General features: G+C 38.8%; 1 protein-coding gene across 1 annotated transcript; it reads left to right on the top strand.

Moving 5' to 3' along the window:
• Positions 1-19,871: 19,871 nt before the first annotated feature.
• Positions 19,872-68,630, top strand: LOC126048349 (uncharacterized). The gene is made up of 4 exons (XM_049823673.1): positions 19,872-20,158; positions 20,189-20,478; positions 66,280-66,394; positions 68,386-68,630. Exons 1-4 carry the CDS (start codon positions 20,050-20,052, stop codon positions 68,628-68,630), a joined length of 759 nt encoding a protein of 252 aa, XP_049679630.1. The 5' UTR covers positions 19,872-20,049.
• Positions 68,631-72,089: the final 3,459 nt, after the last annotated feature.

Below are 72,089 nucleotides of genomic sequence, written 5' to 3'. Positions count from 1 at the left end.
GAAACGAGTTCTTTATAAGTGCCTAGACCTAATAATTTATGTTCCATGGGGAAACGTATGTATCAAGGCTGCATGGGAAAGAAATAGCATCAGGGAGAATTTTCTTTACACGTTTTCCAACAAAGGTGAGAGTTTGATTTACCCTAGTAAGGGTAAGGCTGAAGCCCAATTCCCCAATCAAAGGTTTCATCAGAAGGCCCCACATTCCTGCTCTCATATGCTGGAATTATTATTATCTCATACACTTTGCCTTCAGCCCAAACCATCAGGACATTCTCAGCTAAGGGCAGCCCTAGTAGATTCATCAATGGAGATACCCATCTGAAAAAGGACAAAGGAGAAGGAAAGGCACTTGGAAATGTAGTTTCTAAATTCATTGGTTTTGCTGACTGATGGAATTGGAGGGGAAAAGAGTATCATGCTGTCTTTATCCAGATCTCTGTGTGCTTTGTTCATTTATGAAGATGTCCTGTGTGAAGGAAAAATCTTCCTTGAGGACTCTCAGAACAGAGATACTAATCTTCTTTTCTCATTATTCTTGTAAGAGATAATGATTTTCTTCCTCCCTCAGGGTGGAGTCAGGGAAAATCAGTGTACCAGCTTCCAGGTTTTTACTATTTTGTATCATACAGTCTCGTATTTAAGAATTCAGTAAAAATCCTTTCACCTCATTCGCAGCAGCGTCTGAGGTACAGCCTATCCCAATATCTACCCCCTCCTTAGTCTAATAATTATCTTCAGATATACTGGGACTGTTACTGGGACTATTAGCAAATGGAAAAAGTCTCATTCGATTCAAAGTTTCACACAGACTTTGAAAATGTCTCAGTTCTTCATTATTCTGAAACAAGTTTTTTTCCAAGTAGTTCAATTTTGTTTCTACAGATATGTGCAATGGCTAAGGGAGAATGATTGTAACAAAACAACATAAAGTATTCAGCATAAATTTATCTGCTTACAGAGATTTAAACCAAAAGTGTTTATTTGTATTTCCTGTACTTGCATTACTTTAGGAAGCATTTTTTCTTGAATTTGGTGAGACTGAATGGAAAAGAAAAACAACAGTTAGGTAGGTAAATGTTTATGTGCTGATGATGCAAGTAAACACAGGTTCAGAACAGGTGCAAATGTTCATGAGGGATTAAGGAAATTCGAGATAACTGCCAAGAGGAGCATTAGAATTTAATGTCAGGTCTACAAAGTCAACAAAAGCCTCTTGTTTACCTGTAATGGGACAGCACAGCCCTCCTGTACCTACCTGTAGCCCCGTAACTAATTCAAACAAGTCTTGTAAATTATGATCGATGGCACAACCTTGAAATAAACCTGTGACAGATGACTTGTAAAGGAACAGCCTGCAAGTCATTCTCTGAAATGTTCCCTTTTTTGTGCCTGCTGATGTCTTTGCTATTCAAAGTCTATAAAAATTATGGATGTTTTAATGTTATTTAAACACACTAGTCTTAATCTGCTGTCATTGCAAAAAAATAAATGCACTCATTAGCAATAGCTAAAACCTTTTTACAACTCTAGTATTTAATTTTATCCTCAACAATACCTTTCCAATATGTGTCATGTGCTGATACAAGCAAGAGTTGTGGCAACATTCCTCCTGGGACTAAAGTATTCTAGACAGAGTATTGGTGGTCTTTGTGAGTAATAAAGACAAAGGAACAGAGTGTCTAATCAAGCATTTACTTGGAATTTCTAATAGATTTCCGACTTAATTAAAAACCGTTTCATGAGCTTTTTGGGTTTGATGGGAGCTAAATATAGATAACTGTGCTAATATGGCCTTAATAGCACTGCAGACCAACTCTATTATCCATCCAGTGCATTGGTAAGGGTTAAAAATGTTGCAGCACCGGAGCGGTTGTTCTCAAATAATTCAGAGAGAAACTGTAGTGTTCCTTTATTGAAATCATTCAGTCCTCAGCACTTCAGGGATGTTAATCATTGGAACACATAAAGAGGTTTAGCTTATCTGCTTTAATTTTGCAGTATATAGACATGGGTTCAGGGAAGGACCTATTTTCTCCCACAGCACGTTTCTCTGATGTGTAGCAGATAAGGGTTTGCCTGGTCTCTGTCTCTGAGCTGTGTCAGGCAGGTGACCTGCCCAGTGCAAGGATCAGGAGATGCTGGTTTTAGGATACCGAGGCTCTGGTGCAATATGGAGACGTTTGCAGAGCTCTATTGACCAGGCTTTAATGGAATTGCAGCCATTAGCAGCAGGGAAGGAGATGGCAAACAAACAAACCTTAAGCATCCTGCTGTGGCTCCAGCTCCAGCAAAAGGCCCTGTGGCTTCAGTAGGAATCTGGGGTGCAGAATGATTGCAAGTGGAGGTCTGCAAAAGAAAAGAACAAAAAGAAAGAAAATTTAGAACTATGAAAAGACCAAATATGACATATACTCCTATAATTAATTGCTGAACGAGCTTTGACTATTGCTCTTAGTTAAGCAATCCTAAAATCAAGTCAGAAATAGTCCATGGCATTCATAACATATTTGTATTGATTTGAGGGTACTACATGTGGCATTTTCAAATTTGAGTCTCTTTTTTCCCCCCTATTTTACTTAAAATTGTGTTGGATTGGAACGTAACTGTTTTGATTCCGATTGGGAAGAATATGCTTAGAAATATATATAAAAATGTAAATAAGTATAAATAATATAATTATAATAAAGGTATAAGTTTCTTTCTTTGCATTACTTAAAATCATATTATACATTCATAATTTTCATTACATTTTCAATGTTTATAATTTAGGAAGTACATGGAGTCGTAAATACATAAGATATAAATATTTACATACAGATAGATCCAGTAACCAGTGGATTGACAGCCATTCAGAGGTAATTCTCAGGTCTAATGGACACAGCTATGTTTTCCCAAAAGACTAGCTCTGTTTCTTGATAAATAGCATTTGAGAAATAAAGAAAGAAAGAAAGAAAGAAAAGGTTGGTTTTTTTTTTTCTTTCACACAGGCAAATGCTATCTTGAAATAGAATTGTAACTTTAACATAAACCACTGAAGTCAACAACGAAAGCAGAATAATGCTCTCTCCTGACTGCTTGCTTAACTCATTCTGCTCTTATAGAGGTTTTCTTCTCATTCTTGAAATATAAGAAATGTGAATAAAGGATTTAAGTAATGCTAGCTCATCTGGATTTGAGCAGATTGCCACTGTGTTTAGATTTTATACATATTTTTAAATTAAAATAGATTACATTGAAGATCATTGCATAAACAGATTATAAGGAATTTATCATTCTTAAACCTCTTGAACCTGTAGATGGATAGGTAATTCATAACAGGAAAAAAAAAGAAAATAAGGAAAAGGAAATAATTTACCTCATAATGTACCTAATAATGCCGATTTTATACCAAGTGTGATTGTCCAGAACAGGTAATACCTGAATGTTTTTATTACTTTTATGGCAGTAATGCAATAAAGCCCATACTTCTCTAAGAAATATCTTAACATAATTGAATAATGAGAGAAAAAATTGAAGGAGTTTTAATGTCAAAGGATGGAGTAAAAATGTAAGATAAGGACAAAACCTTTGGTGAATCCAGGCAATCACAGGTAATATAAGATTTTCCATGCGAAGGATCCCATTGCCTTTTCTTAAGCAACTATATAGGGTAGGCCTTAAGAAAAAAATTAAATTGCCTACTTGTTGGTAGCAGTTAGAAGGTGAATGTGGAGAGTGTCGAACTAAGTAAGCATGGTTATGACGCTCAGTGACCCTGTGGAGAGAGAGAGGGGAGGCCTCAGGGCTTAGAGGCTGCTTTCAAGGAGGAGGTGAGCAGCGGCAGGCGAGGATCAGGCCGGGGTTGACTGGAGGAAGGCAGTGACTGCCCCCGTCTTCAGAAACCGTCGGAAAGATCATCCGGGAAGTTACAGGGTGATCCATTCCGCTTCAGTCCCTGGGAAAATGATGGAGCGAGCACGGCTGTGGACACGCGAAGGCGAAGGTGACGGGGAACAGCCAGCAGGTGCTTGAGGAGAGATGGGCTAAAGATGCTTCTAGAAACAGCAGGGAGCAGTTGTCTGGTGTCACGTGTTAGGGGCGGTTTTGGGGGAAAAGCAGGTAATGGGGAAGGTGGAAAAAACCAACTAGCTGTGCAGGTGTCGGCTCAGTCTAATGTGCTCTGTGAGGAGAAATAGCTTGCAAGGTACAGTCCATGAGGTACTTCTGAGGTGATTTGTTTTGTGGGTTTTTTTAATTCTTCTAAACCGGGTATGCTTAATTCAGTGTAATTTTCAGGCAAAGACTCTCTCTGTGGGTAGTGAAGCCATTGTATTAGTCACCTCAAAAGGTTTTAAGAAAGGTCTTCAAAATTTTGTGGAGTAGGGATTTTGTTTCTGTATTATTATTTTAATGACACTTAAAAACAACTGGTGTGATTTTTAAGAAGGCTGCAGAGCTCCGAGGGAGGACGGGTGGCTGCGTCAAGGGGAAAGGGAACTAGTCCATGTGGGAGAAAATCTGCTATGAGCAGCAGGGCTGTACTTCAGATGGGAATAAGAAAGTGTTGCACAGATGAACTTCCATGAGACTTTTCCAACGGTGGGGTGGTAAGAGATCCCTCAAGAGATGAGAGTAGGGCTTTGCCTTTGGGATAGCCAGTATATACTTTGTTACCATATGTTAAAAATATTTAATTGCATTTTTCATCTGTTTTTCTTTAACAAAGTGCTTAGGGAAAAGAAAAAGCAATAGGATTTGGGGCATCTCTTTGGCCCTCCGTGAGCAGCAGCCACGAGGCTGCAGATAGCGTAGCAACAAACTGAGCTAATAACTTCTGTCAAGAGAGAAAACATATTGCAGGGGCAGACAAATTTATGGCTCGTAAGTAGTCTCATTGCATCTCCTTTCACATTTCTTGTGGTAAAGAGCATTACATGGACACTTACATCTAATTGGATATATAACAGTGCAAGAAGTATATGACTTTTCTGTATAGGTTCAAACTCGTCTATTGTGTCCTGCATAGTTTGTTTGCTTGTTTGTTTTCTGCCCTTGGTATGGTGGCTGATCCATCCAGCCTTGTTTTAAGTGAGGAGCTGAGCTAGATGTCCTCCAGGGACCTCTTCCCACCTAAGTTATTCTGTGATTCTTCACAGTATTTGGTGGTCACTCAGGTTTCAAAACCTGCAGAAAGAGACCTGCTTTATTGAATTCCTAGCTGGGTTGTGATAGGCTGGTACAACATGGAACAACTTTCCTTGGAGTGAGGAAGGTGCGAACAAGTTCTAAAAGTATGCTGGGTTGTTGTCAAGCTCATAAAGTAAGATTGCTGTGGGCAGTGTGTGTCCCGGTGGAAGAGACTGAGATAGCTATGAAAGTGTTGGGAAAGTTATCTTAAATCAAAATGGCTGACTCACAGGCAATGTACAAACACATCAGAGTTAATCAAAGTATAACTCATTATTTAAACAAACTGAGTTACAGTACAACTGATGTAAAGATAAATACATTTGTGTTTGTGAAGTACTGAGGTCCTAAATGTGTCAAATAATGAGATGGGTAGGAAAAATGACCCCAGTAAAAAAAGTGATGGTAATTATGTTGAGAGAATAAGAATATGTATACTGCTATTTCATCTACAAGAACAGAATTGTTTTTACAAGCCCCCAGCAACTGCACAGTCCTAACCAACTCTGAGGTTTTTTGCTGTCCTAATCTAGTATGCTTTTACATTATTTTAAAATTTCTTTTGCCTTTGATGAAACTCTCTCTGCTCTGGAGTGTCTGTTCCAAAATAGTGAATCCCAAACTCTCATTTCTCTATTTTTGACCTGAGAGAAAAATCTCCTCAGGATATATGTGATCTATTCTTTTCAGAGTGAAAGGGTGGAAGAAGTTATTTGCCTGATGGACAGCTACATTTTACTGACCATCAGTAAAAATGAATTTTGCAAGTTATTTTAAATGTTACTGCATTTTTTATAAGGTTATCTATTATTATTCTTATTATTGATTTAATTTTATACAAGGTGAGTATATCTGTGATCACTGGTTAGGTTTTCTCCACATAATTTTTTACAGTGTTCTTACAATTTGTCCATTTTAATGTTAATAGCATACCTATTAAGTCAGTCCCCCAGCAAAGCGTTGATGATGGTTGTTTGCCCTTACAAAATTGTTAATAGGTTCCACTTAGAATACATACAGGCCATTTTAAGTCTCCTGTTGCAAGGTCACGCTTGCATCTGATTTTTGCCTGCAATTTGGAGGTACAATTAATGGGGAAGAGAATTTTACCTAATCAGTGAAAGTTGCAAAGCACAGAATTTAGAAATCTATCTGAAGATCTCAAAGAGTTACACATGTAAATTTATATTTTGTGTTTCTAAGTGGTTATACCCATTAAATTGCAGCTGCCAGTATAAAGACTATTAAAAGATGTGGTTCAAAGTAGCAGTGAATCTGCTGGTGTTTCATCATGATGCTTGAAAAGTCCTGGATCTCATGATGTCAACTTGGAGTTTTTATATATATAGATAAAAGAAAAAATATATAAAAAAATAAAAGAAAATATATTTTAAAATGTAGATAACAAGAAAGGTAATTTCCCATATTTCCAGTCTTTTGTACCTGCCATGATTTGTGGTAAAAGGACCTGTAGAGTCTCCTGGGGTGCCTTGAAACATGTTAAAATTTGTTGACATATCTGCTACATATTCCCAGATCAGTGACAGCTAGATTTTTATAACTCAGCATAGCAAAAGAGGAATAATGGGTTCCAGACCTAACAGCTTTGTTAAGAAACACCTTGTGCCCCCTATTAGTAAAAATATGTGCTGTGGTTCATTATGGCAGGAAGAAAAGAAAACTGAGAATGTCTAGAAAATAAATAAGTTTTTTTCCTTCAGTGCCTTCATGTGTCACTAAGAAGAGAAATACTATTTATGTAAGGCTAACAGGTATTGCAAACTTCTCTTCGACATTTTATTAGGTAATTTAAGCAGCAGTCATTGCTAGCTTATAGAACAATGCATGTCAAATAAGATTTTATAATATACTTTCCAAAAAGGAATGAGGATTTTTATTCTTTTTTTATAAGGAAATTGTGTGTTTCAAAAGAAACATTGCATTGTGACACATAAAATACCTGAACATGATTTCAACACCATTTCCTGATGCAGACATGACATCTGATTGAAAATTAAAAAAGAAGACAGGCTGTTGAATGCAGGGTGCACAAAGTTGAGTCCACACCCTACTGTTATTTCTGTGCTTTTGTAAACAGTTTCATGTCAGTGCAGTAATCTAACCTGTCTTATTTTTCGCTTTCTCCTCTCAAATATGTGGTGGCCCTTGGTTATCCCCAGATGTCATTTACAATCACTAACATCCACAAAAATTTAAAGGAGGCTGTAGTTCCACAGGGTGAGGTCTGAGATGGTTGTTGTTGATGAGAACCATTAAAAGAAAGCAGCAGAAAAATGGGAATCCAAGAAATCTGGAGAGATGACAGGACTGACACATCATGGGGTTTTCTCCCTCAAATTGTAATTATTGACTATACTAAAAAAAAATCGTATTTTTATCTGTAGTATCATTACAGTCCACAGCCCAGCCATAGAGAAAAGCAATCTCTTCCATGAGGAGCTTAGATGTTGTTTTTTAGTTTAAATGAAATGCTCATGATAGCATGGATGATTGAAAGTTGGTCGCCTCTAGGAAAGGTTTATTTATTAGAGATCCAGCCCATCCTAATTTGTATATCTTCATGTGTGATAAAGGGAAGTCTTAAACCACTCTGTGGTTACTGCTCTTCCTCCGGTATAGGACATAATTCTGACAATAACTGTCTTGTGCACAAAGGCATTATGAAATTTATTCTCTTAAGACATATTTCTGATTTCACATCTGTGAAATTAGATTAGATATATCTCTGTGGAAACTGGAGTAGTTATGCCTTCCCAAAACCATCTTCCTGAATTAGGAATCGATTCCGTAAGGTATCTGATGGACAAAAAATGTGCTAATTATTACTGTATTAATGTACATATGACATAATTTTGCCTTTTTTTTCCTAATTGAAAAAATCTCGTGAAATTTTAATGTATAAGTGGGGTGTTGGCACATCTAAATTTTAATAAGTGGATAATGTCACCCTCTGCTAAGTAAGAAAGTAAGCAACCCTAATATTTTACAGGTAAATAAATCACACAAGCTTTAACCCCCACCATTACATCAAACCATTTCAGTTTACACATCCAAAATGCATGGATAAGTAATATGCAGCCTAGAATATTGACTAAGAATGGAAGAAATCTAATATATCTCCCTGTTAAAGGATGGTCTCCCTTCTTCCTTCACTTTCACATGACTGTTTTTCCATCAGTAAACCACAGTAATGATACTTATATCCTTGGGGGGGTGTGTGTGGAATCAGGCCTGTGGATGAAAGCTGTTATTGTACTGGTGGTAGTACTATAGTTAAGCGTAGAACTCATTTTCAATAAGATGAGGCATGAATCTAATGGTCAACTTCATTTCAGGTTTTGAGAGCATCAATAGCCAGAAAAGCCATACTTTCAGATACTGTTCAGGTTCACCATGTTGCTAGTTGGCCAAAAATGTAGAAATCTTTTATTATTGTGCTATTATTAACTGAAGTTTAAAGACTAGAAAGGTCCACTGGAAAAAAAAAAAAAAAAAAAAAAAAAAAGGTATATAATTATCTTGCTGGAAGACTGCTTTAATTAAATTCTCCCAACTGAGACCTGTCCCCATTTTTTAAGTGAAGCATACACTGTAATCAGTTGCATTAACATTCAATTTGCTTCCCAGCAGATGACCACGAAAGTGAATGCATCTCAGTTAAGCTGTGCTTCATGTGGGACAGTTCTTCCTGAAACCAGTAAAACCATCAATTCTCTACTTTCCCAGATGTGTTTAGATGTCAGCTGATAGAGCAAATAGGTGCATTGTAGATGTTCATCAATACTTGGGTGCATACATAAAATTACATTTTTAGGCTCTTTTTAATTGCTTATCTGGTGGAGTGCTACAGTACCAGAATACCAGAGTGTACGTGTAGAGAGAAGCTTCAGTGAATCCTGCTTAATGGTACTTTATCTTTTTACTCACTTGATGAAACCCCAGAGAGTAAGAGAGAGGGACTTGGGTCACTCTGAAACTTTACAAACTCAAGATCTGTGTAAGCAGCAAAGCATTTGTACTGAGGAATGAAGAACTGACAATAGCCCTTTATACTGCAAGGCCTGACATTCATACCTGGGCTGCTAGCTTTACTTTCATCTGCTTTCACATGTAACTAAAATTTTTGAAGTCGAAAGGAAGATTAAGACAAGATAGTGATGGCTGAAATACACGCACCTCAACACATATGCATTTTTGCATTGAATTTTTTGCACATTTACACTCTTGTAGAAGCATCTGAAAGTCACAGTACCTAAAGTAATAGGGGATCAATGAAGTAAGTGTGGAAATAATTCTGTATATTTCTTGGTGATACTACTATCAAGTGTGTTTATAGCTTCTGGGCTATTAGGTGAATATTCCAGGATAGCTCCAAAAAGAGCATTTTTCAGATCTCAGTTTGCAGATATGCCAAACCATCGTGAATACCATTCTGAGCGAAAAAGTTGCAAATTCTCAGCCACCAGTGACTTGGAAAAAGGCATTCTTCCCAACACTATTGCAAGAGATTGCATACAAAAAAACTGTCAAAATGGAAAACAAAGAGTTCTCAAGAATAAGAAACAGTCCACTATTCTGATCATTTTTATACACTACAGCCTAATTCCTCATAGACGAAAAGTTAGATTCCTAACACTTCAGGTGATGAGTTAGAAATGAGCCCAAGCACTACAGGCTGATGTTTACAAGGCAGATCTTTGACAATCCATTTTACTGATGGTGTTCCTGAGCATGACATTGTATATTCCCACTAACAGTAAGGATAAGGGTTTGAAGGAGGAACATCCGCATGCCCATATCAATTAATTATTCTGCTACACAGTCCTTGTGTGACTAAGCAAATTGTTTCATATTTGTGGTTCATTGTCCCATTGGCAAATTGGAAATAATGAGAATTACTCACAATCCTTAACTTGCAAGGATCTAAAATAAGAAAGGAAGCTCCACAGTCTTCCCATGTGCTCAATAGAGAGGTGGTTTTACAAACAATTCACTCTGAAACAGTCTCTGTATATTGGATTTTCAGACTAAATTAATGATGGTTTAAGTATTTCAATGATTCAGGCCCTGGAAATAACTAGATACTATGCAGAAACACCTTCTAGTGTTAATTATGATACATCTTTTAGGACTTAAGAATGATTGCTTGTTGATAATTTTGGAGATCTAGCTAGAGGACACATGTTGGTGGACATCCCATTTTGTAAACATAGCAAAGAATTGTTGGGAACCGAGGAAAGAAATGGAAAATTGAGTTCACACTTACTGTTTCTTAACCACCAGGAAATGGCCTTAGTTCCGAATCAATGGTGCAAAATAAACTCCTCCAAAACTGTTTCTCTGAACATCCATTGGTATAGTAGAAGCATATTTGCCCCAAATTACACTTATGTGAGAGAAGTGCATAGATTTTACCATTCACGAAAGTTAAGTTGGTAGGTGTAAAACCGTATTTTAAAATCCCGTGGAAGTCACAAATTCAAGAAAGCTAAGAATCATTCTGCAAAACAGCCTATGAATTATTTGATTGTACATAAGGATATGCAGTATTGGACTGCTTTCAGCCTCCAGTGTCAGTCTAACCCCACCCTGTCATGATTCAGTGTACCGGCTCATGCATCCGTATGGTGCTTGTGCTAAGGGAGTTTTAGATATGCTTTGCCTAATTGAGATCAGAGTCTGGATTTGCCTAAAGGAAAAGCTTGTAATGCAATGGCTATTAAAGTACAGTTCTTGTTCAACCATCAATCTTTATCCATTTTGAAGGACACCTTATGGATATAAATTATGAGGTCTGTCAAGGGAAGGTTCATAGATAAATGGGTTCAGTCACCGGAATATTACTTTCTACAGGACTGACTGCTGAGTAACATTAAATTGTGGGGACTAAGGAAGTTTATAAAAGTGAGATCATCTCAGTTGCCTCACTCCTGGATCAACAGCAGCATATGCAAAAGCCAAGGTTATGGTGTCACATGGCAGATTCAACAATGTCATTTTGATAATTACAATATACTTACAGATTGACAATGTGATAAAATACAGCACTAGTATAAAACTGACAGGCTTTAGAACTTTAGATTTTTTTCAGGTGTTATGTAGCTGCATCATTAAAAAAACCCACACTTCAAATTAAATAAATATCTTTTCTACCTTTATATTGTCCGATATCTGTACAGTGAGAGCTCCCAGCTTTGTCAGCTCCATCATTTGTGGGATCTCTTGCCTTAAATTCTCATGTTGTAAAGCATGTACTCTGTATTTTTAATTTCTGAAATGCTTGATAAATCTGCTTTGAAATGCACAACATAAGAAATAAGCAACATCTCAATATTTTTTACATAGTTGTCATTTCTACTAATGACCATTATGTTTGATTCTTACCAGCCCAATTTTAAAAGCGTGGGAAACATATTTGTCTTGTCTTTTAACTGTGAGCTAGGTGCTTGTACATATATCTGCTGTTATATGGGTAATAGTTCTGAATGATGAAAGAAACAAGACCCTTAATGCATGATTCTTTTCCCTTTCTCACAGAAAGAGCTTGATATAGTTTCCTTGGATACTATCCAGCATGTATCTCAGACAGTGTTTTTATTTTCAGATTTATTTTTTTTTTTCCAGAAGTGGGTGGTATAGCCTATTATTTGTTAAGAATAATGGGGTGTGTGTTTGTTTTCTGAATTTCTAGCATCTGCTATTCAGAAAGATTGAGGTGTATCTTAAGTCCAACAAGGATAAAATATCTTCATAACAGTAACTATCTCAGCATCTCACTAAAGGGTCATAGATTTGATTTTCCCTAAATATGACTGGACTAACTTAACCCAGATTGTAATGCCAAGGACGAAAATGAAATCTTTACAGAATCAATTCCATCATTACATGTTTATCTAAGAATTTTGCTGACACAAAATTTGTTTCTTTTTTTCTTCAGAATCTTGGGCAAATCATCTTCTACTAGATACATGTGGTATACAAATGGAGGAAAACAAATTGAATAGAAGAAGAGCCAATTTAAAAGAAATTTCTATTTGATAGAGGTAGTTCAATTCAGATTTCATGTATGATTCAAGTACAAGTTTGGCTCAATCTAACAGAGAAATAGCACTTTTTATATTTATTTTACAACCATTTCTAAAAGGAAAGAATGCAATCCATCTAGACAGACTTAGCTTTCTGTTTTTGTTGACACACAGTGTAGCCGAGTACTCCAAAATGAGTGTCTTAGTTCTACTTTGACTCTGGTAATCTCCATCATCATTTTCTTCCTAATAGAAATTTTGTGCCTTACAAACAGATGATTATTGTCCCTGTTCTTTTGCTTTTCCATCATTTCTGTTACTTCTGTTGCTTGTGTTTTTCATCAGACAAGCAGAATAGAATAGAATACAATACAATACAGTACAATACAATACGACTGTTTCAGTTGGAGGGGGCCTACAACGATCATCTAGTCAAACTGCCTGACCACTTCAGGGCTGACCAAAAGTTAAAGCATGTTGTTAAGGGCACTGTCCAAATGCCTCTTAAACACTGACAGGCTTGGGGCATCGATCACCGCTCTAGGAAAACTGTTCCAGTGTTTGATGACCCTATTCTTAAAGTGTAATATAAATTTGCTGATTTGCATACATCTGGATTTCACCCATAATTCCTGCCCCAAAAAGCAAGGCAGGGGTTTGTCCTCTAAAGCTTGAAATGCTAACACAGAGACAATATTCTAATCAAAGGTATCAGATGTGTAGGGAAAGGACATCAGAATTTGTCAAAAAATATTTTACATGACCATTCTTTATGTGTATTTGTATGGTTGTTCTTTGATCTATTCATGTGGTTTGGGCCAGAAGAAGTGCAACCCAAATCCTGTCAGTGGAAAACTGTGCAGAATTTCTGAATAAATATAAAAAATTCATTTTGTAAAATCACCTAAATCAGAAGTCCAGCCAAATTTCTTTTTATGTTTTCCTTACCTGCAGAAATTGGATATTTTTGCAATTCAGTAGTTTCATACTGAAAACAATTTCGATGAAATATTTTCAATCAGATTTACCTTTTTTCCTTTAACATCTGAAACATGCTGATTACCTCTATAAAAAGTGCATAAGCACATGCATATGAGCACTCAGACAGATAGAAGACCGATAGAGATATATGTTCACTCTACTTCAAATTCCTTTTAAAAATTTTATCAGAATTAGGTAAATGAACAGGTACTGCTACTAGTTTTCCCCTACCTTTCACAATCAGTTTTATAGTCTGTTCTTATTTAGTGTGGCCAGGGGTATGGAACTATGTCTCATTCTTTTGTTTCAGGAAATATTGTTTCATCTGTAGTACATTATGTTATTTTCTAAAGGGATACTTTCTTTTGCAAATACCAATTGTTTCTTGTTACAAATCTTTCTTACAAGATTCGTGGATTTCTCTCGCTTTCTTTTTTCTCTCCTACTCTAGATGAGACATTTTGTCCCTGAACTGTGTCCTAATTCCATAAAAACAGGAAAATAAAAAATGTTCATGGCAAGCCCACAATATAATACATGTTTTCAAAATTACATTGAATCGCCCACCTCAAATGACTCAACCAGTGGGTAGCAGCAGAGTCATTTCAAGTGGCTGTTTTCCAAATCAATGATTACTTACCACATTTCACTGTGGGCTGACTTTCTTCTTGTAAAAGGTATATTTTAGAGCCCGGAGACAAAAAGGTAACATCAGTCTCAGTCTTGAATCAGAAGTGCTATTGCATTTGTATCATTAAGCCCTGAATGGCAGTACAGACATAACAAACTTTACTCCCTCCCTGGAAATTCCACCTGTTTGACAGGTGGAAGACCTGGAAATGAAAATAAATGACCTTGTGCATGGAAATATATATTTTGATAATCTCTCTAAAACAATGTGAAAATGGTAGAAAAAGTCAGAAACTCATTGAATCTACTTCAATTGTATATTCTGGGTATTAATATATATTCATATATCCAAATATGCATTGTATTTTTTATCATTTATTTTGGCTGGCAGAAATAGAGAATGGGAAACCTGAGTTTGCTTGCAAAGGGCTTGTATTAGCACATGGCACACTTTTCTAAGTGTTTCCCAGGCTTCTCAGTGTATAAAAACACAGAGGTCTGTTTAATACACCCATCTTTCAGAGGAACAAGTCCATTTTAAGGTGTATCAATATAGTATGGAATAATCTCCCTGGAGCTGCAGAAGGTGCTTTACTTTGATGCCATTAACCATTAGCCATGGAAGTACACTGCTGGTATGACTAATGACAGGTTCTAATCGTTTATAGTAGATGATGTATTCATGTAGGAATTACTTCAAGTGCAGCAACTTGTTGTGTGGCCTCCCCAGGATGCTGCTCAAAGACTTTAGTAATTCTTACATCACAATAATTTTTTTTTTGACAAAATATTTCTGGTGAGAAATACTAGCCTAGCAGGAAAGGCAGCTGTCTGCTGCATTTTCACCAGGGCTAAATTTTAGGCAGGCCACAATTTGGCTGTAAAATTACAGCTCTATATACCTGTGGGTGCAATTATTATCTCTCAGATGATGAGATCTCTCATATGTGAGTGCAATAATGTAACTACATAGTAAAGAAATCTTAATTACAGATGTGCATGTGTACAGAAGGAAAAGTGTTAATTCCAGACTGACCTTTTCAAAAAAATGCCTTCCACTTTTATTCCAATATTGAACTCACCTCTACCAGAGCCAAGTTCCACAAAAAACTACCTGTGATGAACTTTTATTTAAGGGCATTATCGTGTTTGTGGGAGTAAAGGGTTTTTCAGGAAGCATTTCAGTCTGTGATTCCACAGGTTCCTAAATTACCTGAAAAAACAGGAGTGTTAGTGTACTTTCCAGCCTGGTAACTGGGATGTGGTTTTCGTGGAGTCATGAGGCATTAACAGACGCTTTTTTTAGCCTTGGGAGAGAGGAGAAATGGAGAGGACCATATTCATAAGATTCAGTTTTAGGTATATCTGGGTATGATACTGAAAGTGTGGAGAGAAATTTTAAGGTATCTTAAAGTGTTATTTTAAATTAATCAGCTTAAACTCTGATATTATTTTTTTTCTCTGTGAGTGTGTGATTGAAATATTTGTCCGTTTGTGGATATCATAAGCCACAGAGAATGATTCTTTCCATATGTAATCTTTTCTTTTAACTGAATATTGAAATCATTGAGTTGCTAGCACCTGCTCCTAGGATGACTGTAATGACTCTGTAATGTATCCTTCTCTGAACAACTTAAATATGATATAATTTTTTACTTAATTTCTAATGCTGTTTTGACAGGTCACTAGTAAGGCTGCCTGACACACCTGATGATAAGATGATGATTCACTTGCTAATTATTGTTCCAAATATTAATCATTTGTACTGAAATTTTATATTCCAGGTGTCTATTTGAGGACATTTTTTCTTGTATTTTTTTAGTTCAGTTGAAATGCTCTATTCATTTCTGGCAATGAGGTAGAAAAGGTCTTCACTTTTGATGTTATGAAAATACAGTGATCGTTTGTTTGGGAAATTTAAAATCTATATTGGTTTGGAGCAATTTACATTTTCCAGGCAGTGTGCAGAAATCTTTTGCCAGAGATGTTGCTCTTAGTTACGTATTCCATTTTTCTTAAAAAATCAGATTTTACCAGGCCAAGGCTCCTGGCTTATGGAACCAGTGAATTTAGGAAAATGGGAAGGTAGCCCAAAGCACTCCATGGGTGAAGGACCCTGGAGGGGGATGATATAAGGTACAGCATTTGCAGACAGAGAGGCTTTTGCTGAGAAACTGGGGCCAGCACTGTCAGGAGTGGAAGGACACTCAGCCTGTGCCGTGACCTAGACTTTTGCCTTGTTTAGGTAGCGTTAGTCTCCCCTCTTTGGAGCATATTACTTGTGCTAATTTCTGCTTAATGCATGTTCACAGCATGGCTAGAGACTTACCTAATGTCCACAGCTGTCAGTGGAAATACTTAGATCAAGTGGGGCTTGTACAGTGGGCATGTATCACTCTTATATTTTAAAGACATTAATAATATTGTATTGATGATGCAATATGTGCTTTTGCAAATATGGGTTTTAGCTGACATTTTGCAAAAAGTAAAAATCCCACAACATTAGAGAAGCTGTAAATTTATTTTAGTTTGAAGGGAATGTATGAATTCAGTAATGTTAATTAAAGGATATGTATTAACAGATTTTAACATTCTTAATATGCTTTGAGGATTGATTAATAAGGGTAATACTTAGCTGGCACAATGGAATCATTTTCAACATCATTACCTTGTCCCTTGAACAAGTCAAGCTTAAACCCTTGGGACTTAGCAACACTTTGTAAAACAAACATTACCAAACACATCTGACTTTCTGAAGGTCAAAACTTCTAATAATCAAAGCATTTGAATGTGCTAAATTGGGAAGTGATGGAAACCAAAAGGAGTGGCTTGAGGAGATGAGGATTAGAACTGTTTGAAGGAGTTAACGGAATGTTCTTCAGCCTAGAAAGATTGCATAGAAACAATGTTAAGCCTAGATATATGATGGAAGATTGACATGGCAGCACAGGAGTCATAACAGCTGGCAAATTAGATACTAGGTAAAGTCACTATAGCTATTGATGAAGCTACTTATTTATCAGCTCTTTACATAAATTAAGGAAGGAGAAAATGAGAATATAACATATATAATATAAATAATAATGCATGTAATATATACAGATAACATATAAAAATAGACATTGAGAGGGAGTTGCAAGGCAACTAAGAGACAATCTGTGTGGTTTGATGCCATAAAATTGTTACATGTACATCCCACAGACACCTTAATACATGTACTGCTAGAACAAAATGAGAGCAGCAATTTCCAGTTGTCTCCCCAAAGACATCAAAACCAAGCAAGTTTGTGTTTTCTGTAAAATAAGCTTGGTAAACTTTCATACAGGAACTTCATACAAGAATATTCCCTGAGATCTGACCCCTAGGAGGGTTTAGCCTTGCAGACAAGCATCTTCAGTTTGGCCACAGTGAAACCCAAGGTGGAGCTGAGTTTCTCCATGGCCTTTCAGGACTGAGGTGCTTCTACAGATATTCAGGTGCAGACTGATATCCAGACAGGTATCTTTAATACTGAAAACTGAAGATGAGGTGTGGTTCACTTCACAGCCAGCCCAGCAAGGCTTACAGCTTTGGACTTGAGTCCCAAATGTTGTGTTTGATTTTGTTTTGGTTTTTGTGTGGTTTTTTTTTAACTGAACCTCAGTACATAACTGTTGTAACATTTAGATATCTAAATCAGTTTCAACATTGTCTGTCTACATGTTCGTGAAGACAATCCCTATAAAGCACAGTCCTATATCATGACTTCATTTAAAAGATGCTCTTACAATCATAGCATTCTCAAAGCAGCAAAGTAACTGCAAGAAAACCACAGAACTGCTTGGGCTCATGCAGATCAAAAGCATATGGCCTCTCCACGGAAAGGACATAACATCAAGTTTATTATAAACAGGTCTTTGACAGCTCTTGCAATATTACCCCTTTGCCTGGTTACAGTATAGGAAGACAAGGACTAGCCAGGCCACGACTGAAGCAAGGGTTATTTTTTTCAAGTGCACGTGCTTAGTCTTGATAGATGGGATTACGAGTCCCAGCTGAAAATTAATCAGGTGACTGCCTGAGATGTACCTAATTGCTACAAAGGCTGAAAGAGCCCTAGCCAAGAAAGTGAATTGCAGAAATTAAGTTGTCTCTTGTAACATAGGTACTCAGGAAGAACTGCTCTGAGTAGGAAAGTCTTTGGTTTAGGAAGGGTATCTTTTGATAGACTGGAAAATATATAGATCTGTTCCATTTGGGGGCTTAGGCCTAAGAAAGGGGAAATGAGGTTTGGAAAAAATTCCAGGCTTTTATTTTCCTCTTTTCCTTTTTCTCTCCTTCCCTTTTTTAATGTTTCCTAAGCTGAGATCAGCTTTCTAAGGTCAGATTTCACTAGCTTATAGGGTAGATCTTTTTTTTATTTTATTTTTTAAAGGCTTTGAAGTGAATCCTTTCAACCAGGATAGGCTCATCTCGCCTCTGTGGAATATGCTGCATTCTTCTGCTTTATTGTTACCTGTGTCACTTTTCTGAAAAGAGTAATTCAACAGATTAAATAAAAGCAAAAAAAGTTAGTGTTTTACCACTGGTAGAAAGAGAGAGTTTGCAAAATAAGCCAGCAGGTGGGTAAAGAATACCATGAAAAAAAGGATTCCCAAACTGACATAATAAATAAAGGTTTATATAAATATTATATAAAAGCGGAAAATAGAGTTATTCAAATGTAGCTTAGTTTCAATTTATTACATGAAAGCTGTGCTAAAGAAACAGCTTGAATTCTTTCATACTTACCCAAACTCCTGGTTTTCGCATTTAAATAGTTGGTAAAATGACTTGCAAGCAAGTTGTCGCCCGTAATGAGACCTTCCTTGGAAATGAGGGAAGAGGGAGCTTTTGAGAATCCAGAGAACTAATAACATCCTTTTTGAGGCTGCATCATCCCCAGTACAGTGTATCTTACCTCAAAAAATGTCAGAAGGTTCAGTTTTTCAGTGTGGTTATCTAGCACTGTCCTGGGTTCAGCTGGGATAGAGTTAATTTTTACAGGAACCTGGGAGGTGGGGGCATAGCCGGGGCAGCTGACCTGGACTAGCCAAGGAGCTATTCCATACCAAGTGCCATCATGCTCAGTATATAAATGGGGAGCGGGCCGGGGGGTGGTCTCTGTTTTCGGTGGGGGAAGTGGCGGAGCGTCGGGTCCCGGGTGGTGAGCATCACTCTTTTTGTATACTTTTTCATTAGTGCCGTTGTTGTAATCTCTTTGTGTTTGTCCCAGTAAACTGCCTTTATCTCAACCCTCGAGGTTCCAGTTTCTTTTTTTTTTCCTTTTCTCTCCTCCGTCTCCCCCCCATCCCACCGGAGGGGGGCGGAGGAGTGAGCGAGCGGCTGCGTGGTCCTTTGTTACCGGCCGGGCTGAAACCACGACAGTCCTTTTTTGGCCCCCAACGTGGGGCAGAAGGGTTGAGATAACGACAGATCTCGCCCGAGCGTGTTGAAACAAATTTGCCAAACGCATTTCTTAGATAAATAGGTGTTAGACACAATGTTGTTTCATTTGTTTACATGGTGGCGTTTTGTAAGCTCTTATATGCTCTATGTATTGCCTGTAGTTGCGTATCTCATCTCTGGGAGAGTGATTGGGATTATCATTTTGCTGTACTGGGCAATGTCGACTTATGAAATGATTACATCACTGGTCATGAGGTTAAGCTGGTATCTGTATGAGGCAGTGATAACATTTCCATACTTTGGGCACCTTCTGTCGGATTTTATTGGTAATTACACCCAATCCGTGAGGAAATTAGGGGGGGATACCTCCCCCCGTCCGTTCACCTCCCTCTTCTCCTTCCGACTAATTACAACAGCTTTTGAGAATTTTGAATATTCTTGGGATGCGCTAGTCAGTGTGCTGTTAGTGCTATGCCTCCTGAATATGTTTCAGGTCTTGTTTAGGGCTACAAAAAGGCTCTTTAAGAGTACCACTCAGAGATCTCCCCCAAAGCTGGAGACTCAGGGGTGGCACGGCATGTGGGAGGATGTGGGCAGGTATCTAGAGAACTTCTCACCGCCAGTGCCTTGGAAGTTCACTCCCGAACAACTACAGAACCCTCATGAAGTGATAGAATATTTGAAAGAAAAATGCTGTGGCTATCCCAGAGACACACAACTCACTACATTGTGCTGGGCCCTGGCCAGTATCTACCAAACACTGCTTGATACTAGGCAGCACCCTCAGGGGGAAAAGATGGAAAACAGAACAACAGGCACCGTGGCTACCCCAACCCCAACAACAGACACCGTGGCTGCCCCTACCCCGACAACAGGCACCGTGGCTGCCCCTACCCCGACAACAGGTACCGTGACTACCCCTAACCCGGTGACAGACACTTCAGCTAAACCAGAGAACCAACCTGTGCCAGTATCAGTCGCCCCTGTACAGAAAAAGAAACACACAAAGAAATCAGTTCGCTTAGTGAGAGATGAAGATGAACCAGGGTCATCGCGAGAACAGGAGGTAGAGGCAGAACCTGAAATAATTACCCGATCTCTATCCATGAGTGAGTTGCGTGACATGCGAAAAGATTTTAGCCGCCACCCAGGTGAGCACATTGTTACCTGGCTGCTCCGATGCTGGGATAGTGGAGCTAGTAGTGTGGAATTAGAGGGTAAGGAAGCCAAGCAGTTGGGATCTCTGTCTAGGGAAGGGGACATCGACAAGGCGAATGGGAGAAAAACACAAGTCCTCAGCCTCTGGAGGCGACTTCTGTTAGGTGTAAAGGAAAGATACCCCTTCAGGGATGAAGTTACATGTCACCAAGGCAAGTGGACCACCATGGAGAGAGGTATCCAGTACCTGAGAGAATTAGCCGTGCTGGAGGTGATTTATAATGATCCAGAAAATGCGCAGTCACCCACAGATCCAGATGAAGTCCAATGCACACAACCCATGTGGCGGAAGTTTCTATGAAGTGCACCACCAACCTATGCCAACTCATTGGCAGTAATGTCCTGGAGAGAAGGCTATGGACAAACGGTGGATGAATTGGCTGTCCAACTCCGGCAATACGAAGGAAGTCTCTCTTCCTCCCTATGGGCCTGTGTCTCAGCTGTAGAGGACTTGTCCCGAGAGTTCCAGCAATTCAAAGTGGATCTGTCCTCCTCCTCACCTGTACAGGCCTGCATCGCAGTTATTGGGAATAAGCGTTCCTCTGCCCAAGAGACAGGAGAGAGAAAGTACACTCGACAGGCTAAACTGTGGTTTTACCTGCGTGACCATGGAGAGGACATGAGGAAGTGGGATGGAAAACCTACCTCAGTCTTGGATGCACGGGTACAGGAGTTGTGAGAAAAAGGAACCAGAAAAGAGAATTCTTCTTGGAAAACTGCTGCTCCAGTTTCCCGTGAGCAGTCCCCCAGACACAGTAGATGCTCTGATCTCATTTCTGATCCCCTTGAAGGGACTTCTGATTCACATGTGCAGAAAGTGAGTAATGGATATTCTAACCAGGATTAGAGGGGCCCTGCCTCCAGCCAGGTGGAGGAGAGGGACAACCGAGTCTACTGGACAGTGTGGATTCGATGGCCTGGCACATCAGACCCACAGGAATATAAGGCTCTAGTGGACACTGGTGCACAATGTACCCTAATGCCATCAAGTTATAAAGGGGCAGAACCCATCTGTATCTCTGGTGTGACAGGGGGATCCCAAGAGCTAACCGTATTGGAAGCTGAAATGAGTCTAACCGGGAATGAGTGGCATAAACACCCCATTGCGACTGGCCCAGAGGCCCCGTGCATCCTTGGTACAGATTAACTCAGGAGGGGGTATTTCAAGGACCCAAAGGGGTACCGGTGGGCCTTTGGTGTAGCTGCATTGGAGACGGAGGAGATTGAACAGCTGTCTACCCTGCCGGGTCTCTCCCAAGACCCTTCGGTTGTGGGGTTGCTGAAGGTTGAAGAACAACAGGTGCCAATTGCTACCACGACGGTGCACCGGCGACAATATTGCACCAACCGAGACTCCCTGATCCCCATCCATAAGCTGATTTGCCAATTGGAGAACCAAGGAGTGATCAGCAAGACTCACTCACCCTTTAATAGTCCCATATGGCCCGTGCAGAAATCTAATGGGGAATGGCGACTAACAGTAGATTATCGTAGGCTGAATGAAGTCACGCCACCCCTGAGCGCTGCTGTGCCAGATATGTTAGAGCTTCAATATGAACTGGAATCAAAGGCAGCTAAGTGGTATGCTACAATTGACATTGCTAATGCATTTTTCTCCATTCCTTTGGCAGCGGAGTGCAGGCCTCAGTTTGCTTTCACTTGGAGGGGCGTCCAGTACACCTGGAATCGACTGCCCCAGGGGTGGAAACACAGCCCCACCATTTGTCATGGACTGATCCAGGCTGCACTAGAAAAAGGTGAAGCTCCAGAGCACCTGCAATATATTGATGACATCATCGTATGGGGCAACACGGCAGGAGAAGTTTTTGAGAAAGGGAAGAAAATAATCCAAATCCTTTTGAAGGCTGGTTTTGCCATAAAAGAAAGTAAGGTCAAGGGACATGCGCAGGAGATCCAGTTCTTAGGAGTAAAATGGCAAGATGGGCATCGTCAGATCCCTGTGGACGTCACCAACAAAATAGCAGCTATGTCCTCACCGACTAATAAAAAGGAAACACAGGCTGTCTTAGGTGTTGTGGGTTTTTGGAGAATGCATATTCCAAATTACAGTCAAATTGTAAGCCCTCTCTACCAAGTTACTTGGAAGAAGAACAATTTTAAATGGGGGCCTGAGCAACAACAAGCCTTTGAACAGATTAAGCAGGAGATTGTTCACGCAGTAGCTCTTGGGCCAGTCCGAGCAGGGCAAGATGTTAAAAATGTGCTCTATACTGCAGCCGGGGAGAATGGCCCTACCTGGAGCCTCTGGCAGAAAGCACCTGGGGAGACCCGAGGCCGGCCCCGGGGGTTTTGGAGTCGGGGATATCGAGGATCCGAGACTCGCTATACTCCAACTGAAAAAGAGATCTTGGCAGCATATGAAGGAGTTCGAGCCGCCTCAGAAGTAGTTGGTACTAAAACACAGCTCTTCTTAGCACCCCGACTGCCAGTGCTGGGCTGGATGTTCAAAGGGAAAGTTTCCTCTACGCATCACGTGACTGACGCCACGTGGAGTAAGTGGATCGCACTGATCACACAATGAGCTCACATAGGAAACCCCAGTTGCCCAGGAATGTTAGAAGTGATCACGGACTGGCCAGAAGACAAAGATTTTGGAATGTCGTCAGAGGAAGAGGTGACACGGGCTGAAGAGGCCCCGCTGTATAATAAACTGCCAGAAAATGAGAGGCAATATGCCCTGTTCACTGATGGGTCCTGTCGCATTGTGGGAAAACATCGAAGGTGGAAGGCTGCTGTATGGAGTCCTACACGACTAGTCGCAGAAACTGCTGAAGGAGAAGGTGAATTGAATCAGTTTGCAGAGATGAAAGCCATCCAGCTAGCGTTAGACATTGCTGAAAGAGAAAAGTGGCCAGTGCTCTATCTCTATACTGACTCATGGATGGTGGCAAATGCCCTATGGGGGTGGCTACAACAATGGAAGAAGGGCAATTGGCAGCGCAGAGGTAAACCCATCTGGGCTGCCGCACTGTGGCAAGATATCGCTGTTTGGATAGAGAAGCTAGTGGTAAAAGTACGTCACGTAGATGCTCATGTACCCAAGAGTTGAGCCACTGAAGAACATCAAAACAACCAGCAGGCAGATCAGGCCACCAAGATTGAAGTGTCTCAGGTGGACCTGGACTGGCAACGTAGGGGTGAGCTATTTATGGCTCAGTGGGCCCACAATACCTCAGGCCATCAGGGAAGAGATGCAACATATAGATGGGCTCAAGATCGAGGGGTGGACTTGACCATGGACACTATCGCACAGGTCATCCATGAATGTGAAACGTGCTGCAATTAAGCAAGCCAAGCGGCAAAACCCCCTGTCACATGGAGGGCTATGGCTGAAATATAAACAGTGGGAGGCCTGGCAGATTGACTATATCACACTCCCACGAACACGCCAAGGCAAGTGCCATGTGCTTACAATGGTGGAAACAACCACTGGATGGCTGGAAACATACCCTGTGTCCCATGCCACTGCCCAGAACACTATCCTGGGCCTTGAAGAGAAAATTTTATGGCAACACGGCACCCCAGAAAGAATCGAGTCGGACAACGGGACTCACTTCCGAAACAACCTTGTAGACACCTGGGCCAAAGAACATGGCATCGAGTGGGTGTATCACATCCCTTATCACACACCGGCCTCCGGAAAAATTGAATGATACAATGGACTGCTGAAAATTACATTCAGAGCGATGGGGGGTGGAACTTTCAAGCATTGGGATACACATTTAACAAAAGCCACCTGGTTAGTTAATACTAGAAGATCCGCCAATCGGGCTGGCCCTGCCCAACCAAGAGTTCCACATACTGTAGAAGGGGATAAAGTCCCTGTAGTGCGCATGAGGAGTATGTTAGGAAAGACAGTCTGGGTTAGTCCTCCCTCAAGCAGAGGCAAACCCATTCAAGGGGTTGGTTTTGCTCAAGGACCTGGGTACACCTGGTAGGTGATGCAGAAGGATGGGGAAGTTCGATGTGTACCTCAGGGAGATGTGATTTGGGGAGAGAATAGCCAGTGAATTGTGCTATATGATATTTAACTGCTAAATAACCTGCCAGTGCATGTCATTGTATCTATAGTGTCTATATGCCATATCAAGGGTATTATTGTGAGAATTATCCAAATGACTACAGGATGGACTTTTGAAACTGAGCCAAGTACAACAGCGATAGAACTTGAACTGGCACCCACCAATTTCCTCAAGATCAACATCTTCGACCTGCAGACCAAGGGCATGAGTTGCACCAAATGTACTAGCCACAAGTTCCAGAGGCAGCACACAACAACCCAACATCTCACACCATCTCTCTCTTATCCTGAAGAACTGTTACAACAGATAGAGCCCCAAAATCGATGGACACATTAGAGGGATAGCCCATAGGCTAAAGGAACACCATGTGTGTGTGTGTGCGAGGTCGGGGGGTGGAGTCCATATACTTATATATAAGACAAAGAAAGTAGTAGTGGTTGATTGGGAAAAAATGTAAGATCTAGGCATGATGTAGATGGTATAGAATAAGGGGTGGATAATGTCCTGGGTTCAGCTGGGATAGAGTTAATTTTTACAAGAACCTGGGAGGTGGGGGCATAGCCGGGGCAGCTGACCTGGACTAGCCAAGGAGCTATTCCATACCATATGACATCATGCTCAGTATATAAATGGGGAGTGGGCCGGGGGGTGGTCTCTGTTTTCGGTGGGGGAAGTGGCGGAGCGTCGGGTCCCGGGTGGTGAGCAGTTGCACTGTGCATCACTCTTTTTGTATACTTTTTCATTAGTGCCGTTGTTGTTGTTATAATTTCTTTGTGTTTGTCCCAGTAAACTGCCTTTATCTCAACCCTCGAGGTTCCAGTTTCTTTTTCTTTTTTTTCTCTCCTCCGTCTCCTCCCCACCCCACCGGAGGGGGGCGGAGGAGTGAGCGAGCGGCTGCGTGGTCCTTTGTTACCGGCCGGGCTGAAACCCCGACAAGCACTTTGAGAACTTGGTTCTGGCAAACCAATAGCTATGGCTAAATTCAAAATCAGACATCAGGCTGCATCAGTGAAAGATCCATTGTCCTGAATGTGGCATTGGCCCAAGTATTACAATAATGAAAGTTTACAAAGGATTTTTCCTTTTTTTTTAATTGTAGGAAAGGTTCTGTTATCTTAACTCTTACATAGTATTCTGCCTGTCAACTGGTATATATAATAATATTTAAAAATATTTTTGTTCTTTAACACTTCTGTGAATGAGCTGTCAGCCATTGGATACTTATAAGTCTCATATGTCCTGCCTGCTCTCGCTGTGTACCTACATAAGGGTTGATGTATCTGCATAGTATCTTATTTAAGCGTATCCTGCTACCTTAGCTGTATTAAAGCTGGTGCATCTGTGTATTGTAAAGTTCTCTTGTTTTAGATAATCACAGTGGGCCTATTACACTTACTGTTGTAGAAACTGCATCTGGAACTCGGCCAGGTTATCCTAAAAATCAACCATCCCTGACAATTAAAAAAGGTGGCATAGCAATGACAAAATGGAGTAAAATGAAATGGCCCTTGAGGTGTCACCCAGCAGTCTGCTAACTGGGCAGTCTCAAGAACAGGAAGGCTGAAAAACAGCCTGGCGTCTTTCTGAAGCTATTTTAATGTCTCTGATTTATAGATCTGTTATTTTGTTTAGAGGATGAGAAAGAATAGCAAGGTAAACATGATGGAGAGGGCATCCACTTAAGGCTAAGGTCAATTACTCAAGGGAATAAATGTGCGTAATTGTACACCTGATAACTAACAATATAAATAGACTGTTGATTTATATCATGAGTCTTAAACTGCAACCCTTTTATCCAAACAATTATAATAATAGGAGGTTGATTATTTGTATTTGTTCCAAGTACTTGTGATGATCATCTTTGCAAAGATACAGGAGAAAAATAGAGTAGTGTTCTCTTTGGCAGATATCCTTTCTCATTAGATGATAACTGGCATTGTGGATAAACCTTTTATAGGTTAGGGCAGACAAACACTTTAATTATGCTCAGGAAGATTTTAATTCCCAGATGCCTAGATCAGAGAATCTTCTGGCATCTCAAGTCGTTGAATAAAAAGCATCTATCTGTCTTGCTAGTTCAATGACTTTTCATTAGCAATGATGTTTTGCCTCTCTTCTCTATTCTTAGCACAACTACAGTAATTAAGAGGCAATTTTTAAAATTCTGTGTTGGAACTCGTCTTGATTCAGAGTTAGCTGAGCTCAGGAAACTGATGTCTGTCAGGCAAATTGGAGGCCCAGTACTCATGTTCCAGGCCCAAATCATCACTACTAAATGGTATCAGCATCCCCAAGCAGCACAAGTCCAATCCTGGAAATAGCTGCTTCAACAGACAGGATTATTCGTTGCATGTGTCAGTTGCTGTGGGGTGTTTGGGGTGTGGGGGGGCGTGAGGGCTTGGCAAGAGGGTGTTGCCAGGGAATAGGGACTGCATGAAACTAAGGTGGTTTTCAAAACTAAGTGCGGTCAGACATTTTTCATCTTCCAGAGAAGGTGCATATTTATTTCCTCCACCCAGACTTTTTCATGTCTCTTGGCTGCCTCTAAGTCTGAATCAAGGTCCAAATCTGAAAACTCTCATGTATTTGAGTAACCTTATGGATACACTACACAAAAACATTAAAAAATAACTTAAGATTGTTCGTAGATAATCATACTTTATTTATAGTTAAACCTTGTCTAAATTAATTATCCATTTCTGTTTCATTGTAAGTATCTATTATCTTTTGCTGATAAATACAGGCATACATTTTACTGTTCTCTAATTTTCCTGTTACGCCACTGACTAGTCTGCCTGAATTTTGTATAGTTTTCTGCACTCTCCTCTTTTCTGATTTTGGCTAACGTGAGCTGTAATTCTGAGTTCTGTACACAAGTCTCAGCCTGGGTTTTTCTTTTCTTCTCCAGAACTGAAGAACTTTTCAGTAGTTATTAGTTAAGCCAATAACACAGTAACAAAACCTAGTTAAGCTTCATAATGTGGTTCAGCTTTATCAAAACAGTGCTGTGACCTCAATAAAATCATTGTATCCAGACTTTTCAAGACACTGTAAAGGAAATAAGTTTTTCTGCAATAAGTATTTACTTTGGCAACTAATCCTCTGAATTCTGCAAAAGTACCTACAAAAATCTGAATTTGGGGATATTGTTTCAAGTGTAAAAAAATCATTGACAGATGTGGAAGTATTTACAGAGTTCAGTCCAAAAGTATCTTGTTGTTCTGGTTTTGACTGGGATAGTTAATTTTCTGAAGGGACCATGACCCAAAAAGGACTGCCGTGGTTTAACCCCAGCCAGCAACTAAGCCCCACACAGCCGCTCACTCATTCCCCCCCAGCAGGATGAAGGAGAGAATCAGAAGGGTAAAAGTGAGAAAACTTGTAGGTTGAGATAAAGACAGTTTAACAGGTAAAGCAAAAGCCACGTGCGCAAGCAAAGCAAAGCAAGGAATTCCTTCACCACTTCCCATGGGCAGGCAGGTGTTCAGCCATCTCCAGGAAAGCAGGGCTCCATCATGCGTAATGGTTACTTGGGAAGACAAACACCAACACTCAGAATGTCCCCACACTTCCTTCTTCTTCCCCCAGCTTTATATGTTGAGCGTGACGTCATATGGCCTGGAATACCCCTCTGGTCAGTTGGGGTCAGCTGTCCCAGCCGGGTCCCCTCCCAACTTTTGTGCCCCCCCGGCCTCCTCGCTGGTGGGGTGGGGTGAGAAGCAGAAGAGGCCTTGGCTCTGTGTGAGCACTGCTCAGCCGTAACTAAAACACCCCTGTGTTATCAACACTGTTTTCAGCACAAATCCAAAACACAGCCCCAGACTACCTACTATGAAGAAAATTAACTCTTCCCCAGCCAAAACCAGCATGCTTGCTAATTAGCAAACCTTTCCTAATTTTCTTACCCTTAGTAATCACAGATGTGTTATTCCTGCTAGGTCAAATGTTTAACACCATAGGAAAGTACAGCAAGGAATTGCCACGTTCTTCCTTCTACTTTTCCTTTCAATAGCTGCCACACATTCAGCTCTCTTCTTTTTACCCAGTGTCCCCTCTTTATGGAGCTGATGACCAGCCGGGCACAAGCATGTATGGTTTTTTTCCATTGGGTTCCCCTTACTTTCTACCCTCCTGAAACCCTGTAAATTACTATGGAATTTCTTACTGGTCACTAAATACCTAGGTGAGATGCGTCCTACAGGACGCATCATTCAGTGGGAGATCATGCTAGAACATTGTTTGAGGACTTCTTTTCAGGACAGAAAAAAAATTGTTTGCTTTTCTTGGAAGGAACTTTTAACTTGAGAAGAGGGGAAATATTCTGCCCTCCCAAAGAGGAGTAGTGCTGTTATGTGGCAGTTATATTCTGACCTTTTAAAGTGTGTCTCCAGTCTCATATCTAAAGTCCTGCTCAAGACATAGGAACATTATTTACACTTGATCTATTGAACAAGTTTGTGGTTTGAATGTGTATAGCTTTGTGAATTACTACATTACTTTTAGTGAAATGTGGGTTTGGACCAGATTTTTCAAAGGGCTCTAATTTAATATTAACCATTGTAAGATTTATAAGATTTAGTCATGCATTTGAATGTGAGAGCAAATTAGACAGATAAGTGGGTAAATAATGTCATTTTAATGCCATTTAATTCAAGTACAAAATTGTGGTTGTGAAAGTGTGAGCCATGTTGAGTCCTGTTTATACACTTTGAAAATCAAAAGCCTTTTATATCCCATTGTTAAACATGCGTTTTATATGTTCAGCAGGTATGTATTCTAATACAAGCAAGAGGTCATAATTTCTGAAAAGACTGTGGATGTTATTTTAATAGCAGATTAGCACATTAATACATGTTAAAAGGCTATCCCTTGCTTCAGCAAATCATGCTCAGCTATAAAGATAAAACACATTTTCAGGGGTCTCCTTTAACTCAATTTGGTATGAACGGCATCAAACTCCACCTTGCCCGTAATGCTTTACGTTCCTAGGTGTGAGAGCATCCCCATGTTCATTAAAGCATTGGATTATGTCTAGTGATGAAGGGCTGAGGATAGCTCCAGGATGGTGCTACCCAGAGGGTGAATATAAACAGCATTATTACAAATTCAGAAATAGCTGTTAATGACCTCCACCCCCTAAGGAAAGGGAATTACTTGCATACTTTGCACCTTTTTTCCATACGATCCTCAACACAAGAGTAAAAGATGTTGTCATTTCTCAGTTTCAGAAGCATTACTAAATGAAACTTCATATCCACTTCTTGTCTTGCAGCCACAACTGACGTGTGGCTTTGGCAAAGTCCCGCATATTTCTCGCTCACCCCGTTCATTCCTCATGAAGAATCTGGCACGTGTCAGGAGCACAGCTCAAAGCCTGTGGCTGCAGGGTGGTGGCAGGTCAAAGAGTTGAAGTACAGTAATGCAAACTAGCGGGCTGCTAGATCTGCTTGCTGAAATTCCTACCCAGAACACAAAGAGGTAGGGAAGGGTTACAGTTTGCAGCCTGTGAATGGGATAGTGTTAAACTAGCACTTTGTAAGTTGCTGAAGATAGAAAACACTTGTGTCTCTCATTCCTTCTGAGGGTATCTCCTGGGATGTGTGAGTCAGCTTCTCTCAGCTGAGTGATTCCTAAGCCCATGCTTACCCTGCTGAAGAAGTATTTGGGGGAAAAAGTAAGGAACATGTTGCTTAGCCTCCAGAGAGAAAAATCAAGGAAAGGATCTCTGCTGTGTAGTTCACTGACACACTAGGTTTGGTTTCAGGGTGGCTAAACAATGACAAAGAAGAATGAGAGAGAACTGAGACTGATTTTCCTATATTTTATACCCAAGCAACATAGTTTTAAAACGGTGGTGGGTGAATAAGATATGGATGACAAAAGTGTTTGTCCTGGTTTCAGCTGGGATAGAGTTAACTGTCTTCCTAGTAGCTGGTACAGTGCTGTGTTTTGAGTTCAGTAGGAGAAGAATGTTGATAACACACGGATGTTTTCAGTTCTTGCTAAGTAGTGTTTAGACTAATGTGAAGGATTTTTCAGCTTCTCGTGCCCAGCCAGGGCACAAGAAGTTGGCACAGGACACAGCCAGGGCAGCTGACCCAAACTGGCCAACAGGGTATTCCATGCCATGGGACGTCACATCTAGTATAGGAACTGGGAAGGGGGAAGAGGTAATCGCCACTCGGGGACTGGCGGGGTGTCGGTCGGCGGGTGGTGAGCAATTGCCCTGCGCATCATTTGTACATTCCATTCCTTTTATTACTACTGCTGCCATTTTATTAGTGTTATCATTATCATTATTAGTTTCTTCTTTTCTGTTCTATTAAACCGTTCTTATCTCAACCCGTGAGTTTTACTTCTTTTTCACGATTTTCTCCCCCATCCCACTGGATGGGAGGGGTGAGTGAGCGGCTGCGTGGTGCTTCGTTGCTGGCTGGGGTTAAACCACAACAGTGTTGCTTACCATTCTTGTGGATTACCTTAGACTAAGAAGTTTGGTTCTGTAATCAAAATACAAGTTGTAATCAAAGTCACCGTTGAATTGAAAAATCGCTTCAGATTTCCAGTTGTGCCACAGTTATTTTCAACAAGGAGAAAAAACTTGGTCTTTTGAAGAAGGCTTTGAGGTGAAGTCAATGGAATCAATTTATTTTAGCTGAGTCAGAATCATGGAATTAATCTCAGTATGTGATTTTAGGAGCAATTCTTCTTTTCCAGGCTCTCCATAGTGCTTTATATTATGAAATATTTGGATAGAAATTCTCAGGCTGACTCTGCACACAATATTTGAGGTAATATTACCAATTATTATTTCTTTCTTGAGAGCAACCATGAGGCAGTGCAGAAAACAGAGATGTTCCATGTTCTGTTTTGAAATCAGAAGTTTTCTCAGTACTGAAAAAGATGGGTTTAAAGGGTCTCACTTAAAGGCACCTTAAAAGGGCCTTACTTCTAAATCAGCATTATTGGTGGGATGAATAAAAATAGTTGGACATTTATCTTAGAACAGCTATAATTCAGTTATAACTTCAGAGCTGTTATTTCATGTCATGTGAGGCTGCCTGGAGTCTCTCACTCACAATTAATAATGTGTACAATACTATCAGCACAGAAAAATGGATGTAGAGCAAAAAACATGAGTTGAAATTTAGTTTTTCTCCAAAAAGTAATAATGCTATAAATGTTTTCTTTGGGAAGGAAAAAATTAATCAGTTCTACTTTCAAGTTAGAGTTGTTCATTATTTGTTTCATACTTGCATAGCATTTCTGGTTTTTCTGAGTACATTAGGAAGCTGGAGTATAGAAATGTAGAGGTACTGTGAAGATCTGAGGATAATTTTGCCCTTAGCTTGACGGTGCTGACCCATTCTTCAAGCAGAGTCCACTGTTAAAATCTCTTATTTATGCAGTTAATACAGTTCAACATTATTATGTGATGCTGTTGACCTGAGTGCAGCCAACAGCTGTAACCAGGCTGAGAGAACTTGTATAAATGTGCATTGAGTAATGGGAAGCATGCCTTAAGCCTGTGCCTTCACAAATTCTATGAATTTTCAATGTGCTAAGTGTAGTATAATTTATTTGTTCACAGACCAAGGCAAAGCATTGGAATCTAAAGCTGTTGATATCCTTTGTTTGAAATAAGAAAGCACAGTCAAAACAAACAACTAACCTTTTAACAGAAATGCACAGAAGAGCAGTCACATACAATCAAAGTCACCAGGGTTTTTACTTCTCACACACTATTATATCACCCTCGCCTTACAGAGGCGTTTGCTACTTTCAGTATGTAAATGCAGTCGTTGCTCCAGCAGCCTGGTCTGCCTTTCACACTGTAAAGCTCTTTTGCAAGATTGGGTCATGTTGCTCACCTTTCTGCCTCTTTTTTTTTTTTTTTTTTTTGTATGTAAAGTGATGGTAGTTTCCTCCTTTGTAGAATAATATTAAATCCTTGAATGAAAGGGGATTTTTAAGGAATAATCTTCCTTTCTATTCATCACTTATGTTTTTCCATTCTTGCCACGGTGTGGAGCATGTCCTCAAATACCTTGAAATCTCAGCATAATTTTAGAGTTCTGCCTCTCATGAGAGGATCTATGGGATTCTTAGATATCTTCTCATCTTTAAAAGGATTTAACAGGAAGAAGCAACTGAACTCAGTCTGCAGCCAGGATTCCAGAGCAAGAACTAATAATCCTGACTTTACAGCTAAACTCTGCTTTTCCTTGATCAATTTGTGACCTTTATTCCCCAAAGAAATCACTTTGGCTTTGGGTGGTATTAGTAGCGGTAGTAGAAAACTGCACAAAGTTGGTGTTTTCAGTAGTTCTTCATGTGTGCCGAATTTCTGTGTAATTATATAAACATTCTTCTGGAAATATAATCTTCCCCATCTATAGCTGTTCTATTAATTTTTCTCCACTCACTATTGTTAGTGAAAGAGAGAAAAGAGATAAAATAGTTTATTTCTTAATAAGGCCAAGACATGTATAGTATGGCAAAACTTTTCTACTGTAGGGACCAAAAAGTGCTTACACCCAGCAGAAAAGCAGGCACACGGAGACACACTTTGAAGAACACCAACAAGAACAGAAGGAAGAGAGGAGTAACTAGGATCTTGACAATTGCAGAAATTTCTTCTGGCAATAGAGAGATTAAAATACTTTAGAAAGAAATCTGACTATAACTCACAGAAGGTGGGGAAGAGGTGAAATAAGGAAAAGCAAAGATCATGGAGGACTCTGCCTAGAGGTTTTGCCTTTGCTAATGCTCACCAAAGTTCTGCCTGGATCTGCAGGTCTGTTTGTGCTCATTTACCTTTTATTTTCCATCACTTGCAATCCATCAGGTGATGTTCTGGTGATAAAAAGCTATGCTGCTTCACGTCTCCCGGGGATCTGTCTCTTAACAGTGAAGTGATTCAGTAATATTAAAATTAAATTAAGATAATGTGTGATTTTTATGGCTATAACTTTTTAGTGTCCTTCCAAATGTCCCTCCTTTGTACATTTCTTTCCTTTTCTTTGTTCTCTGTTAGTTCTCATTTGACTTCCCCAGTAAGGAATAGAGATCACATGCTATAAGCAAAAGCAACTTGTGACCATCTCTTTCTGTTGATGATTTCTCTTTCGCTCAGGCAATAAATAGGGTATTACAGACCATAAATCACATAAGAAAAGCTCTAGATGAGAGCTGTGACCAGCCACAGTGTGCTCACAGCTCTCATTTGAATCTACCATCTGAGAGACGTCTAGAACAACTGCTGTTAAAAAGCAACACCTCAGTAACAAAAAGAAATTAGTTGGTAGGCATATGCCCAGCTAAATTCAACATCATAAAAGAAATAATTATAAATCATTATTCACTAAATAGAAGGAAAGTTAAGCTTGCCATAATACCTTTCATCTATCTAAGTGTATAGTACATAATGGATTCCGTACTGAACGGAGCCTAAGAGATACCCCAGGAAGCAGAGCAAAAGCATAGAAAACAACTATGAAATCAATCTGTAACCTGGGGGGAGTTTAAATTTTTTTTTCCCAATATAATTGCATGTTACAGTAATACATACTATTCTAGAACAAGGAATAAATTCAATTTGCTTAATTTTAAATACTGCTTTTACAATTCTCCTCTGCTATTTTCTGATTATTTCAGGTGAGACTATTAAAAAAAAAATGAAAGAGAAACCCTTGGAAAAAGGTAAATAATTCAGTGTAGCCTAGCATGAATAACTAAGTTACAAATGACTGTAAACTGAGAATAAAAAAGATTCAGGAGAAATGTTTTTTTCTACTTGAAGTCAGGAAATAGAAAGCATAGTGGATGTTTCGATTCTATTGTTATGCAGACTTTACCTGGTATCAGGAATAGGATTTACAGTGTTTGAATAGAGGGAAATCCTGATCATACCATATTGTCTTCCAAACTATTGTCACATCTGGCCACAAAAGACAAAGAGGGATAACGCAACCAGATTACAAGTGCCTCCAAGATTTCCTAGTCCGGGGACTGTGTACCTGCATACCTGGAGAGCCCCTAGGAAGCAGGCTGAAATAGGGATTTAAGGCTGTGAAAAGTCGAAGGGATGCAAGCTATTGACAGTGACTCGGAGCCTCAGACATACGGACACCATTTGAAACTTGTCTGCTCAGTACACTCCAGGGAATTTTCCTACTATCCCTCTTCGTAAAAATCCATTTTGAAATGCATTTGCTAGGAGCGGAGACCCTCCTCTTGCCACTGCCCGGGGAAAGCAGCAAAATTCCCCTTAAGAACTCTGTGACTTCTGCATTCGTGTACCTGTTTCACATCTTCTTTCAAACTATCTGAAATACCTTTTTCAGGCTTTTCCTCAATCCGAAAAAAAGGATTCCCTTTTACTTGTGTAATTTGGGAGCCTTGCAGGTTGCTGCGCTTTTCTTAAGTTTTAAATAACTTTTATTTTAAAGAAGTTTATTATTAATAACATATTAAGGAATCCACACAAACCAAGCAAAGAATTAGTTGGAAAAAAGACATTTCCATTTTCATCCAATTCTTAGCAACTCCAGTGCCTCTTGACCCCTTTTTAAATGAGAGAGAAAGGAACACACAGGAGAAGAGAAAGGTCATGGTAGGTTTTCATAGTTACATCTGACATAATTGAGAGTGACTCTCTCTTTTGTAACAGAAGCTTTTCTCCACATGTCTGCCTGCTGAAGGCCTCGCTCTGATCAACACCACAGCCAGGTCTGTCTTTTACATCTACCACTGTCACGGGTGGAAAACCTCTTATCCCCTCTGGTTTGTGTCTCAGGCCTCTCTCTTTTTTGTAAGCCATCTCCCTCTACTCCAGACCTCCCTTCAGGCGATATCATTAGCATTCAGACGCCATTGGTTTGTGCTCCTGAGCTCATCCTCATTAGCTTAGTTCATCACCTTTGGACTGCTCCACTTTCCTGTTGTATGGGATATCGCCACTTGCTCTTAGCTTTGTTCCCCCACAGCCACTTCATCAGCTGGGACTCAGGAAATTATATCTTCAGATCCTTTCGGTCCCAGACAGTTCCACCAGTTTTCAGTGAAAGCATTTTCTAGAGTAGTACAAAGTTAATAATACATAAATAAGGGATAATGAATAAGGGATAAATCCCATGCCATTAAACAATTAGACGATCCACTAAAACAATAAGAAATATCATCGCTATTAAGGAATTACTGTGATAAGGCAACTGTGTATTTAATTAATATTTGCTGTTTGTCAGTGACTGGTTGTCTGGGCTTTCGAGGTTTTCTGCTTTTGGAAGGGTCAAAAGGAAACATAGTTTTCATACTGATGGAGTTAAGATAAGCCGAGGTTCATCTAAGAAATATTCAATTATTTCAGACAGTAGTTAGTAAGGGATTAACATTTGAACAATGTAATCAAGCTAAAAATATGCCAAATTCATCATAAATGACAAAAAGCCTCTCACTTGCACAGGATCACGAGAACCATTGAAAGTCTGAATTTATTATCAGAGAGTTAAACCCTTCAGGCAAAGATAGGTCACTTACTAGAACAATTTGTTTTTCATTAGCCTAAACCTGCCTGACCTGTTCATCTGTTTATGTCCTATAAAATATCCTGTTAGTACATGCAGATGCAGTATTAGCAGAGGAAATTATATTGTCTCTTTGAACTTAAGATTTCTTGGTACAAGTCAATGAAAATTATCATATACCCCAGAATCCTACCTGGCAAGCCTGCCAGCTGTCTGGAGCATGCTTCCAGGAATTAAACTGCATAAGATACCACAGAACAGGGTTAAAATTGGAAAATTTTACTCCAAGATAGACAGGAGTCCTTCGAAAACAAAGAATTACTTGATTTTATGAGGAATGACTGCTGAAACAGCTTGGAGAGACTATAAAAGAACAGAAGAGGATCCCAAAGCAACAGCAGGAACTTTGACTTCCAAGTAGAGCAGGTCTGTCTTCATCTTAAAGCTCACACAACAGCAAGTTGCTGTAAACATCTGCTGAAGTGGGAGACACCAATCTGTTCTAATTTTCCTTGTCTAGGGAAGATTGGGATGGTGACTTTGTACTTTATGAGTATCCCTAACCCATATATACAGGTGTGGGTAATGAAAAAGAGAAATTACTTTTCATTCAAAATTAAACCAGTCCTTTTTAGGGGAAGTATTTGCAGAGATGTTTCAGCTCTCCAAAAGCAAATTCACTTCCCCTTTAAGTTCTATATAACTAGCCAGGCAAACAACAGCCAGATTCTCAATCAGTAAATCTCAAATAAAATTGTTCTTTAAGTGTCTGTCCCATTCCAAAGCTTCCTGTATATTTTGAGAGTCCTGCATACAGAAGATACTCAAAATTTAATGTAAAACTACTTATATTATCTACACCTAAAATTTAGGCATAGACCTAAAATTCATTCTCTCACCTTAAGCTGTTGTAAATTTTCATTACTCCATTTTTGTGGACAGAAATACATCGGTTGTAATGGCTAAGGATTTGTCCATAATACATTAAACATTGGATACTATTCAGGTAAGCAGTAGATATTTACTGTTTAGAATACGTAGAAAATATTCTGAAAATATATAATAGCAGAAAGTGCTGAAAGTATGCTCCAAAGCTGGTGAAATTTCTAGTATGTTATAAAGACCTATTCATAGCACGCATTTCTAGTGCCAGTAAGAACTGCTAAACAGAAGACATACACTAAACCAGAAATGTTTTCATGGAAATTCCTAGTAATCCTAATGATGGGAAACACACACGTCTTTATCTTACTTGTTTACTAAACGTGTCTTGTAATAAACCTCAAAACATTTAGACTGTGAGACCAAGCAGCCAAGGGCATTACAGCAATGTCAGCACTCCACTAACATTTGTCATGAGACTTTATAAATGCTATGGCAAACAACCTAATTTTGATGCTAGTATCATTTTCCTCATGGGCTGTCTGAGCAGCTCTCCAGGGCCACTTGCCCTCTAGCGTCTCTCTAGATGTGGTTCCCTTCTTCTTTTCCTCCCAAGCTCAAAGGTGAAAAGATATTTCTTCTCTCTCCTTAAAAGCATAAATGATTTTGTCAAGAACCCTTTCTCACTGCATGCGTTTGGTTTGCTAGGGCCAAGGGTCTGTTCCCTTTCATATACCTGAAGGTTTATGCCACCCTCTCCTCAGTGCTTGCTCACTCGCCTCCTGGGCTTACCATTGCCCACAAGCTGACACAAGAGGCCTGAGCGCTGCTTTGACAAAAGGAAGGGAGTGTCAGGAACATGTGTGTGTGTGTCGGGGGGGGGGGGAACTCAGAAAAAAAGCAGTTCTTTGTAAAATTTAATCGTAGAATCATAGAATCATTTAGGTTGGAAAAGACCCACAAGATCAAGTCCAACTCTTAACCTAGCACTGCCAGGTCCACCACCATACCATGTCCCTAAGCGCCATGCCTACACATCTTTTAAATACCTCCAGGGACAGTGATTCCACCACTTCCTTGGACAGCCTGTTCCAATGCTTGACAACCCTTTTGGTGAAGAAATTTTTCCTAATATGCAATCTAAACCTCTCCTGGCACAACTTGAGGACATTTCCTCTTGTCCTATCACTTGTTACTTGATAGGGTTTTTTTAAAAATCAAGATCTTTGTTAAAAAAAAAAAAAAAGGTGGGCGAGTGTTTTTCTTTAGTAGAGGACTGAAATGCTACAGCATACAGGAAGACTATGAGTATGAATGATGGAAACCTAAAAGACTAAGGGCAGGAAGATTTGTATTATCTCCAAAATAGTATTCCCTCTTAGGTAATATAAAACCAGAACTGAAAGTTAAAAGTTTAAAATTCGTCCGTCAACACAGTAAGGTCCGCTTTTTTTAGATGAAACTCCACTACTAGCATTCTTCCCACCCATAATTCTTCAGGAATACAGGAAACTGAAAAACCCCAGGTGGTAAATATGATCCTGTAAACTTGAAACTGAGAAAGAGCTTTCCTCCCAAGCTTGAAGTGGCAAGTTCAAAGAATTTCCTTTCCCAAAAGCAAATATGAAGTTGCCAAAGGGATACTGTGAACAGTTTTATTACCCATCTGCTTTGCAGTAATGTACCCACTGACAACCTGATTGCTCTATCCAAAGACAAGATAAAGGCTAATACTCCATGGGCTCAAAAAAAGGACAGATTTTGATTTTACCTCTGCACTCCAGTGTAACTCCACTGATACCATGGACTTATTTGTTATTATACTGGTGTGAAATCACATTCTTAATCCTGAATTTGAACAAAGAAATATATTCCACTGTAAGGGGTAAGCAGGGGCATGGTGGGGAGTGAGGAGGAAAGAACACTCAGTGCATGCAATTCACAGAATAATCTCCTATGTGCTTTCACATTAAAGTATGACTTGCCAGGTCGCAGAGGAGGGAATCCACATCTGAGGATAAAGAAAACATTTGTCTCCTAATTAACAGTTTCTGTTGTTAAGCATTTCACATACTTGGAAAGCAGAAATGCTTTAGGTAGAATTTGCTTATGTACTTGTGCAACACACTTCTGCTTATTTCGTTCCTTCAGATGCTTTCAAAGCTTTAAGTTATGATTTTGAATTTCCAGAAATTTCTGCCAATGCTAAAGAGCTATTTATTCACCATAAGAACCCCACTGCAGTCTCGTTGGAGAACAGTGTGCCACTTCATTCAAACTTAATGAGTTGAATAACTTGGCATCTAATTGGATCTTAGATCACTGCTTGTCTTGTTAATGTGGTGTTAAAACTGAAGGTGACCAGATGTTGTATTGCATTTGCGTGGCAAGGTTTTGGTAGCAGGGGGGCTACAGGGGTGGCTTCTGTGAGAAGCTGCTAGAAGCTTCCCCTGTGTCTGATGTCCTGGTTTCAGCTGGGATAGAGTTAATTGTCTTCCTAGTAGCTGGTACAGTGCTATGTTTTGAGTTCAGTAGGAGAAGAATGTTGATAACACACTGATGTTTTCAGTTGTTGCTCAGTAGTGTTTAGACTAATGTGAAGGATTTTTCAGCTTCTCATGTTCAGCCAGCGAGAAAGCTGGAGGGGCACACGAAGTTGGCACAGGACACAGCCAGGGCACCTGACCCAAACTGGCCGAAGAGGTATTCCATACCATGGGACGTCCCATCCAGTATAGGAACTGGGGGCAGTGGGGGCGGGGAATCGCCGCTCAGGGACGAGCGAGGTGTCGGTCGGCGGGTGGTGAGCAATTGCCCTGCGCATCATTTGTACATTCCAATCTTTTTATTATTGCTGTTGTCATTTTATTAGTGTTATCATTATCGTTACTAGTTTCTTTTTTTCTGTTCTATTAAACCATTCTTATCTCAACCCATGAGTTTTACTTCTTTTCCTGATTTTCTCCCCCATCCCACTGGTTGGGGGTGGGAGTGAGTGAGCGGCTGCGTGGTGCTTAGTTGCTGGCTGGGGTTAAACTACGACACTGACAGAGCCAATGTGAGCCAGTTCCAAGGCAGACCTGCCGCTGGCCAAGGCCAAGCCCATCAGTGACGGTGGCAGTGCCTCTGGGATAACAGATTTAAGAAGGGGAAAAAGTTGCTGCGCAATGGCAACTGCAGCCAGCAGTAAGAACATGTGAGGGAAACAGCCCTGCAGACCCCCAGGTCAGTGAAGAAGGAGGGGGAGGAGATGCCTCAGGCACCGGAGCAGAGATTCCCCTGCAGCAGCCCATGGTGAAGACCCTGGTGAGGCAGGCTGTCCCCCTGCAGCCCAGGGAGGTCCACGGTGGAGCAGATATCCACCTGCAGCCCGTGGAGGACCCCACGCCGGAGCAGGTGGGTGCCCGAAGGAGGCTGTGACCCCATGGGAACCCTGCGCTGGAGCAGCCTCCTGGCAGGACCTGCAGATCTGTGGAGAGGAGCCCACAGAGCAGGTTTTCTGACAGGACTTGTGACCGCGTGGGGGACTCACGCTGGAGCAGTGTGCTCCTGAAGGACTGCACACTGTGGAAGGGACCCATGCTAGAGCAGTTGGTGAAGAACTGCAGCCCGTGGGAAGGGCCCATGCTGGAGATGTTTGTGGAGGACTGTCTCCCGTGGGTGGGACCCCACGCTGGAGCAGAGGAAGAGTGTGATGAGTCCTGCCCCTGAGGAGGAAGGAGCAGGAGAAAAAACATGTGATGAACTGACTTCAACTCCCATTCCCCATGTCCCTGCACTGCTTGGGGGGAGGAGGTAGAGAAAATCAGGATTAAAGTTAAGCCTGGGAAGAAGGCAGGGGTGGGGGGAAGTTGATTTAAGATTTAGTTTTTATTTCTCATTATCCTACTCTGATTTTGTTTGGTAACAAATTAAACTTATTTTCCCCAAGCTGAGTCTGTTTTGCCCGTGACGGTAATTGGTGAGTGATCTGCCTGTTATCTCAACCCACAAGTCTTTTGTTAAATTTTCTCTCCACTGCCCAGTTGAGGAGGGGGAGTGATAGAGGGGCTTTGGTGGGCACCTGGTGTCCAGCCAGGGTCAACCCACCACAGGTGTAATCGCAGTAAAGACTATTACAGTACTCAGTATGCTACATGAGATCATATTTTAGTTCCTATTAAATGGACTACATTTAGTGATACCAAATCCCAGATATCTCTCTGTGAAGGTACCTGTTGAGCACCCCCCATGCTAATTTGTGATACAACAGTAAATAATAATAATAACAAACTTAGAGTGCTTAAAGTGCCAAAAATACTCCTGGAAAGATAATTCCAGGAGATAAAACTACAAGCATTTTATTTTCCCTAAATTTCCGATGTATTAACCTGTGGCACAAGTTGGGCTTCCTTCCATCTTATCATTCTGAGAATGAAATAGGATGGCTAGATGGTCTGTAGTTATTACAGGCAGCATTATATCACATTAATATGCTTTGGGGCTATATAAGGATCACAAGAAGATATCCCAAAGAAGATAAGAAGAGTAGTGAGGATGAAAGACCAAACCATGACCCTGGATGGTAATGTGCAATACAGAGGAGTGAGAGATGAATTCAAAAGCAGTGCCAATTTGTATGGAGAGAGAATAAATATGGAACCATTGAAGGCCTCCATGCTGCAGTACTTAAGCATGTGTCTATTTTGAAGCATGTGACTCCCTCTTACCCAAAGAACAAATACAAAACCACATATAGACATACTGTTGGGTCTTTCATCAGACTTAGGTCCCACCTCACAATTTTGGCTATACCTTAAGGACTAAAAAATTTCCTTTGCCTGTTCCCAGAGCACTCACCGTGCCATTTTTTGAACACTTGCCAAACTGTGTGCCCTTGTGTTGTGCAGTCCATGAAGTGCAATTTAAGAGAGAATATAAGGGGAACAGACGTGACTTGAACTATGTCTGAAAGACTGATGCAGATTTGATTGACACCTTATCTTTTAAAGCCTTATAGTCTGCTGGACAGAATATTGTAGGTGCTCATCTGCCTTGAGAGTTAGATTTTGTATCATACCATTTTATAGCTACAGTCTAGTGATTTATTCATAGGAGGAAGCTATCAAATATTAACCATTTCAACGAAAAAAGTTAATGTAAGTAAGGCAAGCATTTGGAACAGCAAGCTTGATGAGTGAACACTTAACTATATGCTCCTTAATCTTGGTTAAGTAGTACACTATAGTTGTGTCATAGAAAAAATCTGAAATACTTTAGCACACTGCCAGTGATTTTTGTGCTTTATGAACTGTACCACAGGTAATATGTACAATATGAAATGTTTGTGAAGCCTTAAGATTTAGGCTACCTAGATCTAGTGGTACTAAAAGTGAAATGTGGTCAAGGCAGGACCATTCCTTTTGCCTTCAGACAGTAAGAATTCAGTCAGATACAGTCTGCTTAAAATAAAAGAAAAACTACTGGGGCATAGTAAGCAGGCTTGCATTTTTTCCACTTTTTCTTCATTCTTCTAATACTCCATACATATTTTAAGGTGCTTGTCGCTTCCAACATCACAGAAAGTTATTATGCAGATACTTGATCTGCCCCAAAAGGAATTCAGCATTTCAAGAAAGCCATTAAATTATGCACAATGTTGGCCTATGACCATCTATTCTTATCTCTATTACAGTTGCTGCCTATCTTCTACTTCTGCTCCCATTTCACTGCTTTCTTCCCCCCACTGCTTAGTTGTGTCCTAGTTAGAATTCAATAGCAAGACCTTCATGAGAAGAATCAGGTCCTCCATTGATACAATTCCGTGATCTGTGAGAATGGCAGTGAAAATAAGTTTGAATAAGAAAAGTATCGATGATTTTGTACATGCTTTATCATATTCCTGTTAAAAATTTCACTTAATGATTGGAGGTGGGAAAAATATTTTCTCTAAAACTATTTGGAATATGTACAGGAAAAACATGTTTGATTTTAAGATTTTCAAGTTCATCCAGCAGGTTTTTAGCTGGAAGACACTTGTATCCTAAAAGATCCAATAGTTTCAAAAAAAAGACTGCTTATTTTACTTCCATAAATCATTTGTGCTCATTCTGATTTGAATGTGAGCTTTCCCCAACTGCCGAGACTTAACATATGTCCTTGGTAGAACTCCTGCTAATAATACTCCCAACTCAGAAACTCCGCTTTGGGCCTGAAATATTTTTTGTCAAAGATTTTGTTGATCCTGTCATTTCACTAATCAGCAATCAGCTATCCAAAACAAAAAAGATTTCTGAGAACTTTTCACACAGCTCAACTGGTGACAGTATTACTGTATTCCAGAAGAAACGTGGTGGTGTCCATAATGGTGTATCTTAGCAAGTATTTAACCTAGCTCTTCTTCAGTATGGGGATGATATAAATACAGCTATTTAATGGAAGCTTTTCCATTTGCCTAAATATTTTAAATTGACAGGTAATGAACTTGTGCAATTACAAGGAACTTCAGGTTTTCAATAAGCTAGAAATACAACAGGAATGGGGTCTTTCTGAACTTGGATGCTTCTATTCTTCGTGATAAATTGGGAAATGTGGAGAGACTCTGTAGAGACTTTTTCACTTCAGTGAGGATATGTAGGAGCTGTATGCAGACATATTTGTGATTTCCTTGGTAAGGATAGGTCCAAATTACATTAGGGGAGCATTTTGGAGCTTATTGGGAGTCTTTGAAAATTAAGAGACTCGTTATTTTCAAATTATGCCACTCTGCCATAATGCAGAACTTGTCTCTTAGATGGTGTTTTTTATTCAATTTCCGTCACCTTCCCAGGGAAAACAAAGCACTTGTGCATTTCAAATTGTGAACTACACAAGCAATGTGCAACACTATGTCCTTTCATCACACAGGAGCTCTTTATCCATCTTTTGGCCTGATTATCTTTAGGGACACTGCTGAGCTTAGTCTATGACAGAGGAACCATAATAGTGTGTTTATCAGTGGCTGATACTCTCCTATGTAGCTAACCTGAGGACTCAAGAATTTAAAAAGGTAAGCCTGGCGTAGCCCAACCACAGAGCCTTTGTGTAAAGAGGGGAATGTCTAAAAGGTCAGCAGAGAGTCAAGTGGTCCAAGAAACCCTGTGGACAGGCAAGCTTTGTGGACAACAGCTACTCTCCATAAAAATTGCTTGGGTGCTGCTTGCACAGTTATCTGTTTAGACAAATTAATAATAGCCTGATACTGGGAGGTACTGAGAGCTCTAAAGTGATACTTGTGTTTGAAGATGGTGCATTTCAAAGGATCAGACCCAAGAGCAGGAAATTATCTTCAGAGCTCTTTCATTTTAAAATAGAGCTGTATTTCTTTAATCTTTAAGACTCTGCAAGGAACTGTATTGTATATTCTCTTTAGATTCAAAAATCTGGTTTCTATTAGTGAGTATGTGAACTTTAACTTTATTAAACAGAATATATTGGTGGGAAGGGACATGTAGTTTATACAGTAAACATATGCCTGTGGGACTGTGAAGAAGTGAATTGTTAAAATGGCTCCAACATGTAAAGGATGCATAAAAATCTCACAAAAGCCTGAGATGCAAAGTTAATGCTGACAGCTTATAGTGCAGTAAGCTAATAGTACCTTTATTATAGGTATCTGCAGCTGAAGGATCCTCTTGGGATCACCATTTGCTTGCCCAGGGAATTCACTGACATGTTGGATGTCAGCATCCACAAGTTTTATGGACTGGAACAGAAGGGTGTTTCCTGATCTAAGTTTTATAAGCAAACTCTTTGGTTAGTGATGTGGCATTTGATAGTAGTGTTGGAATGAGGAGGGTGACAATTTGTCAGGTCATAGCTGGGGACTGGATTTGTCCATGTGTGCTGAGGAAGAGTACTCTAGTGCAGAATACTCCTGACATCGCATAAAGTGTTAAATGTTAGCTTAAAGTCATCTGTACTAGTCTTAAACTTCAGTAAATATTCTTAAGCAGCTGTTAAATTACAGAGAAATTCCAGTAGTATTGCATTCTATATCAAATGAAAGCAGCATCATTAATGACACACTAATGAATACCACATGAATTAATAATAATCGGCCACTTTTTGAAGTCTCCCTGGCTTCCGTCTGTCTCTTAAATCACTTCAAATAATTAATTGCTTAATGCTTTTCACCTTTGACAGACAGAAATAAATTGCAGATTAAAAATACCTGTGTTGGCAGTGGGCAGAGCAAAGTAGTATGGCTGTTTGCTGCTCACCCAGAGGCATGATGCATTTTGCCCTGCTGAGCTGGCCTTGCCCAGGTAAGTAAAGCACAGATAAAAGAGGCTGATACTGTATTACTCATCTTAGGCAAAAATTCATGTAGACCCACCAATTTTTGCAGTTTTTTTCTCCTTGACAGAGCTGAATCAATACTTCTGAAGTCTCTAGTCTTTTCTTTGTAGCACTGCTGTAGGACAACCGGTAGCAATAGCTTTCCCCTTTAGCTTGTCTGTGTCAGTAGGTGACAAGGCAGTGCAACGGAGCCACAGTCTCTTCTGCTGAGATGAGTCAGGGTGTCAGAGATCTTTTTTAGGGTCAGCTCTCTGTTGAGAACTGTTCTGCCATCACCTTAGTTGATAAGTGACCAACCACTTGCAAGAAATTCCAGTCCCATTGACCTGGGATAAATACGAATGACAGCCTTATGGAAATGCGAACGCCTTCATGTAACACTTTTTATTCTGGAAACTGCCTGGACCTGAGGATTTTGATAATTTTTTTTTATTGTTTTTATTTATAGATACTAAGGAAATCAATTGCTTGGAGACCTGCATCTGTTTACCTGTGCTCAGAGCCAGGTAAGGTCAATTATTCAAATAAAGTTGTAGAGACCAGAGAATGCATGAGGAACATGTTAATTTTTAATCAGTTTGAAAATGGGGAAATCAGTTATGATTCTTTCTTCTCAAAAGATCTAAAGTTGCAGATTGTGCACTCTTGCCATTTCAAAAAGTATGGGAAAGTGTCTGAGAGATGTTGTGGCAGGAATTCTCCCCTGCTGTGTATTCTGCTTTATTCCACAAATGGCAACCTCATTTTAGTACTGGATGCAAGAGTATTGCTTTTGTAAATGTTATAACTGGCAATGCTGATATATATAGCACTGCCCAGGCAATGTATAAGTTTCACATCTTAATTTATTATTTTTTAGTAATTTTTTTTAAAACTTTGCTTTATGACTCTACAATAAAATGCACAAGAGAGAGAGTAGGCACGGGTGCTCTGTGATTCAAAGTGAAGGAAAGCCCAAATGCCTGTCTCTCAACCTTCGATAAATGCAGCTCACAGCATTTGACTGCTAATGCAGAATTTAATCCTAGTTCCGCATTTTCCCTTCTTCAGCCTTTTAAATGTGATACAGGATGGCAACCTCATACTCTATTCTAAATGCTTTTTAAATGCACCTTTTCAAGCTCTAAACTTACTGGAGGAGTTCTTCGCATAGAATGATGCTACCCTGCATACATAGAGAAAAATGGAGGGTAACAGGAATTTGTTATGCTAGAAAGTGTATGCTGCTAGACTTTCAGGTATTTAAAACTCTGGGAAAGATACTACAGTTGCGGGGGGGGGGGGGGGGGGGGGGGAGATTCTTCTGCATTCCTCTGTGCCAGTAATCACCACAAATTCCTTGCAGAATGTTCCCTAGGGAAAATTGTTTCTCGCAGGTATAATTATCCTAGACAGAGGAGCTGCAGGGGCCGGTTCCCAACCTGGAGAGCCTGTGTCCCCCTAAAGTCAGGCCCATGGCACTAGCAGCCCCAGCTCTAGCACTGCCAGGCTGTACCTGCCTGAAGGGTTTCTGCCCTCTCTCACGCTGCAAGGTGTGTAAGCACAGCCTTCGGGGAGGGGACAGAACAGGGGAGAAACCAAGTCAGGTATGAAAGGCAAAGAAACTGCAAGAAGGCAGCAGCAGTGGTGGAGGAGCAAAGGGGCTTACAGTACCAGTGACCCAGGTGGCAGGGGCAGCGCCTGGGGACCTGTCACTGCCTGCCTCTGCAACCCCATCCCATCGCCACCGCGCTAGGTGAGGGGCTGGCACAGGCGCCGTGAGCAGGAAGCAGGGCTGATAGTAAATCCTGCAGGGGAAGTAACGTGAAAGTGAGGAAAGGTTTGTCTGGAAGGGAAAGTGAAGGAGAAGGGAGATGCGATCTAGAGAAAACCATATGAAGTTGAAACAGGAAAGAAAAGCAAGAAGGAAAAAAAAAAAAGGCGGGGGGGGGGGGGGGGCGTGATGTGGGACAAACAAACCAAAAGCAAAGCAATAACAACATAAGGCATAAGCTCAGAAGTTTTTTGCACTGGTATTACAAACCAAAAATTCCACCGGGAAAGGAGGGCAAGCACTGGGTTAAGACAAGAGGCAAGATTTCATTGTGCCTGAAAGCATCTTGTTGAGATGAATTTTCTTTATGCATCCATACCCTTTACCTAGGTGCAGTAAGATGCTGGGTATGAAATGTATTTATGATTTTCTGCTCTCAAATAAATGTTCAATTTTGTTCAAAAATTGTTTTTTTTTATTTACCCAGGGCAGGTACTTATACTGCCAAAGCTAAATGTCACTCCTATCTGCTAGAAATATTTTGTTCTGGGTAATAGCCCAATGCCTTTAAAATTCAGTGTATTATGCTTTAGTTAAAAATAATGGGCAATATAGCTGTATTTCACAATGAATAGTGTATTAATTATGAGACAAATCACACTAGATACTGTTTGCTGCTCAATTCCCTTTGAATTTCAATGAATAATAACTTGCTTTAAAATAAAGGACATTTTTAATGCATCCCACAATGATGAAGTAGACTAATTACAGGTAATAAATACACTTTTATTGAAATCTGAACAACTACACTTGTCACTGGCTCTCAGAAGTATGCTATGCTCATTTGAATTATATATCTTCGTATATATCAACTAATTATATATTTGTTGCATTCCTAATTAAAAAAGCTAGTCAGAATTTCATCAAACCCAATTTTCCTGATGTCACCGAGGTAAAGCTCCTCTTGGCATAAATGGAAGCTAAGTTCGTTCTGCATTTTAAGGCAGGAGCAGTCTGTTTACCTGAAGACTTTTGCAAAACAGAATATACAGCGCTAAAAACTGAGTACTAGTTTCAAAGGCAGGGAGAAAGCAGGGAAAAGAAAAACAATGGTAACCCAGGGCAGCGCTAACCCACACAGTTTGGCTTCTTGTGGTATGTTGGCTTACAGGCTTTCTCCCAGATGAGCTGGCAGGCTTTAGGTTGCAGTTGGCCCCAAGGTTAAAATCCAGGCCTTCTTCAGAGCAGTTCTTCTCCTCATCAGTAGAGAAAAACCGCAGGCTCCATGGAGATCTGTGGCACTTTGTTCTCCTGGTTCAATAAAAAACATATAAGCTTCTTTAACCTCCTGATGACAGGGGCACCAAGCAGTGCCCTTGCCCCACTATCATGAACGAGAATTTCAGAAATGCTGAAAACTCCTTTGCCTGGCTGTCACAAACATACACTCATTTAATGGCTACAGGAAGGAGTCCCTAGTTCAGCTTCAAGGAGACCATTTGTGGTCCGATACAGGTTGCCTCCTGAGTTAGAACATAGAGACAAAGTTGTTCTGTGCAGCGAGGCAATAGGAATTACAGCCCCAAAGACATCAAAATAAATTGTGCCGCCCCAGCCCTGGCAGCTGCCTAGTCCGACCTCGGGTGAGATTTCACTTATTGGCAGCTTGGGTGTCACCTGCAGACAGAAAGGCTGTACCATGATGCTCCAGACAAGGACGAAGTCTGTCATCTTAAGTTTTAATTTTGCTTTGCGTAAGCTTCAGCAATGTTCACTTAAACTTAGCTGTTTAAGCATTTATACCTGCTAGTAAATTCATTTGCTGGAATATTAATGGAAAGGGAGCACAAAGGATACAATCAGTCTAAGTTAATTTCAAAATTCAAATAAATGATCGTGCATAGGTTGTTTTTCTCCAGTATTCACCATTTCTAATTAGGATGCAATATGACATGTCCTGTTTTCACATTTCATATGCTGCATATTTCAAGTAGCAAATCTAGACTCTCGAGATGATGGCTGGCAACTCGAAAGAAAGAAAAACATAAACAACTTGGAGAAAAAATTGAATATAATAAAAATAATCTTGAAAATATTCCAAGGCTAAGTCAATTCAGAAATATGTTCAAAATATGGAGTGTGAATGTTGGTTTTCCGTAATACAGATGGAATCAATGCAAGCGGAATATTGACTACAGATTAAGCTCACCTTATCGATAAAGACGAACTTTTGCAATCTCCACCTTCTGAGGGATCCATCATGCGGTTCCTATCAATCCTGGAAAAAAATCTTTCCATCGTTAGCAAGGTTCCATTTTTCACTTTAACAGAATCTGAAAATAGTTTCGCATCAACTCAGTTCCTAAAGAAACTTAGCTACTGTGTTTTTCTCCATTTCTTCATCTATAAGAATTCTTTTTTTTTTTTACAGATTAATACCAGTTTCTTAAGCACTATTGAAGAAAAAAATATTTAATAAATAATAGCATTTTAATGAAGATAAAATTTAAAGGGCACAGTGAACTCTGCAAGAAAATATTAAATTATATATGAAAACATAAATACCCTAAAAAGAGTGAAACAACTATCTTCTATTAAGAATATGTGGTACACATTCCAAAACACGTATCTATAATTGGAATGAAAATAGTGAAGTTAATGTGGTATTCAAATCTTATTCTGTTCCTACAATTAACTGGTTGATCTAACACACATTTAAAAAATATTTCCATTTGGCAGCAAACAGCTGCCAGTTGAAGAAACATTGCCAAACAGTGAGTTTATGGTTATTTAAAATGAGCATTGAACTATTTTGGTCTTGGATGGGTCATAAGAGTTAGAACAAAGCATGTGTTTTCCAGACTGGTAAAGTTGGCAGTTATAGCACAAAATGGCAGAACTCCTCTAAGCAGAGCGAAATAGGGCTGAGAAATCCTTGTCTCAGATATGGCCACTTTCATCAGAAAGGTGCTGTACAGATGTACCAGGAAAGAATCATGCTGACAACTACCTGAAGGCTACACTCAGCTCAAAAGCTCACTTGACATATAATCAAAACCCACAAATGGAAAAACTGATCAAATACAAAAACTCCAACATTTTTTTCCCTTACATATAAAGCAATAGATCAACTTGGCTTTCATAGCTCAAGTTCAAACTAAGTCAGTATCCCAAACAGGCATGAAAAATCATATCATTCAAATAACATATAAGCTCCAATTACAACTCTATAAGTGATATTCTTTAGTCCTGTAATCTACAAGTACAGAAACTCTTTGTGTTTGATTTTTACCAAATAAAATAACAGCATAGGACTTCATCATTAGCACTTCAGAAGGCTTCAAGATCAACAGTAATAGTAAGTGTGTTATCAAGGCTAATTGCTCATTTCATTAGTGTGTTCTCAAAGTTGTGCAATTCTTATTCAATAGAATAGTAATACTGCCTTTTTTTCAGGATAGTTTATTGATATTTTAACAAATTAACAGAGAAATTATGTTTTTCCCTGAAGAGGAAGAAAAAACAAAAGGTTGGGAAAAAATAAGAATGGAGGAACAAGTAACAAACTGCAATTAGTTGTGCAACAGTGAAGTATTACGGAGATTTAACTTTGCCATTAGAAAGATTACTTTCTGAAAACTGTCCTGGAGAGTAAGACCCTTTAAGAAAGCAAATATGCGTTATTGAGTTGTATGGACTAGGAAATCACAAGAGACTTCTCTCTCTGACATTCAGTTTAAAAGGACTTTTGAGTCTTGTTTTGCTCATATCTGAGTGGCAACTCGGAAGTGTTAGTTATCATTGGAAAGTGCTTCCACCAAGTCCAGAACTCTTTCTAGAAGCATTTGCCTATTTGAGAATTTCTCTTCCTTTCAGACTGCCCTGTCACTGAAGATTCCTACGCCTATGCTGAATATAAAGAGGTTCTAGCTCAGACTGTTTGTAGTATACTTTTAAGGGTGGATTTTTTTAATCTCTTCTGGTAATAGAATATGCTATTAACATGACAAAAGCAAGCTTCATGTATTATAAAATTATGCTTCACTGTGATTATTTAGAAATACAATATGCCTATAAGTGCATTTAAATTATAGTAAGCAAAACAGCGCTTTATGAAGAGTCGGGTGGTGTTGGGTTTGGGGTGATTTTTCTTTTTAATGGACTGAACCACCCACTAAAAGATTTCTAGTTTCTTGGATGATTCATTAATGCTTCCTTCATTTTCCAATTTCTATGGGACCATCTGGCCCATCTTTGTAGAAAGGCATTTAGCTGTAAATATATTTTACAGTCTTTCTCAATTTAAAAGTAGTTGCCCAGCTGCTTCACAGAAACTGTCAGCAATTGGTAAACTCCTCAGAATTGCCAGCCTTCATTAGTAATCCAATCAGGATGTAGTTTAAAACACTGCAAATCAGATTATGCTCCATTGGACAGGAATTGAAGTGACATGATGTGCTGGGTTATCTTATTTTGCGTCTGTGATTGCCTTTAATCCAGGAGATGCATGCGCTTTCTTTTGAAGGGAGGGCACTTAGACTGAGATTGGCTGTCCCTATGCACGTATGTGGTCATGTGTCTGTGTTCCCCCAAAAAGAATACTGTTCAGGTTTTATGAGTCTTATTGAATCAAATTCAACGTCAGGCATTGGTAGCATGAGTTATATACAGTACCAGCTATGCTTTTGAGTTTCTGTTTTATCTGGTTTAGATTACTTAGAACTTTAAATTTGTGGGTTTGTATTTGAGTGGATTTTATATCAGTCCCTTTCTCTCTCCCTGTTATCTTCTGTACTATCAAAACTGTATTTCTTTAACAGCTGGCAGTACTTGCTGGTAATAAGATAAAAATGTGGAGGTAAGGCAGTAAGGCTGGCACTTGGCTGCATTAAACAATTACATTAGTACATAATTTCTGTAGTGGGAAGACTCTCTGGTGCAATATGCAGGTGGGAATATTTATAAGAACAGTCTAATTAAAATTACTTTTTATACATGGAGAATCTTATATGTTAGAGATCAAGCAGTACAAGGACTTGGACGGATACAGAATTCCATGTTTATTTATAAGACATCTATATTGCTCAAAAAAAATGTGCGTAGAAAACCTGCCATTTTATACTGGACTGTACACTCTTTGGACTTCCTTTCAGTAGTATTAGATTATCTGATGGAACAATTCATGTAAGTCATTCGTGAGGGAGTAAAGCTTACCTCATCTAGTCAACTGCTGTTTCCTACAGTGTAGTTCACTATGTTACACTCAAATGTAACTCTGAACTTTGTGCTTTATACAGGTATTCCAAGTTGCTCATTGCTATAATAAAAGAAAACAGGGCACCCAATACCTGCTACACACCTGTAGAAATCTCATCATTTATTAAAGGCTGAAAAGCCCCTTCATTTTTATCAGTTGGATGCAATCAGAATTGTGTTGTAGAGCTTTTATCAATTGTTCTTCATATGCCTCTAATTAGGTGAGCTTTGAGGAACAGCTTTGAAACTATGAAGAGGACATGAAAACTTTATGTAAAAAATTCTATGAGACATTAATACACTACTTCCGGTTGAACCAAAGATTATCTAGGTGTGAGTTATAAAGAGAAATGTTAACAGAATGATGCAATGTCAGAGAAGTTTGTCTAGTCCTTATTTTCAAGCAAAATTTAGAAACAGGTAAAAGTGTGAAGATAGATTCTGACAGACAGGTCTATACAGAGTAGATAAAAGAAGATAAATTTCTAGACAATCATGTCTTTGGGATCTATTCAGTTAACAGGACAGAGGGAGAACATTTATGTGAGTAGAGGAGAAGAGAGACAGAAATTGTGTTATGGGTTTGAAATCATTAAAATCACATTTCACTAGTTTTGCCAAATCTGTAATTGAATTGTAATAAAAAAAAATGCTAAAACTAGATCGCTTACTGGTATGAAAAGATTAAAGTCTAGTGAGTAACTTCTACTCTTTGAAAATCCTATGATAATAAATCTATGTTCTGACAGAAAAGAAAATCATCTTACTCTTCACTGTGTAATACATTCACGTCCTCCAAGCAATATTTTTGGTTAGCTTTAGGGAGGAAATTATGGAGTGCTAGAAGTGACAAGTATCCATTATCAGATGTTTGGTAGGGGTAATTTTCCTTAATTAAATTCATTGTTTATGGAGTCACTGGCGCTCAGCTAGCAGAAAGTTTCAAGATAAATACTTTTCTCATGGGCAGTTACATGAAATTATTTGAGTGTGTTTGGTTACTTTATTAAATTCAGAGAGCTCTGCTGATTCTGAATTTTGTGTGCCTTCATTTTTGTCTACTGTCAATGGGCTCTGTGAAGACTTTGGCTTTTCAACTAAATCCCCCAGTTCAGTTCATTCCAGGCATAGTTTGAAGATTCATCCTAGTAGATAATTACACATTTCATGGCATTTTTATGAGCCTTTGCTTCATAGCTTGTGGATGTCTGTATTTCTTAAGCTTTATAGTCCATGAAATAAAGGGGTTGTGTTGCAGTACGTTCAACAGCTTATACATATAACCTGAATGCTAATTTCTAGGAACTGAGATTTTAGACAAGTGGCATCATTTTGATCTTGCAGTTGGGAGTCAGGAATGACTCTACTGAAGTGAAAGGAGCTAGGCTAATAAAAATCCTTTTAAAATCTCGTTGGTTCCTACATACAGTATGGCTCCCAGTGGAATTTCCTGTGATCCCCACAGAATTAGGAAGGAACTGTGTATATCTTCATACATTTTTGTTGACTATGAGACTGCTAGACATAGACTATTCAAGCAAAATAAACAGTAATGTACAACACTTTTTCAACAACTGAAAAACTAATCTGTGAAGTAGTGATTGTATCAATACACATGCCGCTATCAGAAAAATAAGCAAAAAGGAAATGAAAAATGGTACATGAAGGGAAGAATGAAAAAAGGAGGAAAATGCAATCCAGCTGTCATGTCCAAAAAATAATCCAAAGGAACAGCTGCTGTCAGTTCTCAAGTGTGAGAAAACTGCTTCCATGTTCATGTGAAGACTGCTATCACTCTATCCTTGTCATGTTTAAATATTAGGCCTACTTTTGTTTAACTATTCAGTAAAGAGCAGTTATAAAATTTATTTCCTACTGGATTTAGTGATTGATCCTTTATTCAGACCTTCATAAAATATCTACCAAGATCTACCAGTGAGTTAGCTCTTTTGACTGGTAATACTGATGATTTTATTAACCTAAGTCCAAAAGAGAATGGAATATTTATATTCACAAAGCCATAGTTTAAACCCCGTACTTTGTATGTTATTAAATGATATTGCTATGGATAAAGCAATGGATGCATTGGATACATAGGGTATATTCCACAGCTCTGGCTTAGACTTCTGTGATTTTACTGACATAAATGATTGCACAGTATACTAGGGTAAATCACAGAGATTTCATAATTTCTTCCCTTTTTCTCTTTTGGTCTGTTCCTTGTTTCTCTTCTCTCTTTCGGTGCACCTACACTAGTAGTAGGAAAATGAGATAAAAAGGTTGATTAGATGATACACTTCCACACCACTTTCTATACCAGTTGCCAGCATGTTTTACTCACGGATTAGGCATTATTTAGCCTTAAGAGTTCTCTCTACTATTTAAGAGCAAAATACACACATACATGCAAAACACACATGCACATACTTACATATATTTATAGATTTATATAAGCTTTGTATAGCAGCCCATTTTCAGCAAAGCTTTTGTGGTTATTAAAAATCCAAGGAAATTTATTTGACAAAATGAAAGAAAGGCAAAGGTGATAAAATATGATAAGTGTAATTCTTTTAAAGAGTGCTAAGAAAATGAAATACATGTTTCTATTGCAATCCAGAAGTTATTCTTAGAGAGAGGTCTCACCAAGTAGAGAAATGTCTATTCCAATATTACTTTTAAAAGATTAGCAGTAACTAATTAGATAGTTCTAGATGGTTCATTTGGGGGGGGTGTGTGTGTGTGTGTGTGTCAGCTCTATCATGTGATAACCTGAATTGTTCTGGTACTTGATAAACACAATGCTGAAATGCTTTGTTGTCTTAATATTTCTAGTGGACCTTATAAGAAAATGTGCAGCATTTTGGCATCTCTTTCCATAGTCCCAGCCATGACCAAGCATCACAGAACATGAAAAGGAAAATAATCCAACAATAAGTTATGCAAAACTTGCTTGAAATGAAAATATTTTAGTTGGTAAAGATTCAGATCAGCTATAGTTTTAAATGATTCCTCAGAACTTTGCTGGTCAAATAAGGTCAAAATACTAGAATAAGATTTGAGGTAGGCTGCATTTCAATGAGTAAAATGATCATCTGGTGCATTCTGGAGGAGGATATGAGCTCTGTAACTTGACCATTAGTTCAGTTGAAGATCTGAAATATTATATTTCAACATCACCACCCCTTTGATTATGGATCATTTAAAAAGGGGTTCTAATCCCAGGTGACTTCTAGTGATAAAAAGTGTATCAAAGAAAATGAAAAGGACATACGTTGTATCCCTTGCAGCTGCAAAGGTCTCAAGGACCAAATGTGAGAAATAAAAGCATAGTTATTCAGCAACTGCAAGTATGTGACTAGACAGAACAGCGACTTTGATCCTGATGTATAAATAGGGAAAACAAAGTAGCTTTAGAGTTTTGGATGTAGGCTTTATAACTTTTTTATTTTTTTTTTAGCTGGAATAATAATTTAAAAACCACCATCATAATGTTGGGTTTTTTCCAACCTAACCCTTGAATTGCTTTGGTTTTACTTTTGGATGGTTTACTTTGTATTTATAAATAGTATCTATGAACCTATTTTACAAAAGTACTCTTTTTTTCTGGTCTGTATTTTTAAAACAATACATTAAAAGTTAATATAAAAAAATCTCAGGAGAACCATAAATTCTAAGTAAACCAAACATCTAAAGTTAATTTAATATTCATGGTTTGGTTTGAACCTGTGACACTTTGAAAAAATCTGAATCTAAACTATACACAACAGGACATGCATTGATTTTTTGTGTTTTCCATTTTACATAGTGGACATTGATTTGCATTTCTAATAAGGCCATTAATAACAGAGTGAAAGAAAGGTATATCTGTAATAACTAGGAATATCAGTCATTAACTACTATGCCTTAGTCACTTACTCTGTACAAAATTGTCTCTAGGTGCCCTCTTACTATTTACAAACTGAGAGAGTATGGAACAAAAGAGATTTTTTTTAAAGTTTTTACTGGTCTCAATAAAAATATTTACTTCAGGTATTGCTTATCTGTGCCCAAAGAAAGATGAGAAAAAAGCAACTTTAATTTAAAGGAGACATTTTTCTTTAGAAGGTTCTTCACTGGGGTAAAGCGGAGGTGGTTTAAACATGGTGGAACTTCAGCGGTGAAGTGCATTGCAATTTTTTTTGGCTAGAGTAAGTGAGACAGCAAATATGAATTACAAATGGGAGAGAACAGCAGGTCAGAACCTCTATCTACTCAATGTACATTAATATAAATAGTAATAGTGGCACTACCAGCCACAGGGCGGAAAGAATCCACCTCAATGATATTTGAGCTTTGGGATTCTACAAAGCTCCAGGGAAAATGGATTAGCAGATGGAAACAAATGGTATGAAGAGGTGTGTTGTCACATGGTTACCATCACAGCATAGCTGGGTACATAAATTAGGTCTAGAAAACACAGCTACTAATGATGGAAGTGTAGAGATCATCAAACTTAACACGTTCAGATTCATAAAAAATCATGCATATGTTACCAATCTCCCTGTCCCTGTTGTCTGTCCACTCATATTTTTTCAAGACACAAAGATAAGCCTAAGAGATGCTAAAATGTAGCTTAAGCTATAAGTGGCGGTTTTATAAATTCAGAATAATGGAATCACATACCTACTTTTTCACATAAATATTAAATAGATAAAATGCTACATGGATTAAATTATAAATCTCCCTTAACATAATTATTAACTTGTATAGACTCCATAATTCCCTTAATTTATCCAAGAACTTAGTTCTTTACTATTTTTATCTGTGTTGGACATAGGACTGAAACTGGCTTGCTTACAGTGCCACAAACTCCCATTGATCTCTTGCATGATTTATTTCCAGTAATTCTTTATGGCGCCTTAACTAATTGGTATCATTCCGTGTTGGACACACCATTTCACCTCTCCTGAAAAGCTCTGATAGGCTGCATTGGGAAAACAGTAACTCCCTTCCACGGTGAACAGTGCTGCCTTGTACTTCCCAATCTTCTCAGTCCCATCCTTTCCAGCTGGTTCAAAGGTTCCCTTTCACGTGCTTTCATAAGCATTTCAAATCCAAGTAATGCTGGTTCTGATCAGTGCTTACTGATCCTTCCGTATCCCTGTGAGTCACAATTCTCACAGTTATGCAAGTACACTCTTTTGCCCGTTTTGCCCATCAGCTTCATTCAGTCATTGCATACTTCCCATCAGTAAGTATGTAAAATCATATAAGAAGCTGCATTCATAAAAATAACCACAGAAATTAGTCTGTCCTTTATCTACCTACTGAACTAGTTACCTATCTGTTTAAAAGTTTGACAAAAAGCACATCCAGACATTAGACAATATATCTGTAACCACAAAGGCAGAAAATTTCTAGCATTCATAGAATTCACCAGGACTCTCACGATGAGATGAACAGAAGCAGACAATAAATTGCAATTGCGTAAGATCTCCTGACGCTATGGGAAGTTAATCTTTGCTTAAGGTCTAAACAAGGTAGTACCATTTTGCTGTTGAAACAAACAAACAAACAAACAAAAAGTGGTTAGACAGTTGCCATGTGTCCACCTGCTGATTCTTCACGATGAGAAAAAACTTTTAGACAGTTTTGTCAGCTAACATTGTGGTTTAACCCCAGCCAGCAACTAAGCACCACGCAGCTGCTCACTCACTCCCCTCCCACCCAGGGGGATGGGGGACAAAATCAGGAAAAGAAGTAAAACTCGTGGGTTGAGATAAGAACAGTTTAATAGAACAGAAAAGAAGAAACTAATAATAATAATGATAACACTAATAAAATGACAACAGCAATAATAAAAGGATTGGAATATACAAATAATGCACAGGGCAATTGCTCACCACCCGCCGACCGACACCCCGCTAGTCCCCAAGCGGCGATTCCCCGCCCCCACTGCCCCCAGTTCCTATACTAGATGTGACGTCCCATGGTATGGAATACGCCTTTGGCCAGTTTGGGTCAGCTGCCCTGGCTGTGTCCTGTGCCAACTTCTTGTGCCCCTCCAGCTTTCTCGCTGGCTGGGCATCAGAAGCTGAAAAATCCTTGACTTGAGACTATACACTACTTAGCAACAACTGAAAAACATTGGTGTGTTATCAGCATTCTTCTCATACTGAACTCAAAACACAGCACCGTACCAGCTTCTAGGAAGACAGTTAACTCTATCCCAGCTGAAACCAGGACATAACTGAGCTTTCTCCTCATTCCTCGTAGGCTTTCTCACAGTTTGAACAACTTCAGAGTAATTCAATGTGAAAGACGTTGCTACTTCTGAAAAGTGTACATCTGCCATTTTCAGAGTATGTGTGAAGTTGTCTCCTGCCAGCTGCAGTACAAGTTCATTAATTTGGAAGGCATCAAAAAGGCCACCATAACTGATTGTTTAAATAGAAATACGTCTTTTCCACACCTGCAAAAGTAAGTGCTGACCCTCTTTGTCCTGTCAGATCTGACAGCCACCATCACGTTCCCTGAGTCTCTCACCTACTTACCATAATTTCAAAAACCCTTTTAGTAGGAATTATTTATGATAGTCATAGCTTAAAGACCTTTCACAGCAAAACAAAATGCTAGGTTAGTAATGAAGCTGATAGGCAGTACCCTAGATTGTCACTTGCCCCAGGATTGGCATTTGTGCTAAGCTTCCTTTCAGGTCTTAACTCTGTAAGCTTGACAAGACTAGTCCAATAAACGTTGTGGCAACTCAGTTTTCTATCACTTTCTGTGTAGCCACTGGTGAAGCTTGAAGATGCAAAGGAAGGGCAAGAGGGCTGATCTGTGTGACTAAAGAGTTGTTTTACTCTGGGGAAGTAGAGAGAGCAAGGTCTGGTATCTTGTTGAAGCTGACCACCCCCTCCTGCTGACCAAGGCAGCTGAGGCATGGTTTTCTTCCCTGCTTTCTCATGAGCACAATGATCCTTCCTTGCCTTCAATCCTAGCAGCCCTCACAGATGTGATGAGAAAGGCATTTTCAGGTGAAGGTCCCTTTCTTTCCCTATGTCCGCTCCTAATTTCCCTTTTCAGGGAACATGTTTTGTCTCTAGCCTTTCTTAATTCTTCTCTCCTAAGATTGTTGTTTTGATTTCTGATCAATAATTCCTCTCCATGTATCTCATGTCAATTAAGCACAGTGAGTAAACCCATTTTTGTACATGATTACTGCTGTAATTTGAGTAATGTTTGTCTCTATGTTAGCAGAGTTTGAATGAATTATTAGTTTGAATAACTGATGAAATTTTCTGAGATGTGATCAGCATATGCTTAAAAAATAATTGGCTTTTGCATTTCTTTGGTACCCTCTCATCTTTGAGGAAATTGGTGAAGGATCATGTATTTAGGGTGTATATGTGGACATGAAACTTACGTTACTTACACCCTAAAAAAATTTCAATCAAATTAATTTCATTTTTGCTTCCACATTTTAAAAGATTACATGTTATACTGGCATACATGCTTAGGAAAATAACTCACTCCTGAGATAAGTGTCCAGGCATAAATCAGTTTGACATACTCTGTCTCCATGGTTAGGAATGGCATTGAAAAGAAGGTAACATAATTTTAATGTTAAAGAATAATATGGGCCACAGCAACTGAGATAGTAATGAGTCGAAATTGCTATTCATTGTGCAAACTTGAATAAGAAAGAAGCTATATCTGAGGAAAGAATCTGAGAAAAGAAGATAAAATCCAGCATTAGTTTATATCTGCTCTTTGAAGTCTGATTGTATCCACGTAAAATGAATAAAAGAAACTGGGATTGCTTTTTTCTGATGATCAGGTTTTTCAGCTGTTGACAATTCCAGGTTTTTACCTGTTAATACACTGTGTCGAGTGTATATTTAAATATACATAATTGGAGATCAGGAAAATTCCTTTTAATCTTTCTTAACTTCATTGCCAAGTGTAGTGCTTCAGGATTGGAATGACACACATATTGCTGTTGAAATCAGCAGGGTAGAAAGAATCAAACCAAGGAGACACCACTCTTCACATCCCAGGATGTTCTGCTTTATTAATAAAGAGTCTTGGAGAAGCAGATTTATCTGAGAATTGACAGTGCTGTAGAAAAACTGGTGAAACTTTATTTTTCACAACATTTAATATGACCTTTTTTAACTGTATGGTAGAGGACTTGATATCTGGTATTGAATACTTCCACAGCTCCAAAAGTAGGGTAGGAAAAATAAAAATAAACTGAATGTGTTTATTCCATTTTCATGTCACCATGCTTTCATGGTGAAATCACCTTTCTTATCCCGAGTCCAACGCCCTCTGACCATGTTCTTTTAGATATTCTCCACATGGAGGGTTTAATGTATAATACAAAATATACTTATTCGTTCCTTGTTCAGTTTTCATGTCCTTACTGAGGACTGAGCCACATATACTTCCCCATACTGTTCTAGCTAACTCAGGAAGACATATATTTGCATTCCTTTGATTAATTCAGGGACAAACAGTTACACAGCCAGTTGACTCTCTCAGCTGATGTAGCTGTTTATCAATAATAAAGACTGACTTCTCACTTCCTCGTTGTTGAGAGAAGTTCAGCTTCCTTTGTACCAGCTGTGGTCGGCCACCCTATATCTATATGTTCTTACCTAAAATTGATGAGGACGTTGCCCTTGCCCATCACCTAAGAGCCATCTTCCACTGTAGAGGTTTGCTGGTTCAGCATACTGTTTCTCAAATTCCTGGCATGGTGGATACTGTCGTCCTTCACTTCCAGTAAAGATTTCCTTCTTCCAGGTGTCGTTTCTACGATCGGATCATGAACACCAGTTACAATGGTTTAGCTGAGTTACGAATAACTCCATTCTCATTGCAAGTGACTGAAATAAATAAGGAACCAGATCTGGGATTGAAGTCAATAGAATTAGATTGTCTCTTTTCTTGGATTTCTTTTGCACAACATTTAGTACAATGCAGCTGATAATGACTGAAATCTTTGGGCTGTTCCTTAATCAAAAATAACAAAGTTGAGATTATCAAGTGTAAAAATAAAAAATGAAAGCATAAATATTGGCTGGATTAAATGTTTTCAGGGAAGCAAACGTTTTGTCAGTTGGGGCAAACACTTTACTTCAGAAGTTGCAGCTGTGTTTGCCTGGAGTTCCACCTCTCACAGCTTCCTGCAAGCTTGTAGCAGGAGCTACGCAGGGAGAAAAGCCAGTGGTAAATATTAGGTGAACCTATAACTGCTATCCACAAATCCAGTGTGTCATCAGTGTGTCGCAGGATGCGGTCACTGTCCACATCAGCTGCATTTGATGTATGCTTGGGGCAGGATCCTGTACATGCCAGGGAATACCTTTGCCTCTAGCCTCACCTTATTCTCCTAGATGGACACAGAGGTTCAGGATTTGTGCTTTTGTGTGGTTTAATGGCTAGGTGTCATGGAATATTATGCTGGCTGCTGTTACCAAGGAAACTTGTGATACAGATTTTAGAAACTGTCTGGGAAAGAATTAATGAGCAGTTAACTTGGTTTCAGATCTAGCTGAGCAAAACTATTTGTGTGAAAAATGAGGGTTCATCCACACCAAATATCTTTAGTGAAACCTTGATTAGGGTTCTTTTATGTGGCTATCTAACTGACTATTTTGAAATCTATTTTAAAAAATTATTTCATATTGTTCTAACACATTGAACCTTACAAATGATCAAATAAAAACATTATCATTTTAGGAAGAGTGTAAAAGCAAGAATAAGGCTGAAAAGGACCTTTTCTTGTCTTCTAGTGCATTTGTTTGTCTCAGGACAGAAGCAGTTATAACTGAACAATTCTTGGCCAATGCTAGTCTAACCAACCCTTGAAAATCTGGATTCCTCCACTTTCTGAGCCAACTTAATTCCTCTCAATGATAAGTTTCTCTTAACATCTAGCTTAAACCTCCACTGCTGCACTTTCTGCACATTGCTTTCACCTTATTCCCCAATGGATATAGAAGGCAATATATTACCAGCTTTGTCAGAGTAACTTTTCATGTGTGTGACTAGTACTCGTTGGTCTTCATTTTTCCTTTCAAGACTGAACAAACCAATTCTTTCCAAATTTCCTTTGATTTCAATTCAAACTATCCTCACAGAAAAAAATCACTATAAACAAAAAACTGCTAACAAACAAAACAGTCCTCCACTTTGCTTTATTCCTGGAGCAAACTTTGCTGAGAGCTGAGGCAATGTTACTCCTTCTTGTGCAAAGGAAAAGCCAAGCATCCAGTCTAATAGGGTGCATTACAAATGAAAGGAAAATTCGAGAAGATTCCATAACTGAGTGATTTAATGGAGAATGTTTTTTAAACATATGAAGAAAAGTAGTCTATAACACAATCACAGACAAATATGATTCTTTCTGATTCTTGTATCTACATTCACTGGATTATTTTTCATTTGTTCTTCATTTTTAAAGCCAATTGCTTTCATTCTTATTGTTACTTGCTTGCGGTTAGAATCTTATTATTAAAATTTATGTTTTTACATCAGAGGGTATAGTTATGTGGACACATCCCTTCATCATTACAGCTCAGTTATAAGTAAAATGTTTTTTCTTGAACAAATCAGACTGATGAAAATATTACTAGGAATTAAATCATGTAACCAAGCATATTTGCACTTGAAGTACATGGCTGTATTTTTTGCATAATAAAAGATGGCCTACTTTTCCAAATGTTGCTATTAAAAATAATTTTCTGAAGTTGCCATTAAAAATATTTTGTGAACTTCTTTGCAGGAAGGAGTTTATAGCAAATTAAGGAAACCCCAAGAGAAGTAATTTATTTCATTCCAACAATACATGAGACAATGACAGGTTTGCAAGACACAACTTTGTTTTCCCGTGTAGTTTCTGAGGCATACATCGTGTTGCATGCCTGGGTACAAGACTCTTGCCATGTAATTTATAGTTGGGGATGCCAAAAGCCCCCAGTATAATCAGGAACTAAGGTCAGTAAGCAGATGATAGTTGCAGGTCAATGGAGATTCCTCAAGTGTCTCTTCTTACTCCCAAGACATAAGGTCACCAGCCTGCTACACGTTAATTTCTACTGAGAACTAATCTTTTTCCATGATAGAACTGCACATGTAGGAGCACCTGTTCTCCACTTGCTCCATTTGATGAGGAAAAGAATTTGTTCAGCTATTGCCAGGGAGACCTCATGAGGAGGAGAAACCCTTTTTATTTGTACCAACTTTGGTAATCATAAAACAGCCAGACTTAGTCCAGAGAGGCAAATGACATTTCCTGTCCTTCTCGTGGCCATTATCAGTGCCATACAGTATGGCCTTCACCCAGAAGGAGTTTGGTCTGCTCATCTAGGATGCACGAGTGCATACAACTTCCACCCTGGTCCCTCAAATGGAGGGAACAGAGCCTAGAGCTGCAGTATAGCAGGAACACTGTTCTTTCCTCAAATTGTCTCTGCTGTATGTTGTAGGTTATGGCTTACTTGGAGAAAATGGTAAGATGGGCACTTGGAAGTCTTGGAAGCTCTTTGGAATATTCTGGTATTTGCTTGAGTTGTACTGATACTCAAGCACAGTTTAATAATCTAAAAGAAAGTAAGTTTTTAATTACAATATTAAAAAGAGAAGTGGATAATTTTCTGAAAAACAGAAACAAAAAAAGTTTTGGAAAATATCTTTAAGCTCAAGAATCCTTTCCTTCTGTTTGGCAAAGCTTATGTGACTGGAGTTCATTACTCCTGTTCTCGAATGTCTGCACTGCCCAGGGATTTTTGGTTCACTTGCTGCTTCCTGAACTGGCACACATCACCTGCTTAAAGCAGCTATTTTAAAGCAAACAAAACCTGTAACATTTAAAAACAATAAGAATTTATTCTCAGGGTGGGGGAAGTAGGCAAAAAATGCAATTTCTTTAGTCAGTCATAGAGGACCCTCACCCTTTTCAACTGATAAATTTGAGAGCATTTTTTGTTTCCAAGGATTTCATTTTAACTAAATTCCTTTTCAATGTGATAGCAATAAAAATGAAAAAGGGGTTGAAGTGAAAAACATAACTTTCACATGTTAATGGCACTGTGCGTTGTTGGCTGTTAAGCATCATTTTAATTTTGATTCGTCAATGAAACTGTGAGACCACGCTGAATGAAATTAACTGGCTGTATTCCAGTAGTGACATCCTTCTACTTTATATTTGTATACACCAAGACAGAATGCAAGTCTATACTGGGTAAATAATTACTTCACTCATTTAATGGCCTAATCTATAAATTACAGTAAATGTATCTTTTCACTCCTGTATTATAGTCAAATTCTGTGTACTGTTCTATAATGTGAACATACTGTGTTGGTCATTTTTCTAATGAATTTAGATTAAAATAATGGAAAAATAAATAATAGCTGACTGCCTATGATCAAAATGTGCAATCATGTATCCATGTATACTGTTGCTCATACTTGACACATACACGTGACCCATTCAAAAGAAACAGCATGAAGCGAGGGTTTCTCACCAAACAGGACTACTCCTGACAGGACCCTCTGCACGCTGCATGCATTTGGGTGGCACTTTTAAGTGGTATAGTCTGATAGAGTTCTATGAGAGTGTGTTTTGCTGATTAAGCTGTTCTTAGTATCAGTTATATGAGGTTCTACCCATTTTGTGAACTGCAGTTATATCTTGTTCTTGGGTATTTTTTCACATTGTTTCCTTCCCTGTGAAGAAAGAATGAGCTGGTATCTATAGTATTCATACACACGTAGTTATAGTTTTGTGGACAGCCGTCTTCTCCCATTTCTTATAGTTACCAAATAAAGTACAGACCTCTGTGCATTACAGTGGAATACTCCAGGTATTAGAGTGAAATGGAAGGATCAAGAGTTATGAAATACACCCCACTCCCCCCACCCCCCTCAAATAAAAGGTCCTGTAGCTTTTTAGACCCCAAAGCGTACTTACAGTAATCTCCAAATAGAACCACAGTCTTTGCCTCTGAAATTGGGAGAGTACCTTTCCTCATCTTTGAAAGCTGAAGAGTGATTTTTGCCAGAAAGTTCTGAAACACATACATGCATATTGTTGATATCGTGTGGCTAGATTCCATTCAAGAATAGTGCTGCCTTCTTTACTGCTCAATAAATTTAAGGCAAACAGATCTGTTTAGAGTCTGCGGTGCAAAAATTATACAATTCTTTACATTCCTCATTTGCACTCATTGTTAGCAAAATCCCTGTTCTTTTAGGTACAAGATGGTGTTAATGATGTAACTAGTTAGGTATATAATTGTGCATACCCTGTTACAGACACACTTTAGCGATATAGTATAAAATGAATATATAACATTGTTCTCCTTGTAAATTCTTAAAGCATTATGAAAATATTACCCTGTAACCATCTATCCATAGTTATTATAATTATTATATGTTTATTTACATAGTTATTTTGCCTGTATCTAGTATAGAAACACAAATTTCAAGTAGAGAAAGAATGAAAAGCAGTAATCCTTGAATGGCTCCTAAGTGTGTGTGTGTGGGGGGTGGTGGTGGTGGGGGGGGGGGGGGTGGTGGTGGTGGTGGTGGTGGAAATGGTAAAAACATTTTCTCTTTTATGTAAGGATCAAGAAAAGCAAACTCAAAACTCTTACTCAGTTCCTTGTATTTGCACCTGCAATGTACACTGTGGAGGACCCTAATAACTTTTATAAGCAGTCGTTAACAGGTGAAAGCATTTAAAATTCTTGAAAAACCAACAGAAATCTGACAACCAGTCACCCTGTCTGCCAACATGTGAGTGAAAAGATTATTATTTTCTTAACGCAAAAGACAGTTTCAGTATTCACTCCCCATACCTAAAGTAAACCAATTTAAAATTTCATCATGACTATCAGGAATGACTACTAACAGGAAGATATAAAAATCTTGAAGGGATAAAATTAACAAAAAAAAAAAAAGCCAGGAAAATGTAGACTATAATAGTGTCAGAGAGATTTGAATCTCATTCCTGTTAGTAAATTTTTATCCTTGAGCAGATTTTCACAATAGGCAAAAAAGAAGTAGGTAATTTTTCTGGCTACAATAACCTTAACTTGATGCAGAGGCAGAAAGAAAACAAAGGAATCAAGTGCCTAAGTGACTTCCGAAAAAGTAAGTCTTAAAAGCTGAGTTACAATACATAGCACTGGAGGTAATGGAAGCAAAAGCTCCTTTTTTTTTTTTTTTTTTTTTTTTTTTAGCAATTCCATTAAATGCTAGTCAAACACTTGCCTGTCCAATTGATCTGCCAGTGCCGTAGAAGAGACTGTACTTATGTATTTTTCCCATCTTTGTGCTTATCATACCAAGGTATCAGTTGTCAAAGCTGGCAAAAGTGTAAGGCTCTTAGTGGAAAACACTTGCTCCAGAAGACAGCGGAAGGGAAAGAACAAAGCCACATCAGGCTTTGGGGGTTTATTCTGTCACTGGTCTGTGACATCATATGAGTTTAATAAGAGATTAACTGAACCCTTCTCAGAGAAAGGGAATTTGGGTGAAAGCCCAGGATTTTAAGACATTATCAAGGGGCACAGATTTAGTTGATGAAATGTCACGTCATGAAACTTGCTCATTACTAACAACATAAACCAAAGAACACGCTGTAGGACAAACCAAAGAAGTACTCTTGTTACTGATTTTATTCTGACCGAACGGCTTGGTATCTATCAGTTGCAAAGAGCTGATCCCTTCTAAATTAAAACTACTTTGTATCTATCAGTTGTAAAGAGCTGATCCCTTCTAAATTAAAACTGCCGTAGGTGTTGCACGCCGTTCATAGGCTTCCAAAAGAGGTGTTACTGTACACGTAGAAGAACATTTGAAAAAGTCTTATGCTCCCAACATTCTGCAGGTTATCTCTACACTAAGAATACTTTTAACAGTAATGAGATCCCTAGGATCAGGAGTCATTTATTGTCCTAAAATCCAGAGATTATCAGTACTTCTGCAGCAAGAAAGCTCCTTCCCTGAACAGGCATGCAAATACAGGAAAGGCATAATAGCAGGGTGATAAAAATCTTGAGGTAATACAATGCAATGAGGAAGTTAGAACAGTTTGTCTTAGTTCTGTCATCCAACAATACTTCATAACCCAAAGGACATGGTTTTAATCAGTGGGTCTGAAATGTAAATGAAGCAAATTCTGACAGCCTTTGATCAAAGCCAAAGAGAAGGATGGAAAGCTTCTCAGATAAGTCTCTAAGGGAGCAGTCAGAGTTCGTCAGATAAACAGAACAAAAGTAAAATATATTCCCATCCCAAATTTTGCTAAATTTAGCTTTGACAAAAGAACCCAGAGGTAGCCTTAAGCCAATGTAATTAACTGGTTAAGAAAGTAGCAGTGGGCTAATACTTTTTGGTGGCGGATTGTATGCCCACTGAAAACATGTACGATAAGGTGTGGGCTACAGAGATGACACCATGAAAGCAATTTTGAACCATTTGATGGGTGCCGAGAGACGCATTTCTAAATGGGTATTCAGTTACTTAGTGATTGGTAATTCAGAGGAATCGGGTTAATACTTCCAGCTCTAAAAACTCTGGAGTAGAGATGGCTGACTTAGGCTTCATTAAAAAAAACAATCAACTGGAGTCAGGCTTTAGAGCACTTTGGTTACTGTGGACAGGAAGAAAAGGCATGTTAGGATTTAAGTCCCATTGCATTTTTCTTTCCAGCAATGGACACCAATTCTTTATTACTATTAAGTGCCAGACTAAATACCCGTCAGGATCTTACACTCAAAGGGCATCCCACAACATCATCTGCTTCTTATGTTTCAAAAAACAAAGCAAACACACACAAGACCTCATATTATTTCATTAATTTTGAATTATTTACTGTGGGAAATGGATTTGATTGAACTGGATTCATAATGATCAAAGCCATTGATCCGTTTTTAGACTGTAGGTTTGGACAAAAGGAAATAGGCGTCAGTTGGCATTTAATTGAAACACAGGTCTGAAATTTCAACAACTTTAAAATAATTTATTTAAATAATATTTTAAACAATATGATATATACAGAACATTTTTTAAAACGTATTTTTAGAAGTCACTGTTAGAATCAACCTGTCTTGTTATGGAGTACATCCTGTGTATTCTAGGTCTGTTCAGTCATTTGCCTATTTCTGAAACTCTCACTATTGCAGAGACTCAGTTTGATTTCAAAATGTTCTGGTGGGCTATGAGGAGGATTTTCACAAAAATCGATCAGATTGCCTTCCAAAGCTCTCAACAGCCTGCTGAGCCAGGAAATAGTCTGCTGAGGAGGGTGTCTGAGGATTTCCAGGTTCCTGTTGGGCCCACTAGCCAAGCAACTGAAAATCTAGGGCTTCTTTCAGCTCCTTGACTTTATTAACGCCTGTTAGACAACCACCAGCATGAGAAACCTTAGGAGGTGAAAGCTGATAAATGATTTTTCTTGGTTTCCCTCCTGGCCTTCAATGAGCAGTAGCAATAAAAGCTGACCATACTCTTCTGGTCAGATTAACAGAAACATGGTCACATTTTTCCATCTCAGGTCTCTGTTGGGCAGCAAGGAAACCAAGCTGCATTATACGTCACTTTTAATCAGCAGTTGCCAAGACAGTGGTTTACCATCTGGCAGGCAAAGACTGAAGGTTGCATGTATGATTTTGGTAACTTTAAATTTCATTATTTCTCAGTCAAAATACATTGTCATTAAGATTATTATGAGTTTAGATTTTTGGTCTTAATCTGGGAAAGGATTTATTTATTTCTATCATTTTTATGAGATCAGTTTACTATATGGAAAATTGGCTGCTATTTATAAATTTAAACACAAATGCTTAACCTTTGTACCCATTGTTCACATGTAATATCATTCCTTTTCACAAATTTTCACAAACTAATTAAGAACATATTCATACACTGTTTGATAGCAAACTTCATCATCAGCCTTAAACATGTAGAAACGAGGTCTATAATTCAATGAATGGATATTTTACTACCCTATTGCTGCTGCATTCCCAGTGGGAATGTCCCATTCCCTGTGGGCTTTCGGGTGCCCATGAGTTAGAGGCTTATGGATTGTACTTATAAGCCACTGCTGGGTGGTGGACAGATGCATCCCTGTAGCACAGTGCTCATGGCAGTCGCAAGAATAACCTTAACACAGGTCTTAGCGTGCAAATGGACTCTTCAGCTCCCCATGTCTGGACATCCTAACGTTTGGCTTTAAGAAAAGTTACACAGGTTATGGGTTTTTCTCTAGAAATAGTACTGTTGTGCCTTTGAAAACACAGTAGATCTTAAATTATTTTGATAGCACTTTGGAGAATATATGGTGGCTCACTTAACTAATTAAGAAACATTTCTTTCAGGATAAAAGAGGTATGGAAAATACATTATTAACATTTCTCAGATATTCATTAATGAATCTTCCAGTGTGCATTTAATAATAAATGGGCATTTACTAAGAAATTTCACTTCTGGGTTTTAAAACAATGTTCATAAGAGGAAGTGTAAGAATAACACTGTGATACAAAAAGTAATCATGTATACACTAACATTATTTTCTCTATGCTGGAAAAATGCTTTTGTATCATTCCTCAGTATCAGAACAGAATGTATTTGAAAAGTTAGAATATCTGTGAAGGAATCCAAGTAGTGCACTATTAACATTAAAATAGGTTATTGATCTGTAGACAAATCAAAATAACTGTGCCTGAGTTCTGAGTCCCAATCCTGAGGGCAGTGGAAAGATCCCCACTGATTTCAGTAATCATTAGATTTTTACTTTATGACCACTTCATGGATCTTAACAACTCAGGATTGTAAAAACAGTATAAATATAAAGCATATCTACTTGAACAATATCTTTTTATTGACTTTTAAAATTATTTAAGATGGGGCCAATGTTTTCATAGTTTGAAATACTTCCCACTGAAGACAATGAAGGTTATAAGAACCTCTATCTACATAAGTATCTAAATGTAGATGTAGACCCTATCCTGCAAACAGTAAAATTATTCTTAATTCTGGGTATTTAACTGCACTAAAAATATGCAGTTTCACAGGTCCATAAATGCATGCAAGGTCAAGTGCAACATTTTAGTAATCAAATAAACATAAGTCCTGAAGATACTTCTACCTCCTGCATTAAAGAAAGAAAGAAAGAAAAAAAAAAAAAAAAAAAAGGAAAAAATTCATTGGCTTAAATTTAAAGGCAACAAGCATGATGTGATTTAAACAGTCTGGCTCAGAGTCTTCAGATTACCTTTCTTTTACTCTGAACATTAATTTTTCCATGGCAGCCGAATCATAAGATACATATGTTTTTCTTTTTGTATGTCACTCTCCATTTACTTGAGTACTTCATAACTGATTCTTTATTTGTCTTGTGGAAGGCACACGCCATCGACATGTGAGAGCTCACACTTGGGAATATTGCATATATATTTCATGTGGCTATCTAAAATCCCCAACTCCCAAGCTCATTGTGGTTTTTTCCTAGTTTTATAAATTCACTAACCCTTCTGTAAACACTTTTGCATACTACTAAGACACTGGATTTTTATTTAGACGATCTACTGTGTGTCCTCTTTATAGAGAATATCTTCAATATTCTTTTAGGCATCAACTTTTCCTTAACTGAAATCAATATTTTTTAAAAGGCCTTTTATAGAGCAGAGCTTCAGAAAATTGGAAATAATTAGATTTATTTTTTTTTTAAAATTATTGATCTTGATTACAGAAGAAAAGGCAAAGCTCAAGAAAGAGAAATTGCACACCAATTTTGGATCCAGGAGTGTTTTAAGTAAAAGGAAGTTAATGTTGCCATGGACTTTAGTGAACAGAAATAGGCAAAATAAACTGACAAATGTTGGGGTTTAAGTTATGGAGCCATTAGTAAGTCATATTAGGAGTAAGTCAGTCTTTAGGAACAGACCTATGCACAGGCTGGCATGCAGCTCTATCTCAGCAGGACAGTGGCTTGGGAGACCTCTCTTTCAGAGTGATACAGATGCAGCCAGGCAGGGTATTTTTCCCTATGAGGAGAAAAGCTTACAGAGAAAATGAAACTCCATCTTGAAAGAGATAAAGCTATATGAATGCTCAAGGACAACTGGGTAACCTGCCTTTCCTAGTTTCTAGATTACATGAACAAACAATTTGGCATGAGTAGAGACTATCTCTACTCCTTTGGAGCCCTTTGTCTTTGAAGAGCTCAGTATATATGTTAGGATCATTTACCACTACTTCCTACAGACAAGTCACTGTTTGACTGCAGTTTTATCTTAATTTACAATATGTGGACTTTAGATTGTTTAGTACTAAACATCAGAGCTAGTAGAAATAAAGAAAAAATCATAGGCTAAGATTAAACTGTGGGATTTTCCCCCGATTTTATGTCATGGAGAGTTAAGAGCAGTAAACAGAAGTAAGTTAAAAATAATAATAAAAAAATCTTTACCGTAAAGGACACTTGCTGAGTTTTTACCATTTAAGAACATCTTTTTCAGCTGGTTCATAAAACTAAAGTGGTCCAAGAACTACACAATATCTAATTAGTGGGAATGGTGGATATAACTGATTCTTTTTGGCTCTTACTTTCATTAAATTTCATATTCAATTACATGATTAGACTATCAAGCTCTGTTCCACAAAAACCCTGGGGGAGGGGAGGCCCCACAGATACTTTCTAAAGGGTCACAAAAGAAAAGCAAGGTTATTATTAGCAATCTGAAATTCTCTCTATAGGCTATCATATCTCCGGTGGAAAATTGTCAAGGAGGCACCTCAAAAAAAGTTGAAAATCAGCATTAAGATATTAGGATCACGGAAG

Source organism: Accipiter gentilis, chromosome 1 (assembly GCF_929443795.1).
Source record: "Accipiter gentilis chromosome 1, bAccGen1.1, whole genome shotgun sequence".
Taxonomy (NCBI): Eukaryota; Metazoa; Chordata; class Aves; order Accipitriformes; family Accipitridae; genus Astur; species Astur gentilis.
This window is presented reverse-complemented; position numbering and strand designations above follow the sequence as displayed.

Excerpts from the sequence above, each read along its gene's own strand:
- LOC126048349 (XM_049823673.1), top strand. The coding sequence starts at position 20,050 with ATGGAAAACAGAACAACAGGCACCGTGGCTACCCCAACCCCAACAACA. Across the intron at positions 20,479-66,279 it reads TGGAATTAGAGGGTAAGGAA|ATTTTCACAATAGGCAAAAA; the intron begins GCCAAGCAGTTG and ends ATCCTTGAGCAG. Across the intron at positions 66,395-68,385 it reads CCTAAGTGACTTCCGAAAAA|GTCTGTTCAGTCATTTGCCT; the intron begins GTAAGTCTTAAA and ends TGTGTATTCTAG.